Source organism: Cryptomeria japonica, chromosome 1, assembly GCF_030272615.1.
Source record: "Cryptomeria japonica chromosome 1, Sugi_1.0, whole genome shotgun sequence".
NCBI classification, from domain to species: domain Eukaryota; kingdom Viridiplantae; phylum Streptophyta; class Pinopsida; order Cupressales; family Cupressaceae; genus Cryptomeria; species Cryptomeria japonica.
In genome coordinates, this window is record NC_081405.1 from 703,893,589 (window position 1) to 703,957,809 (window position 64,221).

The 64,221-nt window shown below is 37.4% G+C and overlaps 2 protein-coding genes across 2 annotated transcripts in view; both read right to left on the reverse strand.

Moving 5' to 3' along the window:
• Positions 1-49,491: 49,491 nt before the first annotated feature.
• LOC131858666 (secreted RxLR effector protein 161-like) lies at positions 49,492-60,676 on the reverse strand. Its single transcript, XM_059211958.1, has 2 exons — positions 60,030-60,676; positions 49,492-49,603 (listed from the first exon to the last, which is right to left on the reverse strand). The coding sequence occupies exons 1-2, from the start codon at positions 60,674-60,676 to the stop codon at positions 49,492-49,494; spliced, it is 759 nt and encodes a 252-aa protein (XP_059067941.1).
• Positions 60,677-63,911: 3,235 nt separating this feature from the next.
• Positions 63,912-64,221, reverse strand: part of LOC131858669 (uncharacterized) — a 720-nt gene continuing 410 nt past the window's right edge. Inside the window, exon 1 of the mRNA XM_059211959.1 lies at positions 63,912-64,221. This exon is cut by the window's right edge and continues 410 nt beyond it. Within this exon, the coding sequence (XP_059067942.1) occupies positions 63,912-64,221 (310 nt within the window).

Sequence of the window (64,221 nt, forward strand, 5' to 3'; positions counted from 1 at the left end):
GAAGGTTTGTTTGCTAGTAGTCATCTGGTTGCTCTCAGCTGTGAAGGTGAGTCCATTTCTTGTCCTCTCCAGTGATTTTTACCTACATTTCTTCTCTTGTAGTAAAGTTTGCTGAAGGAAAATAAGGCTTGTCATTCATGAATTATGAAGTCCACGTTGCACCTGTTTGGGAATGTTTTTAGTCTTGCATGTACAGAACCCATAGTCAGCGATACCGACCTTAAAGTGGAAAATCTTGAAGTTTGAAAAGAAAGGGTGGTCAAGGGAATTGATGGCTCTTTTGGTGTGGAAGTTTTGAGTAGTGGTCTCATAGAGACGGCATCTTTTCCCCCAGCTATCTCTTGCCCAGAATTGGTTAGGGAATGTATTGCTAGGTATGATCCAGCCGCCGAAACCATCAAGAGAGACAATGGTGAAACTCTCCTTGCCATTAACTGCGAAGTAATTTCCTCTATTTTCAAGATACCTGACTACCAGTTCTCTAACTTTTCTTCCACCTAGTCAATCACGGAGTTCAACAAAGATAGAACCAGGCACCGAAATAACGTAGCAAAATATTGGTTGAAGGTTCCTTAAAGGGGTGGTTCCAGATTGCCTAAGAATCTCAATAAGAATCATATGTTGCCTCATATTCACAATGTTGCATTACTATTGCACCGAGATAGAGGCTTTGTGGAAGCCTATAGCTTTGATGAATGGATTTATTGCTATGTGTAGCTAGTATTGGAAGGGAAGCAATACCTTGATTGGGTAGAGCTGATTGTTGATTCAATGAGGGAGCAACTGAGTATGGCCAAACAGTTTAAACAGAATTTCTTCATCTCTTCATACCTTATATATTGTTTGGCATGTGTTAAGGAGATAGTTGGAATACCTAGACAGCCCACTGAGGAAGAGGTCCCCTTATATGATTTTTACCCTATGCTGCAAAAGGATAATGCCTTGCAAGACTTAGGAGGGTACACAATGCCTTTCTGGGAGATTTGTGCTACGAATTGATAAATATGAAAACCAAAAGAATTTCTAAGGATACACAAGCACTGGTGAAGAGGTTTGGTAGTTTCTTTATCCAGTTCACTCGCTTCTGCTATGTAAGGATAGGCGGTTTTGAGGAAGAGCCCTTCAAGCTTCCTCATTTTTGTTCAGATTGTTTTGTTTTAGCAAAGGTATGTAGGCAGCTGACTACTATGATTAAAAAGGCTCAACCTAGAGACAAATGGGAGGGTCATTTTCCCATTCAGTTAGGTATGCTATCCTGTAGTTCAATGTCGGACGCTTTGAGTATTGGAGTAGACTTGAAGAATTTCAATTTTCAACTATATCATGAAAGGAAAGGTTTTGACAACAAGGGTTTCTCCCAAAGTCTTGGTCTAATGCCATATCTCCCAATTCCACAATTAGAGGAATTTTGGGAGGATTGGAATGATAAACTCGAGGTGTTCAAAAGGGGAAACATGAGGATGGTGTTGGAGCAAGTCATTTCATTATAGGTAAAGCTTGACATAGACGGACTTGAAGAAGATTATCTAGACCTATTTGAACCTAGATACTTAGCTCAATTGGAGTGTCTTGTATCAATTGGAGTGAGGAAGAAGAGGATGACATATAGTTGAAAACAAAAAGGGTTTTGGAGAGAACCGCAGAATGGATTAAATGGAAGAAGGCAGTGAAATTACGCACCAAGTCTAACTCTGCGAGGAAAAGTGAAGCTACTCTGCATTCACCAAAGCATTTTTCTAATAATGCTTCTATGCCTATTCATGCAGGTAAGGATAAAAAGCTTCTTCAAGTTAGGCACAAGTCTAATCCAACTTTGGGTTTCTCTAGTCCTCGACATACCCGGTCACTGCTCAGAGAAGGATGGATCAAGCTAAGGATACAGAGGTGAAGGATAAGATCTTGGAAGCTTTGATATTTGAGGTTGAAGATCTAGACAATGACATTTCTAACGCCTTGGATTCCCATGCGGTTACCGTAGCTATGACATCACCTTCCAAAACAATCGAAGGAGCAACTAGTTCCAGCGCAACCCCTAAGTGGCTGACCACTTCGGTGAACAGAAAATAGAGTTCCATTCCTGTGACTATTCCAATTCAAGATATGGTCATTAAGTATACAAAGAAGGGCCCCAAGCCAAAAAGGTTTAAAACAACTACTCGATTGGATAGTGATGAAGGGACCGAAAAGTGGGTTGCCGAGATTGCTTCATACAAGCCCAAGGAAGAGGACAAGGAAGTCAGCGCAAAAGATTTTGAGGTCACTAAGGTGGAGCTGGGAAACATGAGTAGAGATTTTGGTAACCATTTCTTCCAGGTATCTACAAAGAAAATGCTCACCAGGTCAGAGAAAGATGGGCAGGAAAAGAGAGAGCTAAAGTAGCATATAAGCATTCTTGCTCAATTCATTGACAGCATTGGTTGCTTCAGAGCACTTCCTATATCCCATGCTACAGAGAGTTTTGATCCTACTTCACCAGAAAATAAAAGGCTAATGAGTCAGGTTCAACGAGCTAAAAGCATTGTAGAGGTTGTTGAAAGATGGATTGAAGGAGTAAGTAAAGACAGAGAAAAGTACATCATGAACTCCCAGAAATTATGTGATGAGATATAGAGCCTCATTACAGAGATTCAAAACCAGGTTTTGCCATGGGAGAAAGAGGAACACAAATGGGAGAATGTCTTGCCTATGTTTACTAAAATAGAAGAATACAGAGCTACCAAGTTTTTGATAGAACATTCAATCAAGTTGGTAACAGATGAATGCCAACTCTTCGTGCTGAAGAAGACCATAATGTGGCGAGTGCTCATCTTCAAATCTATGATCTCCAATACTAAGAATTTTGTGTATGAGCTCCAAGACCTCCAATGCTATTTAGTTAATGACAACAAGGTGGTTAATCCTGACCATGATTGGCAGTTAGGGATTTGCGGGTTGAACATGCAGAATGCGATAAAAGTTTTCAAGATATACATGGAGAAAATCAAATCCAAGGGTAGTTTCACTCCTGAGGATATAACGTGGGTTGCTCAGATCAAGTCTATGATGTTTATCGGTAACGATCAGTTACCCAAGCATGCTAAAAAGATGGTTAAGCACAAATGGAACAAAGAAGTGACCAAGGTGAAACTCAATATTATGAAGGTTCCAAACCAATCCATAATCCAAGAACTCGTAACTGCCCATGATGCCCAGGAAAGCGGAGAAGAAGATGATGATGGGAAAGTAGCATAACGCGTTGATCAAGGCCCTGTTTTTATGCATCTTTCATGTTTATGCAAAAGACTTCGGGACATCTGTCCCAATTATACTCTATTAGTTTCATAACTAATTTAGAGGAGGTCGGGTTTTTAGGGAGACCTCCTCTATTCTAAAACTATAAATTAGACTAAGATGGATGGGATAAGTGTGAGATTTTCGTTAGAATTTTGTTAGTTTGTACTTAGTTTCTTTTTGCTTTGAAAAGTATTGTTTTGCTAAAGGAAGTGATCAAACTTTAAAGATATGGAATTGAAAAGGATTTTATAGACGTATTGATTGTGTCTTTGTTACATAAGATATATATATAGAAGGATCATTCTCTTTTGCGAGGAAGAGAAACCTTTGAGTTTTGAATCTGCGTAATGATATATCTTTGCATATGTTGATCTAAATCAAATGACAATGATCGCCTTTCCAGTGCAGAATATTATTATTTTTCTGAGATTTCCTTCCTGTGAATGTTTAAAAGATTTTTGTTTTGAAAGGAGATTTCCTCCTTCTTATCTATTTTTATGAATTCTAACACTGGTGTTCTGAACTTTGTTTCAGTCACTTTTATTTCTCGTATTGAAGCATTAGGAAAAACTTATTTTCCTTGAAATATGTGTAGATCATTAGGCTCTCATCTAAGAATGAGGTAGGTAGCCTTATGTGCTTTATGGTTAAAAGCATACCAATTGAAAATTAAATAGATTATTCTTTGAATAACTTACGAAGGGAGCTGTACCTATCAAAAAATTCAGAGGGAAGTAGTATATGTTACACTAACCCAACTGTATGGTGAACTTTTGTCTTTAAAAGAAGGCAACAGAGTGAAAATTCATTAATTTAAGGAAAGGCAAAATCCGTTCAGTAACATGTACATAAGCTTTTCTTATAAAGAAAAGGAAAAAGTGGGAGCACCAATAAGGTGTGAGGGTAGGTACAACCACCCAACACAAAATACTAGATGTAGGTAATAAAATAATATAGAATCTACCTAAACACCTAGAAATATTAAATGTTGGTTACCCAAAGTGAAACTTAAGTAAATGTAAATATGTAAACCACTATTTACTCCAACACTCCCCCTTAAGTGAAACTTAGGGAGTAAAACTATGCAATATGAGATGCATTATGGGTCCCAACAACAAAGCTATGTCAAGTATCCATGTACAACTACAATCTAATACAATCTCTCATAAATAAAGAAAAGGAGGGAAATCGCATGGGAGAAAAATCCTCTCTAAAAGAGCAAACATGAAGGACTAAGAAGACTCCAAAAAAATGCCCCAAAACAAAAACATGAAAAATGTCACTGAAGAACAATGAGGTTGTAGACAACTGTTGAAGACTGATATAGTGCTATAACTAAAAAGCTTCTTTTGAAAAGGATGATGATTAGGATCAATAAATCAACAATATGCATGAGTGCCCCAATCAACTCTACTAAAACAATAATCAAATGACAAAAATTGCAATAACATCTATCCATCCGATTGAAAATATAGATGGAACATGAATTTGCATGAGTGACCCCAACAAAACTACTCAGCTAATGCAAGTTGCATGTGTGATCTCACCATCACTACTCAACCAATACAAGTTGAAAATATAGGTTTACTAGTCTAACGAACCATGATCAACTAAGAAATAAGATTGCCTCCACAAAAAAGAATGCAAGAGTGTCTCCACTCACTCCAAGCGTAACCAAAGAAGCATGAGCATGAATAGCATGATACCCCCATAATGTTGACTATGGAGAAGCTTGACAGATCCATTGAATCTATGTGTCACCAAGAAATTTATGCAAGAGATAATACAACATTTGAAGTTTGTGAATGATAATACTAACAACTTTGAAAAGGGTGTGCACCAAATTACACACATGCATGAGATAATAATTCCAAAGATTCCATAGTTGTCATGGAGGGACAATCACTTGATAAAGTTGTGATGCGAAAATAATAATGGCACTGCACAAGCCCCAATTACACATTATAATAGAATGCAAGTACAATAATATGGCACAATATTTGTGCAAAATCCATAAAATACATGATGTGGAACCTATCTAATGTGTCTACAAACTAAAGTGCTAACAAAAGGTTCTCAATTGATCCATAAGGACAAAAATATTGTATATACATATGATGTTGCCAAATTGAATCTAAACCACACAACCAAAATATTTCCAAATTCCAAAACAACTAAGTAATTAACTAGAGTGTCAAAACACAAAATCAAGAATTAATTATACCTAGGAAAAATCTAGAAAATATACATGGATCTAATGAAAGTATCCTAAAAGAACTTTGCAACACTGCAAGAATCATGAGAAATGGAGAAACTAGTTAAAGGATATGATTTCGGGAGCCCAAAATGTACAAATAGCTTTAACAAGCAAAATAATGCATCAACAACCAAAATGATGCAAAAAATGGCATCACTAAAGAGTACACCAAACCACCTTTTTTATGATACCTTGTTTGCTAGAAATGGACCACAAATGTCCAATATATGAATATTTGAAGGAAAATGGCCAATTAGGACCCAAAGGTGAAAAAATGTCCCTCCCCTCTATTAGTTCCTATGGGTAAGGGTGTGTTCACCATGTGGCCATGATTCAAATACTCAGAAAACAATGCCCCCTTGGTGAAGGCTCATCGATGGAGCTGATGGGGTGGTGGGGTCTGGTGGTGGCTCTGCACACCACCTAGCTTCATTTCCGAACTATACTATTGAGGTGGAGAAAATTTTAATGGGAGAGATTCTATGTTGTTGTTGCCCTTTCTCATGTTCTTGGCTACATGGTTGTTGAAGACGCCTATTATTTGGTCTTCTTTCTTTCTTCTCCTATTAAGGTGGAGAATCTTGAAGGAAATTGGAGCTTTTTTAAGGTTATTGGAACTTGTTCAAAACCTATTGTTATTGTGCTTCTTAAGGTGAACTGGCGATGGCTTGAACCTTCTTTCTTGTGTAGACATTTTTCTAATGTTTTGATCCCAATGTTTTTCTATGGTTGGGCTTCTTGTTGTCTTTGTGTAATTTGTTGGTAGCATTTCGCTTGTATACTAGGTTTTGGGTCCCATAAAAACCTATTGTAAGGGGTTACGGGTCCCCTCTAAACTTGTTTTACACTTCATAAAAAAATATTATGTCACACTTGTAAAAAAGTTAAAGATAAATTATAGTAACCCATCTCACACTTATAGCACCTTATTTTAATTACCTAGGAAAGTATGTATGTGAAAACCTTCCAAGAAAAACCAACTAAAAATGAAGAAAGCTAAAACCATTGCATACTACTTTTTTTGGTGGCATAGGATTGATTGTGGAATTGGATTCTCCTACAACAAAAGGTTTTGTAGAGAGAGTTTACATTAGGAATCCATTTTGAGTGCTCACTAGGGTTAAAAATACAATGCTGACAAATCTTGTAGTCAAGGAAAAATTTAAGTTAATGGTTGGATACTTTCATATATCTTGTTTTTTAAAATTTTTATTCATGATTTCATATTGCACAAACTTCACATACATCTTTGAAGTGTACAATGGAAGTATTGATAGTATAAATTTGATATTGCTTTTAATAATTACACTCCTTCCCTTCTCTATAGATTCTAGATTGATTTCTCTCAACATCTCTTTGTAGTAGTATGAGTAGTAAGGACTAAACTCTTCTACTTCCACTTGGTTATTTGGACTCAAAAAGACCTAGAAAAACCTTTTGAGAATATTAATGATAGCTCTCCTAATTACATACAAATTCAAACCTAGGCTGATATTGGTGCACAAGAATTACATGATTTATGAGATCCTCTCAATCATTAAGGAAGTGCATCTTGCACTTTGTGAAGAGTCCTTTTGAATAGGAATATTTAGACCATATTGCCTCTTATACCTTGCTAGGAGAGTTTATCTATTAGTTGGATGTGCTTCTTACTATCATCTAAAAAATGGAAAGGGTTGTTTGTGTCTCTACATGGCAAAGCCTTTAGTAGTATGTAAACTAGGAATTATATACTTCTATTATTACTTCGTTTGCTTATACAAGAGCCACAAGAGGAAGAGACCTTAAATCCCTAGTTTATATAAATTTTCAAAATAAGTTTGAATACCAAAGATCCTCTTTCACTACCTCAATGGACTAATATGCATGCTTCAATTTCTTATTTTTACTTTATATTTTTAAATTAATATTTTGAAAACCTTTATTTAAATAAACCTTATATACAAACAACCACTTTTTTATCATAAACCTTGTGTACTAAACTTCAATGATTAAAACCATTAAAAACATTTCCAATAAAAAAAAATAATCTCTCTTATGAAACAAACTCTTTGAGAAGAAAAGGTCTAACATCCAATATTTTTTCACTTTAGTAAACAAACACAGAATTGCTGTCAACACATTTCAGTCCCTCGTTCTTTTAAATAGAATAGTTCTCATTCCTTTTAATTGAGTAGGATATTTTAGTAGAAACAAACACACGATTCCTTCCATCCTAAAGGCACATAAGGTCTTCGCAGGTTTGTTCAAAGTAATCAAAACTGAAAAAAAAATCGTATTTACAGAAGTGAAAGATCACAAAAGATTCCAAGCGTGTTGTTATAGAAATTTATGCATCGTACAGTGGTTTCTAGCTAATCTTATCAGCAGTGTCAAAATACTTTAAAAATAGAATAACATCTCCATCAGCATGCTTTGGAGCTGTAATATGCGCTTAATTTTGTGTTATCAACGCACGATATTAGGCAAACAAAATTTCGTTAATATGATTCTTGTTTGTCCATTAAAGTATGGTATCACGCATCCTCTTTTACAGTGGAATGCTCATTGTCACCTCCTCTCTTTCTACAGAAGCATACCAATCACCCCGCATTAGACAACTTTTTCCTCCTTACCGTGTATCCTGATTGACGTCTTTGGGATCTAATAATGATATAGGCTAGCTAGTGTTGAAGGCAGCAATAGCAGAAATTTGCCATGGCAATTCAACAGCCCAGCGGAGGGATCGATCGCAGCATGTACAATGCTGCAATATGTCCTGGAACAGTAATCAAAAGTTCCCAACTTGAAGCAGCTCTCAACAGTAGTACGCCTGGAAGGGGAAATACTCTTCTCCATTTGGCTGCTAGTGTAGGAAATCTACCTTTCATTCAACAGCTCTTGCAATTTAATCGTGAACTTGTGAAGGCTACAAATGCCCAAGGAAATATTGCGTTGCATTTGGCTGCTAAGGGAGGTTTCTCCAAAGTTGTAGAGATTCTACTCGAATCAAAAGAAAGTGGTGTGGATGTCTGCAACAAGCTTGGATAAACGGCTCTGTTCAAAGCTTACGAGAGCGGCGATTTAGATACAGTGAAGGTACTCTTTGAAGCACATCCAGCAAGTATACGCCAAAAGACATTGCAGGGACAAAACTGTTTCTACGTTGTAATAATCAACGAGAATGGAGGTCTTATAATATGTGTAATTTATTATTTTTCAATTAGAGTGTTTATATGGGAAAAAGATAATTTAGAATCTTTTTTATTTTAGTGTTTACATGAGAAAAAGATAATTTAGAATCTTTTTTTATTTTAGTGGAGTAGCTACTGTATAAGAATTGTCACTAATTTATGGAATAAAAAGAAGTTTGAAAATAAGTTGTTTATTGTCAAATATATCATATGATTTTAGAAGTCAGTTTTAGATCCATATTCAATGTCCATTCTTTAAATCTATGTCGGTCCTAGCTTCTGATGCTTTTGCCTTTTCTAAATCTATTTTGTTTTCATTTTTTTGTGTGTGTGCAAATAGCTATCCAGCCTTTAGAATGCACAAAGGGTCATTATCTCTTATATATTATAAATAATTATAATAGATATTAAACATATTCAAAAAATTGAATAGCCATTTCTATACTTGATTAATTTCTGTTTCCGTGGAGTTAATTATTGATTTGTGTTGTATTCCTTACATAATATTTTATTTTCCTAACATTTAAATTTTAGTTGTTTTATCCTTCACATGTTTCTCTATTCTTTTCTTTATAAGAGATTAGAGCTTGTATAGCTTCTTGTTTTAGTTGAGCTCTGTATCACTCAACTAAGATAAAATAGCCATTCTTGAACAATATCATATTTAATGATAATACCAACTTCTTTATTTTAACTATTTATTTTATAATTAAAAAAAAATGTCACTTGACAATGATCTTGGATGTCTATTTTACAGATCTGGTGAAGCATATATTAGGCTTACTAGAAGCAGGAGAGTTAATCCATGAAAAGCACAAATGGTGATACAACCTTGCATGTACCTACTAGGGAGAAGCTACGTGCATATAATGAGCCAATTAATAGAGTTTCAACCCGAAATGTGTTATTATGTTAATGACAACCACGAAACACCGCTTTGTATGGCAGTGAAATAGGGGCATCTAGAAGCAATAAAAGAGTTGATAAAGTGGTGGCCAGATGCTGTTGAAATACCAAATAGTTGTGGAATGAACGTGTTGCACTTAGCTGCCCGACTTAGCCAAGTGAGAATTGTTGATTTCCTGAATAAAATGGTATGTTTATCAAACATAGTTAACCAGGGACTTGAGAAGCCTCCATATATAAATGCTCATCCTGTTGAAGGAAAAGAACATTCTTCAAAGTCAGAGCCCCTAGAAAGTGGAGGGAAAAAAGTTGTTCATATTGCAGTAAGATGCAATCAGCGAGTTGAAATGCCTCAAATTGCAATCAATCACCTTGCTTCAAAAATAGAGTCCGTGGAAACTGGTGGAAACAAAGCCATGAATATTGTAGTTAGCTTTAACCAGGGATCTGAAATGCCTCAAATCACAATCAATTCTTCTTCTTCAAAGATAGGGGCATTGGAAAGTGGAGATACACCTCTACATATTGTAGCAAGGAACAAAAATATTCGTGTAAGTTTCTTTTTATCCTGTGCTTCTGAAGCTTTTTGCAGCAAAGAAGAAATTTTTTCGTGCAAGTTTCTTTTTATCTCGTGCTTCTTAAGCTTTTGTATTTATGTCAGATTTCTTGACAATGAAGTAAGTGAATTATTTTCTATTAAAAAAGAGATTACTAGTTATTACCAAGTATTACTACTTAATCTGAAATATTAGAATGTACGTTTCACATCAGACTCCTTTTTCAGAAATTACATGAATTATTTCGTATATTCTAATTAGACATGCTAAAAAATGGCTCTGCTAATTGTTGTTTTACATTGTCATTAAAGTTACCTCTACCATTTGACACACAAGGGTAACATCTATTTTTTTTAATGAGATTAAATTTTGTAGCTAAAAGAATAAATTTTCGGTTGAAAATAATGATAAATGAATAGTAAACTTTGCTGGACATATAAATAAATAAAATTGACTATTAATATGAATATAAGAATCATTTTCAATTTTTTCCCTCTCTTGGAGGTTCTAGAATCCTTCCTTCCCCTGCTTTAAATCAATCCCATTAGTCAGCTCTATCCTCCCATTTCTACTCTCTAGTTATGTCATCCTGATTTATCATCCTTATTTCTACTTTCTAGTTCATCCTCATGGATTATGAATGATAATCTGTAACATTGTTGATGAAAAAAATTGTACATAATTTAATAAAAAAATTGAACAAATTTAGCATTATGAAATGTAAATAAATATATCATTAAAATAAGTGTTGCTCAGCCATGAAGTCCGACCTACAAAACCTTTGAGTTCCTCCAACTCTTCTTATTCCCATGTATTTTGATTTTAATGAGAGTTTTATAAAACTTGAAGAGGATAACATTTTGAGATTGATGAGAATTTATATTACTATGTTGCAATCGTTGAAGAAGAATAAAATTCAGTTTTCTCATGGACGTAGCCAACTTTGATGAATCACGTAATTGACGATGTCCATGCAATTTTGTATTTGCTGTAATTCTATTGCTCTATTTTCTTAACAAATTTAGTTGGGTAATGTGTTCAAATTATTGTAACTGTCAGTTAAAGTCATGAAAATAAGAGATGAAATACCCTCTTAGCTAATTAAGAAGAAAACATCTTCCATGCAGAGATTCCTAAACATGCCCATCTTCTAAATTCGATAATGCATTTTGTAGAAGGTGGAATCACTGTTGAATATACGAGGAATAAACAAAGATTCAGTTAATGATGAAGGCTTAATGGCCCTTGACATTGCAAGAGAGAACACAGAGCACCATGAATCTCATAGGATAATTAGAAAGCTAGCTAATTATCCCCCCAAGGGAAGGCATTTCCTATACATCACCTTAAAGGTAACCTCACAAAAGTATGAGAATGTCATGAACTTGGTGAACAAAGCATATGATGATAGGCGCAATAAAGAACTAGTGGTGGCAGTGTTGTTAGCTACTATGTCATTTATGCCAGCCTTCACCATTCTAGGTGGTTTTCAGACGAAGGTAGGGAATGGAGAGACAAAGGAAATGTTAGGTTTGCCACTCCTGATTGGATTTGACTCCTTTAAGACGTTTCTCATTTTTAATTACCTGGTCTTCTTTCTGTCATTACTTGTTGTGCTCATGTGGCATTTGAGTACACCCCTTAATACAGGAGACAAGGTATTGTTCCTTTGTGTAACCAACGTGTTGGTTTGCTCCAACTTTCTCCTGACAGGATTACCTTTCATCACTGTTGTGTATTCCATGCTTGTGCACAACCTCAATATGCTCGCTTGGTTCCTGATTGGCTTCTTCACGATCATCAGCGGTTGTGGTATTTGGCTTTTTATCTAATTGAATGCAAGGTTTATTGTAAATATGGCGAGATTCAACTACCTTTATGGTACAATGCCTCAATTTAATGACCGTGTCAATCTTATAAAGATTCGGTTACTACTGAGAGGGGGTGGGTGAATGAGTATTAAGACAATTTATAACTTCAAATCAAAATAGCATTTACAACAGATCCGAAATCAATGAATCTATCCCTTTAGCAGATCTCATACACTTGTTGCCCACTTATGCAATCTTATTAATCAAAATAATCGCCAACTACATATCTGATCAACACATACTCATACTGACTTATTATCAAATCAGAATACTTCATCTATCAATTCATTAAGATTACTGGTAACCACTAACAAATCTTTGATAAACAACAATAAACTTATCATAACCAATAATCAGAAATAATGCATGAAAACATAAACAATATGAAAAAATATTCCACACATGAACACCAAGATTTTTGATGTCTAAATCCAAATGGGAAAAACCACGGTGGTGATTGGTACCCACAATAATTTGTACACTTTCAAAGTATGCCCTATTAGGAGCTTACAATATGCCCAGTTAGGAGAAGACCCTGTTAGGATTCACCCGGTTAAGAGATTTACCTATCACTCCAGCTAGGAGCTTAATGATCTGTTAGGATCAACCTGGTTAGAGGATTTAAACACTCTTTTGTGAGCTGCCCTATTAGGGGACTTAGATGGCAAAGGCCTGTTAGGACCTACCCAATTAAGGGATTTATGCTATTGTAATTGTTAGAAAACAACAGTGAAAAATGATCTATTACTTTGCACTTTCAGCTTGCTAAATCAGATCCAGTTATGCTTTGCAATCGGCAACACTCAAGTAGATCTCTATCTTCTCTGAATGACTTAACTCATTCTCCTAATTCCACCGACACATGAAACATCAGTTGTGTCACCCTAAATAGCCATAACAACTAAGTCGACCACAAAACCTAATTACATCTTGAATTTACAATACATATCATATCAGATCAATATCGAGGTCATTATAACAAATTACAATGCAATATGAACCATTGATTATTCATAACCCATCACGAAAATCCGATCTGTATCCTAAAAACACTCTACTAAGTGTTTCGTTGATTCCCAAGAAATTGTTCCTTGAATTGCGCCAAAACAACAATTCAATCTTTCATGTGGGTTGTGTCGTGTTACCAACTTCATGTAGACTCACCGTCGATCACTGTCATAACATAAATCATTACCGGTTGAGTGAATTCATCACCAGTCCTAAAACCCTAGCACAACTCCATCAAAAATTTAAAACATGCCTTCTGGTAATCAACATAGGATGCAGTTCCGGTCACATACAAAAATCCATCATAAAAGCTTATGTCTCAAACCACAACTCTCCAACCATCACTGATTTACCGATTCCATCAAAATCTTTTCTTTTACCAGTTGAAGTCCTAATTCTCAGTCCTGCCGGTAAACCATATCATACTTACAAATTCTAAATCCAGTAGACCAAATTACTTATCCAACAAGTTAGACATCAAATTTTATCTATAACCATCATCAAACATTAATTGACATAGGTTGCCATCAATGACAACACAAAGAACTGATCATGTCATCATCATTCTTCTACCGATACAATTATCAACTCATTTGCATCAGTTATGCCAATCATGCCAACAATCTCCCCCTTTGGAATTGATGGAAACACCAATCAGTTACACAAACATATATGCCAATCATCTGCATCTTAGCACATTAACTATCAGTCTCTGTATCTGTCAGTCTTCACTGTCTTTTCTTCTCCTCAAGCCTTATCATCAGATTTCTTTTTCTTTTCCCATAACCGATTAGTTGATTTATTTTTCTTCTCCCCCTTTCATAGCAATGCCAAAGTAAAAATTGCATTACTTGACTTCAATCTGACCAGAAACTATAAATCATATCATACTGCATTAGAGCCGCTCCCCCTACAAAGTAGCTCGCATCTTCATCAATCCTTAGTGAAGAATAAACATGAAATCCACAAGATTGATGTAACTCCAGCATCTTAGTTCTTCCAATGTAGGGGTCTAACCCCTAATTTACTTCTAAGAAACTCAAAAGTAGTCTTTGGCAATGGTTTAGTAAAGATATCAACTAACTGATCTTTACTCTTCACATACTCCATCTTTACCTGCTTCTCCTGAACTCTTTCCCTAAAAGAAATGATACTTCAACTCTATATGCTTGGTTCTTGCATGAAGTACAAGATTCTTAGAAATATTTATTGCACTCATATTGTCAAAATAGATAGTCAATGGTTCAGACATATCTATCTTGAATCCTTCTAGAACATGTCTCATCCATATGGTCTACGTGCAATTCATGGATGTAGCAGCATACACAGCTTAAGCTATAGATTCAGAAACACAAGTTTTCTTCTTGCTTGTCCATGCTACAAGTCTTCCTCCAAGTAGAAAAGCTCCACCGGTTGTGCTTTTCTTATCATCCACATTGTCTGCCCAATCTGCATCAGTAAAAACATCTAAAGTGAAATTTCCTTTGCAGGGATACCATAATCCATAGTCTAATGTTCCTTTAAGATATCAGAAAATCCTCTTAACAGCCACCATGTGACTTTCTTTGGGCTCTTTTTGGAATCTTGCAAGTAACCCAACAACATGAGCAATGTATGGTCTTCTATGTACAACATAATGTAGTTTATGAATCATAGACTTGTATTCTTTTTCACTAACATCAGATGAATCATCTTGCTTTGTCAATTTGCAGCATGTTATCATCGGTGTACCTATCAGTTTATAGTCTGCCATGCCAAAATTCTTCAGCACCTCTTTAATATACTTGCTTTGATAGATAAAATATCATCATCTAGTTGTTGGATCTGTAATCCAATAAAGAAATTTATTTCACCAATTAGAGACATCTCAAATTCCTTTTTTATCTCATCAGCAAAGTCCATACTCATATTATCATCTCCACCAAAAATTATGTCATCTACAAATACTCCATCTAGTAGCATCTTGTCTCCATTGTTTTTTAGATAAATATTACTATCCTCATTGGTACGCTAGAATCTAATCTTGATCAAATGTGCATGTAGTCTCTCATACCATGCTCTCAGTGCCTGCTTTAGACCATACAAAGCTCTATGCAATTTACATACCATGTCCTTATCATCACTCAAGGAAAAACCATCTAGTTTTTCAATGTATACTTCCTCTTCAATAATTCCATTCAAAAAGGATGACTTGACATCCATTTGGTAGACTTTGAATCCCTTATATGTAGCAAATGTCAGCAGTATCCTTACTCCTTCCAATCTTGCAACCGATGCAAAATTTTCACCATAGTCTTCACCTTGTTCCTGTGCATATCCTTTGTAGACTAACATTACCTTATTTCTTCCCACTTTTCCACCTTCGTTTAACATATTCTTGAAGACCCATTTAGTTCCAATCACATTCTTGTCCTTCGGTCTAGGAACAAGTGACCATGTCTGATTTTTCTCTATTTGATCTAATTCCTCATTCATCGCTTTCACCCAATCATTGTCTTTGAGTGTTTCCTTAACTGTCTTGGGTTTCATTGTAGAGATAAAACAAGAATTTTCTCTAATGTTCCTCTTGGTCTGCACACCTGCATTCTAATCACCAATTATATGGTTTTAAGAGTGATTTAATCTCATATATCTAGGTATAGTCTGTGTTGGTTCTGCATCTTCCTCATCTAATTCACCAGTCGATACACTAATTTCTTCTTCACTATCCTTGCTTACCGATTGAGAATTTGCTAGTTGATCATTATTCTGTGCTTCTAGTTCAAAGATCACTAGTCTTTCTTCATTATCATCTTTTTTAGGTTCAGACCTACTTGATCCTTAAGATTTATTTGACAAATCATCCACCTTCACATTAACACTTTCAACTACTTTCTTAGTTCTCTTATTATAGCATTTATATGCTTTTCTTTTAGAAGAATAACCAAGAAATATTCCCTCATCATATTTTGCATTAAACTTTCCAGTGTAGTTATCATTTTTAATAAAACATTGACTTCCAAAGATTTTGAAATAACTTACACAAAGAGTTTTACCATACCACAACTCATAAGGTTTCTTATTGTTGTCTTTCTTTACAAGTATCCGGTTTAATGTGTAGACTACAGTACTTACCGCTTCTCTCCAAAACATCTTAGGCATATTACCTTGTAATAACATTGTTCTAGCAGCATCAACAATTGTTTTGTTCATCCTTTCTGCTACACCAGTTCATTGTGGTGTCCTAGGAGCAAACATCTATCTCTTGATACCCTATTCATTACAATACTTGACAAACTCATCAGATGTGAATTCTCCTCCTAGATTAGATCTTAAGAACTTAAAGTTTTTACCAGTCTCATTCTCAACTAGAGCTTTAAATGCTTTAAATTTACTAAAGGCTTCAGATTTCTCCTTTAGGAATGTAACCCACATCATCTTAGAATAGTCATTGGTAAAAAGCATGAAATATCTATCACCAAAATAGCTTTGTGTTCTCATAAGACCACAGAGATCATTATGAACCAAATCCAAAATATTTTCAGATGTACACTTATTTCTCTTAAATGAAATAGAGGTCATCTTACCAATTTGACAGTCTTTACACATCGCATTATCCAATTTAACAATTTGTGGTAATCCTCTCACAGCACTAGACTTGCTTACCTTCACCAAGTTATCAAAATTCATATGACAACATCTCTTGTTCCATAAATAGCTATCTTCCATCTTTGCAACTAGACAACTATTGATATTAGCATTTAAATGAAATAAGTTACCTCTTGTTTGTTTCTTGGTAGTAATCAGTTCACCATTTCCTCCAAGAATTTTGCAGATTCCACCATTAAACTCAAGCAAATAACCTTTATCATTGAGTTGTCTACCATCTAATAGATTGTGTTTCAAACCATCAACCCAAAATACATCATCAGTATTATTCTTCCCATTCAAAGAAATAGAACCTTTAGCTTTCACCATGCAGGGAGAGTCATTTCCAAATCTAACAACAGCTCCATCAAATTCATTAAGAGTTAGGAACTTACTCTTATCTCCAGTCATATGGTGTGAATAACCACTATCTATAATACATTCATTACTATTTTCTACATGAGAAACGAGTGCCTTATCATAAGACAATTCCTCCTTTACAACTACAAACACATTCTCTTCATTGTCATCTTCATCTTATGATTCTTCATCGGTCACACCTTCATCCACTGCAACATAACAATATTTTTTGCCTTTCCCTTTGAATCTCTTGAACTTATCTTTCTTATCGGTGTTAGGGCAGTTTGCCACAATATGACCAATCTTACTACAAGAGAAACACTTTAAAGGCAGTTTTCCTTTATGCTTACCAGTGCTTTTTGGAAATCTCTTGGCTAGCAGTGCTTCAAGTTCCATTACTTGATCTTCATTGTCTTCACTTTCCCGGTTACCTCCATGACTAGATCTGCACCCATCACTTTGACATACATTCTTTCCTTTTCTAGCAAATGAACTGGCAATAGAAGCTTTAAAAGTGGATTCAATAGATTTTGCCACACTATTGTCAAAACTATTTAACTCAAAGGCTGTAAGCTTACCAATCAAAGAGTCAACGATTACCTTATCCTTTGAAATGGATCTCAGTTCTTGGATTCCCGATAATCTAATAGCATACTGAGGTTGAAGAGTTCTGAGCATTTTACTTACCACCACATCATCATCAATTTTACTACCAGCACCTTTTATACTACCAACAACTTCTTTAATTCTCTGACCATACTGTGCAATGTTTTCTCCTTCTTGCATTTTCATATCATCAAATTTTCCTCTCAAGCTTTCCTCTTTTGCTCTTTGTACATGCTCATCTCCTCCGTGAATTATTTCTAATTTTTCCCAAACCAAATGTGCAGTTTCCAATCTTTGAACATCAATATGTTTAGAATCAGATAAAGTACTTGCAATAGCTTCAAGGGCTTGCATGTTCTCCTGCTAATATTTAAGTTCATTCGGTGTCAAGGGAGCAGTAGTAGGAGCCACATATGTTGTTTCAACATGTTTCTAGTATTGAGTACCAAGACCTTTGAGATATATCTTCATTCTGTCTTTCCAAATTTTATAGTTGTCCTTGTTGAATTTTGGACCCTCTTTCTTCATCATCTTGTCTTCCTCAGAATCTTTTCCTCAAGCAGTTAAGTTTTTCTACACACAGAGGACCACAACTTTGATACCAATTTTTAATCCTATAAGGATCCAGTTAATACTAAGAGGGGGTGGTGAATCAGTATTATGACAATTATAACTTCAAATCAAAATACCATTTACAACAAATCTGAAATCAATGAATCTATCCCTTTAGCAGATCTCATACACTTGTTACCCACTTATGCAATCTTATTAATCAGAATATTCACCAACTAGATATTTGATCAACACATACTCATATTGACTTATTATCAGATCACAATACTTCATCTATCAATTCATTAACATTATCAGTAACCACTTACAAATCTCTAATAAATAGTAGTAAACTTATCATAACCAGTGATCAGAAATAATGCATGAAAACATAAACACTATGAAAAGACATTCCACACATGAATACCAAGATTTTTGATGTGGAAACCCAAATGGGAAAAACCACGATGGGGATTGGTACCCACAATAATTTGTACTCTTTCAAAGTACGCACTGTTAGGAGCTTACAATATGCCCAGTTAGGAACGGACCTTGTTAGGAGTCACCAGGTTAAGGGATTTACCTATCACTCAAGCTAGGAGTGTAATGATTTGTTAGGCTCAACTTGATTAGAGGATTTAAACACTCTTTTGTGAGGTTCCCTATTAGGGGACAGATGGAAAAGGAATGTTAGGACCTACCAGTTAAGGGATTTATGTTGTTGTAATTGTTAGAGAACAATAGTGAAAAATGATCTGTTATTTTGCACTTTCAGCTTGCTAAATCAGATCCAGTTATGCTTCACAATCTGCAACACTCAAGAAGATCTCTATCTTCTCTAGGATGACTTAAATCATTCTCCTAATTCCACCAACACCTGAAACATCAGTTGTGTCACCCTAAATAGCCATAACAACTAAGCAAACCATAAAACTTAATTACATCTTGAATTTACAATACAAATCATATCAGATCAATATTAAAATAAATTACAATGTAATATCAAGCATTGATTGTTCATAACCCATCATGGAAATACGATATGTATCCTCAAAACACTCTACTAAGTGTTTCACTGATTCCCAAGAAATTCTTCCTTGAATTGTGCCAAAACAACAATTAAATCTTTCACGCGGGTTGTGTCGTGTTACCAACTTCATATAGACTCTTCGTCGAGAAGTTAGTGGATGAAATAGTAGACACAGATGAGCTACAACTACAGAAAAGGTTGCTAAGGAAAGGGATTATGAATTTTACCCATCCCACTAAGGTCACGGATATGGAAGCCCTCATAATAGAGTTAGATGACAAAGAAAAGGTGCAACTTTTGAAGCCTTAGGAATTGAACAATGGGTTGGGGAAAATGCCACTCTGGACTGTGCCAAGCTCTGTAAAAAGAGAGGCAAGAAATCCCTATCGAAGCTGAGAGCTAATGATGGTATAGGTGAAGGCTAGGTTAAACTCATGGATATGTTTCATGGAGGGAAGGGGAAGGTCCTTCCCACAACACCATGAAAGTATTATCATGGAATGTTAGGGGTTTAAATTCCCCTAACAAACAATGGATATTAAAACATTGTCTATCTAACTATAGTCTTGATTTAGTTATGTTACAGGAAACCAAATTAGAGAAAATTGACTTAGCTTCCTTTGGTAAATGACTAATATTTAGACATATTATAGGTGTCCCAGCCACTGGAGCCTCTAGAGGTCTGGCCATTATTTGGGACCCACACAATATTGGGTTCTCATTATTAGAGTCTCAAGGCAATTGGATCAGTGGTAGGGTTACGAGCTTGAAACACAAACTAGATTTTCTCATTATTAATGTGTATGGGCCAACCCTAAATGAGGACAAAAGAAGAGTTTGGAAGGAAATCGAGGAATTCACAAACTCCCAGGGCCAGTTTTGCATTTTAGGAGGTGACTTCAACGCTATCATGAACCAATTTGAGAAATGAGGAGGCATAGGTAAAATCTCTAGAACAACTGTAGAATTTATAGATTGGGTCCATCGTAGTGGCTTGACAGAGATTAACATGGTTAAGGATTCCTTTTCCTAGAATAATAGAAGGTTAGGTTTTAGTAATATAGCAAAAAAACTTGATAGGTTCTTTGTAATGGGTAGTCTCACCAACTTTCCATATACCTTAGAAGCCTCAATTTTACCTTTCTTAGGCTCAAATCATTATCTGATCCAACCTAGCATTCTTGATGACCCAGGACCAAGAAGATGTCCTTTAAAATTTGAACAAATGTGGCTGAAAGACGATAATATTCTTAGGCTTTTAGAGGAATGGTGGAAAGAGGTAGAGGTTTCTAGGTCTAGGATCTATAAGGTAGTCAATAAGCTTAAGATAATTAACCAGAAGCTCATTTGGTGAAATAAGGAGCATTTTGGTAATATTTTTTACAAGAAGGCTTAGGTGGAAGTAGAGTTAGTGGAGGTAAATGAAGTAGTGATGAGGAAAGGGGTGGATGAAGTTCTGTTCCTCAGAGAAAAGTGTCTATCTTGAATTCTGGTATTAGAAACCATATTGCCCATGTTCTTCTAATATAAATCCCAGAATTTGTTCAATGCCTTCTCCATGTTATCATATCTTTTACTTATCAATACACAAGCAGTATCAGCCTTGATGCCCTTCATCTCCCTCTTCAACTTAGTGTGTTCATAAGCTAGTTTTTCATATTTCTTCTTCCAGTGGCCTCCTGAATTAGTAATTTGAGGGATTGGATGCCCAATCCTCTTAAGGGTTTCCTCATATAAAGCATTATATTTATTTTTCTTTGCTATCTCGTGTTTCATCTAAGCCTTATTGAATTTTGAGATATTAATGCCTATGTCAGCAGTGACCATAGGATCTACTTGTCCAACTTTCAGGGTCATCATGTGACCAAAAGCTTTATCCACATCTATTATTTTTGGCCTTTTATTTGGGGGGTAAAATGCCCATAACAACATTGCTTGTTCATCTGGATCATATCTCAATCCAATGAATATATCATTAACCCCTTGGACATTCAACTTGAAGTCCTTATTGTCTGAATGTAACAAACTATCAAAAATAAAAGATGCACTTAAATCCCATCCTGGGAAAAGAATAATACCTGCCTCTGCTAGCAACTGCCTTCCTCTCTGAGGGGTCATTGTCTCTATTTCTGCATCAATATCATCTTTAATCTTCTACAACATTTCCTCTTCATTTTCTAGTGTGATATTTGGCATTGCTACCCTCAGTTTATTCCCTTTGAAGTTGTATAAAAAGGATTTAAAGTCTTTAGACTTGATGAACTGATCATCTAAAATAAATGAAGTGTGCTCTATCATCCTCTCATTTGTTTCTATATTTAGCACAACGAGGAGCTTATCTTGTACTTTTGGTTCTTTCTCTTTCTCAAGTGCACGGAGCTTGGAAACCACTTAGTTCTCCCCTAAATCACTTTGAGTTGGGTCTCCCTTCATTTTTTCTAGTCTCTATCTTCTCTCCTCCAGTTTTTTCTCCAAGATCTCCATAACCTCTCCAAGCTCCTCCACTTCCTTAGTTTTACACATCTTCAAACTCATCCTCTTGATGAAAGTAATCTCCCAACTCTTGCCTCTTCCTTCTTGTGTGGAAGTAACCCCCAGGATCATAATGCATTCTAGACGTGTGCTGGAAGAGGTTGTATTCATCCACCAGCTTCCTATCAATAACCTCATATGCTCTATTAGATACAATTTTAAAATCCTAGAAATGAAGTGTATCAGGGAGGAAGGCTTGCTTGTGTGCACCTCCAAAATGCTTGGAATTAGAGACACTTAATTGCCTTACAATTTCCAAAAAGGCAATCCTGTCCGGTGCTGGCTTGGGTAGCACATAGGGGTAACCTTCAAATCCATAGCACCGAACAAAAGTGAAGTTTTGGCATGAGTACCAATCACCCCAATTGTGATTAACCTTTGTATTTTTGTGCTTGTGGGGCCTAAGAAACTTCTTGACATCATCAGAAAATGATCCATGCAGAGCCTCACCAAAGAGCAAGAAAATTGGCTTAGCAAAGAATTCCTCAAATTTGAGATAATGAGAATTTACATATCTGTGATCCCAGAGAGAAACCCACAACTTCACCGGTTGATCATGTCCATTCTTCCCAACTGTATTTACATTCAATCCTTCTGACCATAATCCTCTAAATCTCCCATAAAATAAAATAATATGCATTAACAGTGAATAATGCTTGAAGTGCTTGTCTAGATTTTCCTTCAAGTTCAGGAAGCCTTCATGAAGCCTATCCACCAGGTATGAAGAAAAATCAAAAGCTCTAGGCTCATGTCTCTGAATATCTACTGCTAAAGCCAACAGTCCTATGTTTTCTACATCGGGAGCTTCAAATCCTCCAACCTGACCACGTGCCATATAGGTATACTGCAAATATTTCTTGAAAATAGTCATGTCATAAGGATGACCATCTTCCTCTGTTAGCCTCCCCTTCTCTACTTTGTGGATAGCGAGGTTCCAACCCTAGTATGTAGTATCCATTTTCCTATATTCCTCCTCCAAATCCACAAAAGATAAAGGCACATTCACATCCAGATCTACTGCAAAGACTTCCTGAATTGTGGCTACTGCGAAATGCACTAAAGCGGTCCCGTTAGGAAATAGAATGCATCGCTTGTTTGTATCATAATGTCTTACCAAGAGCTTCAATAAATCAATATTTAAAAAGACATTAGGTACCACGAGTTTACCTAAATTGGTACTCCATGGGTTTGAAATTGGCATAGGCTCATCCCTACAGAGGTAATGAAAAAGAAACAGCTCGTGCCCATGCACTGTTGTGAGTACATCTCCTATTTCTATGTATCTGTCCTCCAACTAGTCGCGAATAGGAAAATTTACCTTAGCTCTACATGACCTAGCTCTTGGAGAGCCCATCTGATCTATCATGACTTGATTTAATTTTCTTTGGGCCTCACTGACTTCACCCTTCAATTTTTTTGTTGTGGTACTGGATATTTCAACAACCTTTTGCTTCCCTTTTGAGCTTGACCCTTCTATCTCTGCAAATTCCTTTACTCTATGCTCGACAACTCAGAATATTTCTCAATAAACACTTGATATCTTTCTACAATAACTTTGTGCAAAATGTTGTTATGCGACACTGGCTATATATCCCAAGGAGTCCAATCTTGTACTTAATTATTACAATCTTGATGGATCTGCTTCGTGTGGCAACGGACCTACTCAATGGATGCATTTAATGGAAGCCCTTTTGTCATTTTTTCACATCAAGACCTCCAACGGCTAGTCGGTGAGACTTTTCTCAATGATTCAAATGTTTCACGTCGTTTGTTATGAATTTAGTGTTTCTCACCATCTGAACAACAAAATCTATTCTGACTAACTTATCAGGTCTTGGGATAGCAATTTTTCTCCTATTCCAATGGTCCACTTTATCCCGATGGGCACTCCTTCGGTTTCGGCTTTGTTTTTTGTTTTCATGCTCCATTGGCATAACTCTACTCGATGCATTCGCCTTCGGTTTTCTTTTACTTAACCAATCGGGTATCGGCATAGTTCTTTTTATGTCCCTCTGATGCCCCGATGATCTCAATATACCATTCCACATTCTAACTAAGTCCCCTACGTTATCAGCATAACTCATCCCGAAGAACTCCTAGCAACTCTCCATCCCCCTTAATAGTCCTATCGGGACTCGGCATAGGATAAAACTTCTTCTTCTGATGTCCCGATGAGTCCTCACTTAATGTATACTTTATCGGTATAATTTACACCGATATCCCTATAGGTGCTTTTATCTTCATCAGGGGTCGGAATAGCCTTTTTCTATTCCTCCTGAAGTCTTGATGACTCTCTGATGCACTTTTATGCTTTATGCTTCTGAGTCTGTTTTATCGGTATAGGTAATACCAATAGTTCCGCCTTTTGATTCTCCATGGCATCGGGGATTGGTCTAACTATTTTGGCACTATCTTGATATGGTCTTTTTCTCCAATGGACCTGCTCTTTTGTCAGGCCCCACCTTGGTCATGAAGCTGCGCTGGATATCGTTCATGCATGTCCATCATGCGGTATAGCAACAATAGTTGGATCTAGATGTAACCTACACACCTTTTATCCTTTCATCCATCCGATAACCGAAGCTACCCTAATGGACAAACACGACTTCGCCGGGTCATCGGGATGACTTCAAACCTGCTACTCCAAGCTCCGTTAAGCTCCAAAACGGATCTTTCGTACAGCGTGTTAGCAACAAGTTAGTCAATCACAACCGTTGATTGTAAAATGGATGGTGTAAAATGGTCCACTAACACGCATGTTAGTCAATTCGTAGATGTTTTCAAGCTAGATTAGATGCACAACGGACCTTTTGTACATCATGTTAGTGACAGGTTAGTCAATCGCAACCACTAACTACAAAATCGAGGGTGTAAAACATGCGACTAACATGAGTGTTAGTCAAGACTCATCGGGTATCGGTATAGCAGACCGAGACCACTCCCGATAGCTGAAACATATTCCGATATTTCGAGGTCATCAGTAGAGGTTGTGCCGATAGAGCTGGAAAATTTGCTTCATTGTTTCATTGGTAAGATTCAAACTGATGAGTATGAACAAAGGTCAAGTGAATTAGAAGCATATTTCAAACGGTCGCGGCTATATTGTAGCTCCAAAACAGACGTGTCATACATCATTTTACTAATAGGTTAGTCAATCACAATCATTAACTGCAAAATCGATGGTGTAAAATGCGCAACTAACATGTGTGTTAGTCAAGAGTCATCAGGTATCGGTATAGCAGACCAAAACTGCTCTTGATAACTGAAACATACTCCGATATGTCAAGGTCATCGGTAGAGGTTGTGCCGATAGAGCTCACAGATTTTCTTCACATTGTTTCATCAATCAGATTTAAACCGATGAGTATGAACAAAGGTCAAGTGAATTGGAGGCATATTTCAAATGACTGCAGCTATTGTAGCTCCAAAATAGACCTATCATACAACGTGTTATTGACAAGTTAGTCAATTGCAACTGTTAACTGCAAAATCGATGGTGTAAAACACGCAACTAACACGTGTGTTAGTCAACTCATACTATATTTTTTGAGCGAGAATAGAGGCGTCCGTTTCCAACACATACTACTAACATCTTTGAACATGTTCACAACCCTGCTCTATGTTGATCCTCCAAAAGTGCTTTTGCAATGAAACTAATTGTGAAGATGAGGATTGCTAGAATGCCATAGTACTCAACATTCTCTTCAATATGCCCAAATAATTCTTTTTCATGAAGATACTGCAACATATCACCTATACATACAATCCACCAGTAAATGCTCTTATGATGAAATTAAAAGTGTCCATATATAGCACAAAACTATTTTGTAAAAATATGTGCTACCAGGATGAAGGTCTAATAGTAAAGTAGCTTTGGTCATTTGTGCCAAGCAACCAATATCATGGAAAACACATTTGACATCAACCACTATCTCAAAACACTATCACACTGAAGATATCATCACTGTGGCTATTTATTGTTGATGATATCTCTTTCTTTGTCCGATATGTGTAGGACGAGAATGGGAAAACACCGAAAATGGCAGGACATTATGGTATTAGAAGTTCAAGATAGTGGTGAAGGTTTGCATCATTTATGTTGAAGGGATATTCAGTGGATGGATATTCAGTGGATGTCAATTTGTGTCGAAAATGATTCAACGACAGACGTGTCTGCAGCAATTCTACTGGGTAGATTGGATGCATTCATCAAAGAGGAATCATTGCGCAAAGGTGTTGAAACCCAATTCCTCTGAAGCACACTAAGCATGATAGTGTTGTGCACAACACACATACAACAAAGATATATAGTCAGTTTGTATACACATTCTTTCCTATTCTTTGTCTATGTTTAATGACATTACGACTGTTGTTGATAATAGGAGAGTTGTTTTTGAAGGTATTGGTGTTCATATGGACCAGAAGACAATAGGAAAAAGTCGTCGAATAAGAAGCGCACACGGACATATCAAAAAAAAGAGTTTGCACATGCCACTTCATTGTTAAGGTGTTATATGGTAGGCCAGATGTTGTCATCTTGATATTGAAGCAAAAGTTGCATGTAGACAAGAATGGTGAAGCTTGTCATGGCATCGATGATAGCAACAATGAGTTGCGCTCTCAATTTGCACCAAGCCTTTCTGATGAATGAAAAGAATATATAGAGAGTTTGCTTTTGATGGATGTGAGCTCTCCCTCCTTCTTGTTTTGTTGGTTTTATGCTTCTTATTAAGCCATTGTACATAAAATAATGAGCCATGTGCTCATAGGTCCTAGTTAGGGTCCTAGTGGAGATCTTAGGGGTCATAAGTCAAGATTGAGATTTTCTTGAAAATGGAGGGTATGTGTGTCTTTGTGGTGTTTAGGGGTCCTTCATAGCATGGTGGTGTCCTTAGGTTGGACCATTGTGGGTCTAGGAGTCATGAAGAGCAACATTGGGAAAGTTGCTCAAAAGTTGGAAAAGTTGCATGACAACTTTTAAAAGTTGTCAAGCAACTTTTCCACCAGGAGGCCAAAATCCTTAGTTTGGCATGGACAACCATAATATGGGCACAAAAACCAAGGCAAAGGTTTTATAAGTATTTGCAAACCCTAAATGCATTGGTTGGATGTTAGAGATTGTACGGCCCAAGCAAGAAGAGCTTGACTGTGACTGTTTGTTGGTTACCAATCAGATTGAACGAAGTTACCAAGCAAGTAAATGGATTGAACTACATGAAAAACTATGTGAAATGTCTTCTATGGTGTAAATACTTTCATTGTGAGTGATTAGCTTAGGTTTTTGTTTACCGGTTGAGTGTGTTTGTAAATAGTTTGTAATTTGCAGTGTCACTATCCAGTTTTGGACTGGTTGTGCAAATGAAGTCATAACTCCATTCCCCATTGTGGAATCATCATGAAACCATGGGGAATGGAAGTGAAGACCCTTTACTATATTCCCATGCAATCAGGGCCCTTAAAAATGTAGGAAGGCCAAGCAAAGACCCACTCCTAGGCAAGACTAGACAGTGCCCAGTTAAGAGAGGTCAAATTGCAGAGGTCTTGGAGAGCAAGGTTGGTTAGTGGAGAGTGCATCCTTTGGAGGAGGTGCAGAGGAGTGAGTGAAGCATCATTGGTGTGAAGGAGGATCCTCCACCAATCCAAGAAAGGTGGCTAAAACTCAAAACACTCACTGTGACCCAAGCAGACCCTAAAAACCCTCACAAAAACCCTTGAAAACCTTAAAATCCACCTAGGATAGTGTACGGACTCTTGGGGGCCTAAAACCTAGAAAATCCATGATTCCTTGCCAAATGAATGGTAGTCCATTTTGGGAGTTTGGGTTGTTTGTGCACCATTTATGAGAGGGAGCCCTAGAAGACTAGTTAGGAGGCATAATTGGTCCTAATCCTTGTAGCTCTATTTGAAGGCAAAAACACAAAAAAGGTGAAATCGGTAAGGGGTTGAAGGCTTGAAACCTCTTGTGGGCACATGAATGGGTGGAAAGACCATGAATTATACCTGATATGACCTTGCTAAGACCTTGGAAGGTGTGGAACAAGCCTAGCCCTTATTAGCCATAGTAAGGGGTTTTGAATCTCATGAGTAGGTGAGACCTTAGGAGCAACATTGCAACTCATTGGTGGGTGGATTGGGCAAGGTCAGGGGATTCCTCAAGCAAAGGAAGTCCTAGTATGTGGAGAACACTAGGTGATCCAAGGAAAGGATCCAAGAGCATAGACTAGGCTAGTCTATCCCTAACCCCATCCCATCAGATTGGTATCAGAGCAAAGTAAAAGACTTGTTGGATTGTGTATGTCTCTATATACTAGTGAATCAGTAGGGGTGAGTAGAATGGTTACTAATATAGAGCTAGCTAGAGAGGTGGAAGAACAGAAGGAGAAAAATAGACTCCTTGAAGAGGCTATGAGTGAGATAAGGGATAAACTATAGGAAGTGGTGGATCAGAGGACACAAGGACCTTGGGATGAAGACACCAAGGGTAAAGGAAAAAAAACTATAGACATAGATGATATTATCCCTGAACCAGATCCCTTGTTCAACGAAGAACCATTTGTAAAAGATATTAAGGCTCTGAACACCAAATCTTTTGAAGGATTGCCACATTTCAGTGGAAGAATGGACATTGACACTGTTATGGAATGGATTGAGGGCATGGAAAACCACTTTGAGTGTGAAGGAGTGACAGAGGCTCAAAAGGTTAAAGTTGTCAAATCAAGATTAAGGGGAGCAGCTTTGACATGCTGGAAGTACCTGCAAGAAGAAAGAGATAGTATGGGGAAGCTACCTATTGCTAATTGGAAAGCTATGGTGGGTAAGATCAAGGAGAACTACTTACTAGAGGATTATGAAGTCCAACTTCATAAGAAGAGACAAGGATTGAAGCAGAAGGATCTTGATGTGACCTCCTACATAGAGGAGTTTCAAAAGCTATGTCTTAGATCCAAAGTCCAAGAAGATGAATCCATTAAGGTGGCTAGGTATCTAAGCGGCCTAAAGTGGAACATTCAAGAGGAGATAAGCCTATGGACTCCTACTATTGTTCAAAAATGTCATTAGCTTGCTACCAAGGTAGAAGAGAGGGACAAAAGGAAAGGAGACTCCAATAACAGGGGTAGAGGCAGAGGTAGAGATCAAGTGAAAAACACCGAGGTGGTTACCAAAGCAAGTCAAATGAGCAGAGGAACCAAGGAGAAACCAAGTTGACTGAGCATGGCAGTGAAGCCAATCTCAGAGGAGGACATTCTAGAGGAAGAGGTGCACAAGGTGGTCCAAATAGTGGTAGAGGTATCGGCAGAGGTAACTCCTATTTTGCAACAATGAAGTGTTACAATTGTGAACAATTGGGACACCCGGCGTATAGATGCCCTGACAAACCTGCATCATCAAACAGTGGAAAGAGGGTTGCTTATGCACATGAAAACTCTTCAAGATAGATCGACACCTGAAGTGGACCATATTGAATCAGAGATTGGAGAAAATCTAATGTTCAATAGGGTCTTGATAAGACAGCCAGAGAAGAATGAACCTAAGCAAAGGAGAGCATTGTTTAGGGTGAGATGCAAGATTCTTGGTAAAGTGTTCAAGGTGATAGTTGATTCAGGGTCAATTGACAATATCATATCAGAAGAAGTGGTTAGGAATTTGAAACTCACAAGGATACCCCACACTAACCCATACAAGGTGACATGGTTTAATCATGAGCAGAGTGTGCTGGTCAATGAACAAACTTGGGTAGAGTTTTCTATTGGAGGGTACAAGGATAAGATCCTTTGTGATGTGTTGCCAATGGATGCATGTCATCTGCTGCTAGGAAGACCCTGGCAATTTGATAGGAAGGTGATCTATGTTGGAGAGGAGAACTCCATTTCCTTTAAGAACGACAGCAAGACCTTCAAGATTCAGTCTTTGACAAAGAATGAAGAGGGAACTTCAAGAACACCTAGTGATTCATTGGCTACCGCTAAAGAGTTCTTAAACTTTCTACATGAGGAGGAGATAGTGAAGTGTGCCATCTTTGTGAAACCAAAGGAGGAAGAAGACAAGTTGCCTGGCAGAAGTACCCAAGGAGGTAAAGCAAATGTTGCAAGAGTATAAAGACATAGTGAGTGATGGAACACCTGCAACACTCCCACCTAGAAGGTCTATAAGCCATCAAATAGACTTTGTTCTCGGTGCATCCTTACCTAACAAGGCTGCATATAAGCTCACACCTAATCAGAATAAGGAAAGTGCAGGAGCTATTGGAACAAGGACTGATTAAGAAGAGCATCAGCCCATGTGCAGTCCCAGTAGTGCTAGCATCAAAAAAAGGAGGCAAGTGGAGACTTTGAACTAACTCAAGGGCAATCAATAGGATCACCATAAGGTATAGGTTTCCTATTCCTAAAATAGAGGATCTAATGGACTGTTTAGGAGGGGCTATGTATTTTACTAAGCTAGACCTTAAAAGTGGTTATCACCAGATAAGAATTAAGGAGGGTGATGAGTGGAAGAATGCTTTTAAAACCACAGAGGGATTGTATGAATGGCTTGTGATGCCATGTAGACTCACCAATGCTCCAAGCACCTTCATGAGGTTGATGAATGAGGTGTTGAAATAATTCACAGGCAGATTTGTGGTGGTGTACCTAGATGATATTCTCATCTATAGCAGAACCAAAGAGGAGCACCTTGAGCATTTGAGGTTAGTCTTAGAGAGGTTGCATGAGGAGAAGCTATCCATCAACCTAGAGAAGTGTGACTTCTTGAAGCAAGAGCTAGTTTACTTAGGATTTGTGGTGTCTAAGGGAACCTTGAAGATAGATCCAAGCAAAGTGGAGGCAATCTTGAATTGGCCTGCACCTAAAACAGGGACTGAAGTTAGAAGTTTCCATGGATTAGCTCAATTCTATAGGACGTTTGTGAGGAATTTCAGTGTTATATGTGCACCAGTCCTTGACACTATTAAGGGAGGCCTTAAAAATAAATTTAAATGGACTAAGCAGGCTGACAAAGCATTTCAATTGTTGAAGCAAGAAGTAGCCACAAAACCTATCCTTCTCCTACCTATGTTTGATAAGCTATTCACTTTGGAGTGTGATGCAAGTGGAATTGCAGTAGGTGGTGTATTGAGTCAAGAGGGAAGACCTGTGGCATTTTTCAGTGAGAAGCTTAATGAAGCAAAGAAGAAGTACTCATCCTATGACCTAGATTTATATGCATTAGTGTAGTCTCTAAAGAAATGGAGGCATTACCTACTCCCAAAAGAATTTGTAGTGTTCACAGACAATCGGGCATTGAGTTACATCAACACTCAAGAGAAGATAAGCAATTTGAAATGGATGGAATAGCTCCAATCCTTCACCTTCACCATCAAGCATGAGAAGGGGCAACTTAACAAGGTGGCAGATGCCTTAAGCAGGAAGTTGTTAACAGTTCAAGACTTACAGTTGTAGAGCATAGGCATAGAAGGCTTCAAAGACCTCTATGAAGGAGATGAATACTTCTCATCAGCTTACAAGGTTCGCAAAGAGTTTGAGAACCATTTCCATGGTGAGTATACAGATTACACTCTCCAAAATGGTCTCTTGTTCAAGGGTAACCAGTTGTGTGTACCGAGAGGATCCATGAGGGAGAACCTCATCCAAGAAAAACATAATGGCATTTTAAGTGGACACTTTGGAGTCAACAAAACCTTGGATTTAGTACAGAGGTACTACTATTGGCCAAAGTTGCCAAGAGATGTAAAGAGGAGGAGGATCAAGCAATGCTGGTCTTTATCAACCATTACCGGTCCCTAACAGACCTTGGGAATGTATAAGCATGGACTTTGTAGTAGGACTTCCCAAGACTAAAATAGGTATGGACAGCATCTATGTAGTAGTAGATAGATTTTCCAAGATGAGTCATTTCATACCATGTAAGACTACACATGATGCTAGCTATGTTGCACATCTCTTCTTCAAAGAGATTGTTAGGATTCATGGACTAAGCATTTTTTCAGACAGGGACAACAAGTTCATGGGTCATTTTTGGCAAACATTATGGAGGAGACTAGGAACTAACTTGTCATTTAGCTTAGCTTACCATCCACAAACAGATGGTCAAACTGAAGTCATCAATAGGGTGTTAGGCAATTTGTTGAGGTGTTTAACTAAGGAGTATGGTCAGACATGGGACCTAATCATTCCTCAAGTAGAGTATACATATAATGACAATGTGAATAGGGCTACTGGTAGAAGTCCCTTTGAGGTTGTATATGGCAGACATCAAGGGGAGTGTGAGTTAAGAGACCTTGGTACTTTGGAGATGAAGAGTAGACAAGTAGAGGACTTCACTCAAACCATCAAGGAAGTTCAAGAGCAAGTTAATAAGGCCATCCTTGAATCCACTCAAAAACTGAAAGCCAAAGTGGATGAGAAAAGGAGAGAAGTTCAGTTCAAGGTGGGTGACTATGTGATGGTCCATTTGAGAAAAGCTAGGATGCAAAGTGGTAAGCCTACCAAACTCCAAATGAAGAGGGTAGGACCTTGTAAAATTCTAGCGAAATATGGTGAGAACACCTATAAAGTGGATTTACCTTTAGATTTAGCCATCTCACCAGTCTTCAATATTGTTGATCTGGTAATGTACAAGGGAGAGATAACAGAGCAGACTGAGAACCAAGCCAAGGTATTACAAGACTTGGATGTAAACACCTTACCTCAAGTGAAGAAACATAAAGTAGAGGAGATCTCAGAATCAAGGGTGAAGAAGTCTACTAGACACCAGGTCTACATGGAGCACTTAGTGAAATGGACAGATCAACCAGTATCGGAAGCTACATGGGTGGAGGAGAGCAAGTTCAAGACACTTGGAATAGACCCAGCTCTCATTTCTTCTTCTTTATCTTAGTTATGTGCAGAGGGGAAGTATGGTGCAGGAGCACCCTTTCAAGCTTTCCCTCCTTCTTTTTTTGTTGTTTTTCTACTTCTTATGAAGCCATTGTACATAAAATAATGAGCCATGTACTCATAGGTCCTAGTTAGGGTCCTAGTGGAGATCTTAAGGGTCATGAGTCAAGATTGAGATTTTCTTGAAAATGGAGGGTATGTGTGTCTTTGTGGTGTTTAGGGGTCCTTCATAGCATGGTGGTGTCCTTAGGTTGGCCCATTGTCGGTCTAGGAGTCATGAAGAGCAACATTGGGAAAGTTGCTCAAAAGTTAGAAAAGTTGCATGACAACTTTTAAAAGTTGTCAAGCAACTTTTCCACCAGGACGCCAAAATCCTTAGTTTGGCATGGACAACCCTAATATAGGCACACAAAATTAGGCAAAGGTGGTATAAGTATTTTCAAACCCTAAATGCATTGGTTGGATGTCAGATATTGTACGGCCCAAGCAAGAAGAGCTTGACTGTGACTGTTTGTTGGTTACTAGTCAGATCGAATGAAGTTGTCGGGAAAGTAAATGGATTGAACTGCTTGAAAAACTATGTGAAATGTCTTCTATGGTGTAAATAATTTCATTGTGAGTGATTATTTTAGGTTTTTGTTTACCGGTTGAGTGTGTTTGTAAATAGTTTGTAATTTGTAGTGTCACTGTCCAGTTTTGGACTGGTTGTGCAAATGAAGTCATAACTCCATTCCCCATTATGGAATCACCATGAAACCATGGGAAATGGAAGTGAAGAACTTGTACTATAGTCCCATGCAAGAAGGGCCCTTAAAAATGTAGGAAGGCCAAGAAAAGACCCACTCTTAGGCGAGACTGGATAGTGCCCGATTAGGAGAGGTCAAATTGCAGAGGTCTTGGAGAGCAAGGTTGGTTAGTGGAGAGTGCATCCTTTGGAGGAGGTATAGAGGAGTGAGTGAAGAATAATTGGTGTGAAGGAGAAGCCTCCACCGATCCAAGAAAGGTGGCTAAAACTCAAAACACTCACTGTGACCCAGGCAGACCCTAGAAACCCTCACAAAAACCCTTGAAAACCTTAAAATCCACCTAGGACAGTGTACGGACTCTTGGAGGCCTAAAACCTAGAAAATCCATGATTCCTTGCCAAATGAATGGTAGTCCATTTGGGTAGTTTGGGTTTTTTGTGCACCATTTGTGAGAGGGAGCCCTAGAAGACCAGTTAGGAGGCCTAATTGGTCCTAATGCCCTATTTGAAGGCAAAAACACAAAAAGGTGAAATCAGTAAGGGGTTGAAGGCTTGAAACCTCTTGGGGGCACATGAATGGGTGGAAAGACCATGAATTAGACCTGATATGACCTTGTGAAGACCTTGGAAGGTTTGGAACAAGCCTAGCCCTTATTAGCCATAGTAAGGGGTTTTGAGTCTCATGAGTAGGTGAGACCTTAGGAGAAACATTGCAACTCATTGGTGGGTGGATTGGGAAAGGTCAGGGGATTCCTTAAGGAAAGGAGGTCCTAGAGACCCTAGGGTATGTGGAGAACACCAGGTGATCCAAGGAAAGGATCCAAGAGCATAGACTAGGCTAGTCTATCCCTAACCCCATCCCATCAATTCGACATTAGATTCAAGTGGTAGCTTTATGACTTGTTACCCATTTTGGTTGTCATTTGGTAATTGAAATCCTACTCCTATTTTTAATTTCTTTATTTCAAATATTTTTTTGGCCAACTATGTGGGCGAAAAACTTCAAGAATTTTGCTCATGCTAACTAGGACACAAATAATACCATCGAATCATACCATGGAAAATTAAAGTCACTACACCTAAGAGATGATAAAAAGACATGCTCAAGGAGGATGGACAACCTTTATTTTATACTTGTGTATAAAGTGGAACCATTCTACCAGCATAAGTGAGAATTGCAGCATTTTAGATTTATCAAAAACTACAGGTTGACACATTTGTAAACTAGTATGGAGAAGGAAAAGGCAATTCCTGATTTCGATTGTCTTCTAGAAGACACTACTCCTGGTTGGTACTGGGTGAAAATTCAGTCCTCATGGAACTGGTATGTGGTTAGGAAATTTGGGGATCACTTCTACATTTGTGAATGTTTGTGGAGTTTGCAAGGAAACATGTGCAAGCATACGTTGAAGGTTGTTGCGATGATGAACAATTCATTCCACGATTCATGTGTTCCAGGTAAGTAGATGTTTGTGAATGTTGATCTTTGCTAACTTAAAAGATGTGTACTTCACTCTAAGATCTTGTTTCATACAAATCCTATTCCTATGTCAACTCCAGTATCTACTAATACTAATGAAAACCCAACACCTAAACTTGTCGTCGATAGAATTTCTAATGCACATACAAATTTAGAGGATGTGGACACCGTAATATGGAACAAAGCAAATAGAAAGTTAAACATATTGTCACAAACAATGCTAGGTTTAGGCAATAAACTAATGGCATTTGTAGGTTATCTAGATAGGTTCGTGGCTGACCTTCAGAATGTCGGTGCCATATCATTTGATTTTAGTTCATCTACCAATCTAGCCAATACAACCACCTAACGTATGCGGCCTTGGTTCAGTGCAAGTCGGGTCCATCGTTGCAATCGGCGGTAACATAGGCAGAGTACTATGAGTGAGATCTGTCATGATGTTCAGTAGCTTGTCACCTTTGAGTTCCCTTTTGAGACTTCTAGGAGGAGAAGGGGAAAGAGGCAATTGGACCAAGCACCGGAACTGCATGTGCTTGCCACTGCATCAGTTGTGTCTAATATAGGTTGGAACTCTAGTGTCACCTGTAAGTGGTTTCTAAACATGTGAATGTTGCATGCGTTTGTTTAGTCATCATGTCTTGTGGTCAATGAAAGTGATCCACACTTATGTGTGGCAGTGTTCGGCACCCCCTCAACACCTGGCCATAGGAGTCATTGTCGGTGATTGGCTTTTGATGGTCTTTTACGTGGATAGGGATCATAGAATGATCCTCGCTAATACTAATTATGGTATTATTTGTTCAGATTAAGCTTTTTGTTTGTAACTATGTCATATATGTGCTTGATGTTTAATCATTCTTCATTCAACTTGTTGCGTAATATGGAAGAGCTTTGTTTATTGTAGTTGCATTGTAATGTTTACTATTACTGTCCCTAACCATCTTTTATAATGTATCTTTGTATGTATGTCCATTTTTTTTTGCCCTATTTTATCACCAAATGGCTTTCACATACACATCGGGCGACAGGCGCAGGTTTTATGCAACTTAATTTTCAGTATTATGCTTTTATGTCTTCAATTTAATGAATCCTCTAGTTAAATAATTAATACTCTTATGGTGTGATTATGTCTTGCATTTTTTTAGTGCTTAACACTCTTATGTCTTACATTTATTGAATGTTATAGTTATATTACTAACACTCTTATCCTATGTATCTACAGACTGCTAGAGAGGTTGGCAGAGAACGACGAGGAGTTTGCCTTATTTCAGCACCTCTTGGATATCGTTGTTTTAGATATTATCCGAACAATAACTCCTAGATGGGCCACTAAGTGGACCATTCGAATGGGAAGACATTATATCGAGGACAATATGTACATTGTCCACATAGAAGACGCGATCTCGTTCACCAGATTGTCGACTCCGTTAACGGTCGCTTTGTATAGGCAACTATGGCCATTGTATTTTGCCCTTATGTATTGGCCAGTCACTCTCCCTCGAATTCACATAATGTGTGCTGACAGACCCCATTGGAGATGTGGATTGTCCCCGGTGCCACACTTTGATGACAATATCAAGGATACAAGAGACTTCAATCAATAGTGCAATGAATCTAACTGAGATTCAAGCAAATATACAAGTACCAAGAGAGCCAAAATTGGCCTAAATCTGAAAGTACAATTTCTAATTACAATGACATCAATCTGATAGTATTATGTGAAAATAGATAAAAAAATACACACTTTCAAAAAAAACGGCACCTAAAAAGGAGGTCGGATGACCCCAAACGAAGCCTCTGAAGTTGCAAAAACTGGGATTACTCAGGGACAGTCACCAAAAACTGCATTTTCTGAAAAATCTGTGCATCAAAATCAAAAAATTATTTCACCACTGTAGAGAGCACAAAATTCTAGCCCATTTCAAAAAAAATTGCACCCAAAAAGGAGCAAAAATGAGCAAGTTATGGCCATTTGAAGTTGAACTGCAAAATCAAAAATGCAAATGAGAGGGGGTCCAAAAATTTTCAAACCCTGCTGATGTGGTGCTGACGTCAGAAAATCATGTGATTAAATTTGATGGCCGTATGATCGTCGCAAAAACTTCACCCTCTGCTGACTGGGCGTCTGTACCGTACAGACAGATTGCGTGGCAAGCTGACTGTATATTCCGTACTGTACGGAAATGTCGACTGTGCAGGCTGATGTGGCTGTTGATGTGGCGTCCGTATAGATGTGTCAGTGTATGGAAAGTACGGAAGTTACTCCGCGGGCCAGTGGTCGCCTGCCACATGGCGGGCGCGGATTCGCTGGCCTGGAGTCCACGTGGCGGAGGAGGCGCTGCCTGAGATGAAGCCTGCGGTTGCGGACGAGCGGCGCCGGTGGTGACATTCGAGCGGAGGCGAGGGCCGGCAGGGCCGGCGCTGGGTGAGGGTTTCGGCGCAGAGAGGCGGAGGCTGCCGGAGCTGTGGGAGGCAGAGAACCGGGAGAGGCCTACAGGGACGTGCCGGTGGCGGCTAGAGGCGCCGGAGTCAAGGGAGTGGAAGCCGGGGCGGAGGCCGAGAGAGGAGCCGGAGGACTTGGGCGCCGGGACCCAGGGCTCGGCACAGTCGCTGGTATAAAGTACGGTAGTGGTCGTAGCAGAGAGGTACGTGCGTAGGTAGTACAGGCGTCTGCAAGACCTGCAAGTCACGGGAGCACGGGGGGGTCTGCGAACCCCCCAAAAACTATATTTTTTTTAATTTTATTTTTTTGCTTTTTCGGAATCTCTTTTCAATTTTTTTTATTTTTTTTTTTGATTTTTGATTTTTTCGAAAAAATATTTCAGAAAGGCAATTTTTTTTTTTGAAAAACAAATACAAATTTTCGAAAATCCGTACGAATAGGGCAAAAATGGAGAAAAAAAATTTCTCACCAAAATAGGCCAACTTTATAACCAAAATTCATGGAAATGGCCTTCCGGACGCAATGGAGAGGTCGGATCTGGTCTAGGACGCCTCCAAATGATGATGCTCCTTAGATCTGCCTCTTGACGTCGCAATAATGTCTCTTCAAGACGAATCAATGAAGCTCCAATAGCTCTGATACCATGTTGGATTTTGCCAAGATCAAGAGGTCAATGAAATGTATAAGATAGAGACATAATATAGGACAAGAATAAACTGTATTCTCATCAATAGAAAATGATCAACAACTTACATACAATGTAGATGAGCCTGCTTATATAGGCAAGGCTAGGGATATGTATGAGCACACAAATATGACATGTGGCTCAATAAGAAACAAGGGTAGGTAGGAAATAGGTGTGGGTAGGTAGGAGAAATAATATAATATTCCACATGAGGTGGATCACCCACCGAAGGTAGAATTATCACTCCACAATAAGTGGATATGATAGTGTAATAACAAGATCAACACCATAAGAGGTGGAATTTCTCCTACACACACTATCTCAATATGGCACAAACACCCAAGTGTCTCATATCCAAACTACTATAAAATGCATTATCCTAAGTAAACTTAAGTAAATGTAATAATATCCATGATGAATAATTATTTACACCAACACCCCCCCTTAAGTGCAACTTAGGGGAATGATCTTAAGTCTACAATGTAACTAAGCAATGCAAGATGGGTCCCGGCTACGAGGCCATGTTAGGTACCCATGCACAAATGCAAATGCATGCAAACCAATGCAATGAAATCTCTCACAAAGTGGGGAAAGAGAGAAAAACCCAATGGGAAAAAACCCTCCCCCAAAAGAGAGATGAAAGCTATACAAAAAACTCTCAAAGAAGAATGTGAGGAACAAAACCCCATGTGATGAAAAAGTCCCCCCCATATGAGAGAAGAAAAGAAGTCAAACTGTGATCCTCCCTCAATGAAGAATCTGCACCAATGATAGAAGCTCGATGTATGAAGAAACTGCTCCATGAACGTCGAACAACATTCCTCCCCTTAGGAAGAAACAAAACCAAAGGTGTATCCATGAAGTCTCCCCAATCATGAAGGGAAGATGTATGAAGAAAACTCATGATGAAAGGAGTCTCTGAAAAGTGCTCAAGTGTCCCCATGTCGATGCTGAAAGATACCCCTTCCAAAGGTGGTAAACTGTGCCACACTGCTGAAAAAGGCACTTCAAGATCTAGTGGAGATGGATGTAGAACATGTCCCAAAGACTCATATGTCTCCTCAAAAAATAAAGAGACCTCCTCCAACTGCTGTACATAAGTATCCACAATCATGTCAACCTCAAAAGAATGATCATGTAGAGAATGAACAAGAGGGTCAGAGTGTGCCCTCGCAACAATCGAAGAAGGATCATCTTCATCAAAGAGAAGATGTATGTCATCAATGATGTCTCCCAAATCTGCAATGTAGGATTCTACAAACAAACCTGCAATATCTGTCAAGTAATCATCCCATGAATCTGAAGCTGGAAGACAATGAATATCCTGCTGCACTGAATCACATGAAGGCAAAACTGTCGCACTATCTGCATCATCAGGTGCAATAGGTGATGTGATATCAATATGAGAAGATGAAATACAAGACTCAAGAACTGGGTTACATGTGAGAATCCCCATGTTCAAGTGTCCAAAGTTCTCCTCAAAATCTGAACCATCACAATAAGTGTGATCATCATGTGTAGAATCATCAAATGTGAAATCATCATCAACAAAATCTGAAAAGGAGTATAACCGAGATGCATGATCAACCACCCCAGTTGCAATGATAGCTCTAGTCTCCATGTCTCTAATGAAAACTGAGTTAGGTGTGAACTCCACAACTCTCTTAGTTGCGCCATGTGTGATTTGATAGATAGAAAGGAGATTGTTTGTCAAGTGGGGTACACACAACACATCATTGAAGGAGTTATCCCCAATGTCAATATATCCTTTCCCAATCACATCCATGTATGTATGATTGCATATCAAAATCTGTGGCATGGTACAAGGCTCAAATGTAGAGAACATAGATTGTGAAGATGCCATATGATGAGAAGCCCCTGAATCTAGAAGCCATCTCTCTGAATCATGACTGATAGTAGCACATAGAGCTTTTCCTTTTCTTGTTCCAAAAGAGTGAGTCTTCCCACTTGTAGAAGCCATGAATGCTTGCCCTTTTCCTTTTGAATATCAATTGAGTATCCTTCTTATCAATGCCACAATCTTTGAGTTGTGCCCTCAACTCATTTGCCTTAGTGACATAATCTTCTATAGTATCAAAGTTCTTGGGATCTAACATGGTGAGATCACTATCAATTTGATATCCCCTAATCTCATCAACTTGACCATACAAGTCTTGAAACTTTTGCCAAGCATCCTTGATTAGAGTACATTTCTCAATATGAAATATGAGATCCTTTGATACATACTTTCTTAAGGTACCAATTGCCATGATATTTTTAGTGAGCCAATCTAAGTGACCAACTAGATCAGCTGGAGCAACAATAGTTCCATCAATGTAATGAGTGAGTCCTTTTTCCATAAGTTTACTCCATGCATCAATTTTCCAAGTAGCATAGTTATGTGGAGTTAAGAGAGGAAACTTAGAAGAACCCATAGCAGCAAAAAGGAAGGAACACAAGAGCACAAAAGCACAAGAGACACCCCCCAAATTCAATCAATCAAAGTACCCCCCCTAAAGTGATGATTTTGGCACTTTATACTTAGTGCGATTACAATGAGCCACTTGCAAAACAAGACAAAGTGGACTTATGATGCAAATTTTACAACTTCTCAAATGAGATACAAGAGACTTCAATCAATAGTGCAATGAATCTAACTGAGATTCAAGCAAATATACAAGTACCAAGAGAGCCAAAATTGGCCTAAATCTGAAAGTACAATTTCTACTTATAATGACATCAATCTGATAGCATTATGTGAAAGTAGATGAAAAAATATGCACTTTCAAAAAAAACAGCACCTAAAAAGGAGGTCGGATGACCCCAAACGAAGCCTCTGAAGTTGCAAAAACTAGGATTACTCAGGGACAGTCACCAAAAATTGCATTTTCTGAAAAATCCGTGAATCAAAATCAAAAAATTCTTTCACCACTATAGAGAGCACAAAATTCTAGCCCATTTCAAAAAAAATTGCACCCAAAAAGGAGCAAAAATGAGCAAGTTATGGCCATTTGAAGTTGAACTGCAAAATCAAAAATGCAAATGAGAGGGGGTCCAAAAATTTTCAAACCCTGCTGATGTGGCGCTGATGTCAGCAAATCATGCGATTAAATTTGACGGTCGTATGATCGTCGCAAAAACTTCGCCCTCTGCTGACTGGGCATCCGTACCGTACGGACAGATTACGTGGCAAGCTGACTATATATTTCGTACTGTACGGAAATGCCGACTGTGCAAGCTGATGTGGCTGTTGATGTGGCGTCCGTACGGATGTGTCAGTGTACGGAAAGTACAGAAGTTACTCCGCGGGCCAGTGGCCGCCTGCCACGTGGCGGGCGCGAATTCGTCGGCCTGGAGTCCGCGTGGCGGAGGAGGCGCTGCCTGAGATGAAGCCTACGGTTGCGGATGAGCGGCGCCGGTGGTGACGTTCGAGCGGAGGCGAGGGCCGGCAGGGCTGGCGCTGGGTGAGGGTTTCGGCGCAGAGAGGTGGAGGCTGTCGGAGCTGCGGGAGGCGGAGAACCGGGAGAGGCCTGCAGGGACGTGCCGGTGGCAGCTGGAGGCGCCAGAGTCCGGGGAGCGGAAGCCGGGGCGGAGGCCGAGAGAGGAGCCGGAGAACTTGGGCGCCGGGATCCGGGGCTCGGCACAGTCGCCGGTATAAAGTACGACAGCGGTCGCGACAGAGAGGTACGTGCGCAGGTAGTACGGGCGTCTGCAAGACCTGCAAGTCACGGGAGCACGGGGGGTGTCTGCGGACCCCCCAAAAACTATATTTTTTTTTTTTTTTTTTTTTGCTTTTTCGGAATTTCTTTTCAATTTTTTTTTTTATTTTTTTTATTTTTTTTTATTTTTGATTTTTGATTTTTTCGAAAAAATATTTCAGAAAGGAAATTTTTTTTTTTGAAAAACAAATACAAATTTTCGAAAATCCGTACGAATAGGGCAAAAATGGAGAAAAAAATTTTCTCACCAAAACAGGCCAACTTTATAACCAAAATTCATGGAAACGGCCTTCCGGACGTAATGGAGAGGTCGGATCTGGTCTAGGACGCCTCCAAATGATGATGCTCCTCAGATCTGCCTCTTGACGTCGCAATAATACCTCTTCAAGACGAATCAATGAAGCTCCAATAGCTCTGATACCATGTTGGATTTTGCCAAGATCAAGAGGTCAATGAAATGTACAAGATAGAGACATAATATAGGACAAGAATAAAACTGTATTCTCATCAATAGAAAATGATCAACAACTTACATACAATGTAGATGAGCCTGCTTATATAGGTAAGGCTAGGGATATGTATGAGCACACAAATATGACATGTGGCTCAATAAGAAATAAGGGTAGGTAGGAAATAGGTGTGGGTAGGTAGGAGAAATAATATAATATTCCACATGAGGTGGATCACCCACCGAAGGTGGAATTATCACTCCACAATAAGTGGATATGATAGTGTAATAACAAGATCAACACCATAAGAGGTGGAATTTCTCCTACACACACTATCCCAATGTGGCACAAACACCCAAGTGTCTCATATCCAAACTACTATGAAATGCATTATCCTAAGTAAACTTAAGTAAGTATAATAATATCCATGATGAATAATTATTTACACCAACAAAACAGTTAATTTCTATGGTTACATAGTCGATCTTTGTACGTCATTTTTCTCGATTGTCTATGATTTATATGTTTGTGTCGGTTATGTTTACAATTTATATGTTTGTCTCTATGCACTTTATATGTCTACAAACCAATACACTTTATATGTTAATTTAAATCTAATAAATATAATCCTGTCTCTAAACATGTGATAGGCATTAAGTCTACTCTAAAAGGAACAGCATTGATTTCTATAATAATGCAATTTTGATATGCAATGAAATTAAGATGTTTGATATGGAATGCAGATAATCTAATAAATATAATCCTTTCTCTAAACATGTCATAGGCATTAAGTCTACTCTAAAAGGAATAGCATTGATTTCTGTAATAATGCAATATTGATATGCAATGAAATTAAGATGTGAGATATGGAATGTAGATGTCTAAATTATGAACACTTGGATTGAAGACAATTTTCTCTCCTTCATGATGATGCGAGTATGTCAATGTTTCGTATAAGATATCAATTAATTAAGATTAATTAAGGAGGTTAGGTTTTAGAAATGCATTATTGTTACAATATAAAAAATCCATTACATGTCATCAAACGGAATAGCGTAAGAAAATCAAAGACAGCACATATAAAATAATATCATAAGTGATCGACAAGGAAACTTAAAAATTGAACATAAATTACATATAGTGCAAATTATCGACAAAGTTGTCAAACATGGTAAATAGAGTCTACGAATCAGCGAAATTGACTAACACAATATAGAGTGACTAACACGCATATTAGTTACGTGTTTTACACCATCGATTTTGCAATTAACAACTACGATTGACTAACCTATCGCTAACATGTTGTATGAAAGGTCCGTTGTGGAGCCAGAATAGACACAGTCGGAAATGGCAGCCTGCCAGTCAGCGAATCAGCAAAAAGGACTAATGTGACATGTTAGTCTATTTCGTCATTTCGCGTGTCAAAAGGAAAAGTCGGCCAGCCAATCCTCGAATCAGCGAAATTGACTAACACAATGTGTTAGTCTTTTTTGCTAATAGAATAGACGTGTCCTTTGGAGCCATAGCTTGGTTGGTATTCTAGCTCCAAAACAGACCTTTCATACAATGTGTTAGTGACAAGTTATTCAATCGTAACCGTTAATTGTAAAATCGATGATGTAAAACGCGTGACTAACATGCGTGTTAGTAACTACATACAATCATTTTGGAGCCAGAATAGATGCGTCTACCATTTTATTTACACCCACAAAATGGCGAAATCAACTAACACTAACACGTCATGTTAGTCCTTTTCGTTGATTCGTTGACTAGTAGGCTGTCATTTCCTTTACGCCCGTGAAACGGCGAAATCGACTAACATGACGTGTTAGTCTATTTCATCGTGAAACAACGACATGGAATTGGCAAGTAGCCAGTCAGAAAATTAGCGAAAATGACTGACTAACACTTGTCACATATATATGAAGTGTTACTTTTAATTTGAGTTTCTTTGTTTATGGAATACAAGTATAACTAACCTGCGTGTTATACTCCACCTTTTTCGTGTGGGCTGAAGCTATTGTGGCTTCAAAACAGACCTTTCATGTGCTAAAGCTTAAATAGTTAAATACTCATTGATCTATATTTAATATTTACAAAGAGTAATACTCATTGAGCAGTCTATCTTATGTACTTGTGATTCAGTTTATCCATCATTTATAAATAAGCATTTTTTAGTCTTCAATAAGCAATTATTATAAGCAAGTGGAAGTTAATATTTATGAAGAAGAATACCTCATTGAGTAGGTTATCTTATGTACTTGTGATTCAGTTTATCCATCATTTATAACTAAACATTTTTCAATCTTCTATAAGCAACTATTATAAGCAGGTGGAAGTTAAGAAAAAATGGCATCATACAATTAGTGGTTCTTTTAAATCCGCTATATAAAAACCTTTAACCTATAGTTAGGTTTCAAGTATAGATTCACCCGCCTTGGTTCGTGAAGACTAATTCAGAAGTCATTAAGAGAAATGTGAAAACCATTCATCATACAAGACGTGTAGAAAAGCCACATAGAACCATTTAGAAAGCATGAAAAAGTGTACAAGAAACCAATCATTAACCATTGAAGTTGTTTAAGTGAAGTCAATCACATTTATTTTTTGATTTTTTTTGACAAGGTGGCAAGGCCACTTAATATATATTTACAACTGGTTCAAGAAGGGCTCCCGAAGAAAAGAACCAGAAAGAAAAACTTTGGTCAATCAAGTTTATTGAAAATAACCATTCATGAAGCATACAAAGTGTTTTCCTAAATGAAAGAATATGCCTGATTACAAAAAGTTTGCACCACTGCTGACGTTTTATTCAACAGGAGTCGGCAATATACATCTACAAAACTTTCATAACAGTGCAAGCTTGTTATAAAGGTAGTGGTCGAAGTAAGGGGAGGCACATCATTCCAATCATCTTCATCGGTTACGGAGGTAAACACCTTCGCATACATCTATTTCCAGTACTGAGCGCGTTGCGCACAAACATCTAGCATGCCCTACATCTGGTCACTTATGATTTTATTGTTTTTAGCACATGCCTCACACACTACCTCCTATCTCTCATTCACCATATGCAAACCATGCACTTCTAGCTCAAGGTTCGTATTCTTATCGTCCAAGTCCATGACCTTGTTATTGAGTTCCATACATTTCTTATTGAGTTCAGTGCATTTCTTATTAAGTTGAGTGCATCCCCTTTTCACTTCAATGAATGCCCATTCAAAATCAGAAACAATCTCCTTCAAACTTTCATTTTCAGCATGGGCCATTTCGACCTTCTGCGTTAGTAGTTCTACATGCATGGCGTCAAACTTCATTGTGCCCATCCCATCATTCTAGTCTACAAAGGGCGATAGTGGTTTTCTTCCAGACTTCCCTAAACCATCGCCAGAGGTGAGAACATCGGTCGTCTAATTCGCCTTTGAATTCGTAGCAGGCGTTTCATTCTGTAAAATAGACATTTCGATGCCCTTTATTTTTCCTATTTGTGCTCTTCCCATTGCCATCCCTGCAAAAAATGCCAAAAAGAAGTATCAGTAGACAGGTGGGAAAGATAACATGAAAAATGCAGGAAACAATAGTTTATGCCAACAAGAAACAAACAGCTATCTATTGCATTTTTTGGAATGAATAACATTATGTACAATACAAAAGTTAATGTGTTCACTAAAGTTGACATGTTCACTAAACTGAGCACTTGGGTAGTAGGTTACCTACCAATTGGGAATCCATGTTTTGGGAAGATAACTCCTTCAGTCACCACTCCTCGTCCTGCATCCAACTTATTACACATCTGCCATGAAACTATAACGGAAGTTTGGTGTATGTTAATTGATTTTTTTTTTGTTATTTTTTTGTTGTTAATTCATTTCAGATTCAGTGTTCAAAAACAAACAATAACCATGGTATATTCAATTGTCGTAAGCTATAGTGGAAAGAGCACATGGTTCACAATTTCAATCAAACATTCTGCTTGATCTGTATACGTAAAAGAGTTGCAGGGACCCTATTGCTACGCAATAACAAAACCTATGCATATGCAATATATAAGAGACCTTGAACAAAACTTGATAAGAGACCTTGAACAAAAATTGAATAGTAAACGACTATCATCAACTTTATTGTACCATCCACTATCATTATTAAAAATGTTGTGCACCAAAGATGGGTTTCTAAAGTTCTTAAAGGGTAGTTGATGGTGCAGGATCACCATGAAATAGTCCAACAAATCAAGCCTTTACAGTTATGTTGCTTAAAATAGAAAGAATGGTTAAAAATAAAGTACAATTCATCTAAAACATTAACAATAATTGAGAGGGTTTAAACTATGGTAAGGTAAAAGCCATGTCAATATAACATCTCCAAATCCCATCTGAATAGTCTATCAAGACTGATCTTCCACCATAGTATCTTGCTCAAAATATTTGGAAAGAGGAACAACAACTATGATCGAAGAATATTATCGCCTCCGCTGTCTAGATTGCGCAATGGATTTTATGGCACCATAAAATGCTTTATGATTCTTCTCATTCTTATGCAGCTTGGGAGGGGTGATTCCAAGTGATCGTAGCCTCTGACTTACTCGTCTAATCACAGGGTCGCGTTTAACATCCTCTTTTTGTGGTAGGACACTTTTGACAACTTTATCCTGCCACATACAAATGACATCATATGAGTGCTGCCTATTTCATTCCATTGGAATAAGGTAAATGATGGAATGAGAAGACGGAGGAAGGGATCTTGTCATCTTTGAAACTTACCGTAGGTGGGGAATAGACCAAGTCTTCAATAGGCCACACCACCCACAAGTTTAGTGAATCTGACAAGGCATCAGCAAAAGGACCTGGGCAACGTAGCAGGGCATTTGCATCAAAGACTTTGACGATGCAAACTTTAGCACAATGTCGTGGGAGTGGAATAGTATGACACATTACACCCTTCCCTGGGCCATCAACAATGCCTTCCCCAACCACTACCCCATCCACTAGTAGGTGGAATTCAACTCCAATAGCAACAACATGAGAATCTTTATCGACGCACTCTTCTTTGTCTTCCATGGTTGCCTGCATCAGTAATGAGTGGACACAGTCGCTTAAATAAAATTCTTTATACATGTCCATCAAACATAGGCAAATGAATCATGGTAATGCAGTACAACAGTACCGGAATAGCTGTCTCTCCCGACCCATTGCCCCCATCATGGTAATGGTCTGCATTTGTACATCCATCATCATTTCCCCCGGACTCTTTCTCAATGCTTTCTTCTATCGGATTATGCTGCAAAACGTAACACATTGTACAAGAGTGTAAGTACACATTAAACCCATATGCCTATGAACAATACTGGACCAAGGCTAATGAATTTTACATGACTAAGGCAATAACAGGAACACAAATAATGGACACAAACCACAACAGCATAAAAAATTCTCTCCAGTATAACACTGCCTCTCACCACCTGTCATCCAAAATAAGAGCCCAATACTTGTTCATCTCTGCTCTTATCCTCCAATGCCTACCCCAATTGAGTAGACTCCTCTGCGATCTTCTCACCATTGCATGCACTCAAATTTTCATTCACCATCTCCTTTAGCTTCTCCCTCGAAATAGACTTCTGAAGTTTCTCATCCAATACTACGGCCGACTGCATGCAAAAAGAGTTATTGTATAGTATAACACACCATGTGATGATATAGCACTATATGTCATGCACAATGGCACCACATTACCTGTTCATCTTTGCACCTATCCTCCAACCTCTTCTCCAGTTTAGGAGAGTGCTCTGCAATCGTCTCGCCACTGCATGCACTTGGTTTTTCAATCGTTGTCTCCTTCAGCTTCTTCCTCCTAACAGGCGTTTGAGATTTTGGACTTGGTTTTTCAGGAACACTACACATGGTGTCATCAGGCAACTATATTGACTATTCTTTTCTCCTATCATCCATCATCTTCCCCAACTCACGAGACTGATCTGCAATCTTCTCGCCACTGCATGCACCCAATTTTTCATTTGACGTCTCCTTCAGCTTCTTTGACGAAACAAACTTATACGTAATAGACGACCAAGGTTTTTGACTTAATTTTTTGGGCACACTAAGTTCTATGTCATCCAATACTACGGGACAGTCCATGCTCCCTCCATGGACCCCATCAGCCTATAATGGCATGGACAAAATAGTCAACATACTACACAGTGGAGTGCAAAGCATACCATGCAATGAAAACACACATATGGATAGGCCAATAGACAGTCACCTTCGATGACAAACATGTCACCTCATCTGAAGTCGGACTTCTTTTTTCTATGGCATTCTTCTTTTCTCACTTCCTCGACAAATCACATGCAGGCTCATTGACTCACACGTTTGCTTCAGGATGTGAAGTCCGCCTTGTTTTTTCTGCAGCATTCTTCTTTTTTTGCTTCCCCAACAAAACAAGTGCACCCTCATTTTTTTCAGGATCTAAAGTTGGCCTTGTTTTTTTTGCAGCATTCTTCTTTTTTTGCTTCCCCAACAAAACAAATGCAGCCTCATTCACTGCCATGTTTGTTTTTCAATTAGCCTTCGATGCCAGAAGCTCCTCACCATGGCCTACACTATCACTTAAAATCTGGGCACCAGGATAGGATATGTCAATAAGTCATTCTTCACATGTTTAAAGGAATTTAGTAAACTACAAAACAATACGATCACTAAAAATTACCTCTGTTGCAATATTCTTTCTTTGCAGTAAATCTAAAACCTTCTTCCTTCTCGCCTCCCTAACTAGATTGTTGTCATACACTCGCATTGCTTCCTTTATCTCTTCCTTCCCTTCGGTAGGAAGCTCATCACGTATTTTCTTGCCATATTTCATGCACACTCGGTCAGTGACACATTTTTTTTGCATATTGTGTCATACACCCATTTGGTATTCAATATTAGACTCCCTCTTTTTCAAGTGCATCAGCAATTTCTTCGTATGATCCACACTGCATTGTCCACTACCACACGGTTGATGACTGCGTCATGCAATCCCCAATAATGGAAGTTGATGTTCTCTAGCTCTATGCATATTAAGCCTCCCCAGATCCCAAAAATGATGGCCTTCATTTTTGAAACAATAACGGAAGAGACAAAAGTAGTGCAACCTACCATTAATATGTTCTCTTTTGTGATCGGCCTGTTGTTGCGCACAACCAACAAAGACAAAGAGTCACATTCAATTTTGGACTAATCAAGCATTATAAAGATAATCCAACATATAATGACTAATAGTGGACCTCCTTGTTACTCGCCCCTCCTCCTTGTTCCTATTCATGAGTGCTAACAGAATCACATTATCGTTCAGCCTCCTGCTCTATGCTCACCTCGTGCTCCTACGAACATCCCCTTTTTCACTCTCACCGCCTGGAGCATCAGTATAATCACCCTCATCTACATTTCCAATGGCCTCATCTTCGTCACCAGTGTAGCCACTATCATAATGATGTTCAATAAAATAGCACGCATCATTGATCCATTTTATGCCAGTCTATATATCTACATTTCCACTTATAAATCCCAACTTCCAACAACCATGCCATGCAATGATGAAAAAAAAATATAATGCAATGATAAATAATTACCAGTGTGGTTGTGCAGTCACTAAGAAGTCGAATTGACAATGGGTTTAAAATTGGAGACCTGACTCATGACTCATTCATATCTGAATCCCCAACTAGTCCCTATCCTGAAGGCCCATCTCCTGACTCTTTCGGATTTGGATCCCCGACTAGTCCCACATCTAAAAGCCCAACTTCTAACTCTTTCATATTTGAATCCTCAACTAGTCGTGGATGTGAAAGTCCAACTCCTGAATCTCATATTTGAATCCCCAACTTGTCGTGCATTTGAAAGCCCAACTCCTGACTCTTTCAGATTTGAATCCTCAACTAGTCCTGGATGCAAAAGCCCAACTCCTGAATCTTTCATATTTGAATCTCCAACTGGTCGCGTATCTGAAAGCCAACCTTCCAACTCTTTCAGAGTCGAATCCTCAACTACTCCCTAATGTGAAAGCCCAACTCCTGAATCTTTCAGATATGAATGTCAAACTGGTCCCACATATGAAATCCCAACTCTCTCCTGGGTATACAAATTGGTTCTCCAGTCACAAGCATTAAACAGTGACAACACCAAGCAATACTACATGTTGCATAATCCATTAAAACTACTTAGCTTACAGGCAGGCCGATGTCATGTGTCACTAAGAAGCGAACACAGCCAACTCCCAGGAGATCATCTGCCTTTAGCTCCAATAACCCATAATCAAGATTAGCAGTTTCCCTCAACCTTTTTCGCAATGCAATTGACATGATTGAACTAAAACATATAAAAAATGCAATTCATATTCTTCACACTATCAATGAAACCACACATTCACCACAGACGACACAGCCAACACATGACTAGTTATTCCCATATTGCAATACAAAGTCAACATGTTGTTGTGTTATGTGCAACCTAGCTAACGGTTTAGCCATAAACTATCCATGACATTCTGCTCTAGAATGTATTTTGTTGCAATTGCAATGAAAGAATGACTATGATCCATCGCCAACACTATTAAAAAGGCTTCATGTGTTCTCCCCATCCAAAACACAACACAAAAACTAGACTTTGTTAAGGATTGATAAAGAAGGATGCCAAACACGCTTAACAAATCGGCTGCGTCTATGCTGGCTCCAAAATGGACCTTTCCTACAGCATGTTACTAATAGGTTAGTCAATCACAGCCTCTAATTGCAAAATCTATGGTGTAAAACGAGTGTGCAACAATCAAGATGGTCAATCTATGTCAGAGAATATACAGGGATTCATTATCATTAACAAAGTCTTTGACGATAATTAATGGATATAGAGACCTCCAATTCATTATTCGAAAAACACGTCTTTTGAAACAAGTGTCTATTCTAAAGCTTCCATCTCTTTGTTGACATGGGAACATTATTATTTATTAAAAACGTAGACATAAGTTATGAAAAGAAAAAAGAAAAAACCATTGTGAAGGATAGACATGTGAGGAGTTCATCATGCCAACCAGAGACATCTGAAATAGAACCCCAAATAACATTTCAAATCAGAGTTGGATCATCGAACACATGTACTTCTCAAACATCACGAACATCAATAATCTAGAAATACAAATACACTGGGATGAACATTAACACTCTCATGCAAATCAACAGAATATATATGAATTTATAACACATAGTTCGCAAGAATCAAGATTTTTGGTTCATATATTCAACACTAGTTTCATCACTTGAAGATCCATAAATAACAATCGTACTGCATTCAGGTTGGAAAATTATATCTTATTATCTAATATGGTGCATCTATAGCATATAATATAAGGCATCGGCCAATTGCATTGTTCATTTTCATTATTATCAAATTCAGTAAAAGTAAGGACATTAATATTACATGATCAAGAACTGAAATTTATACTTACATTTGTATCGCATAAAAAAATTATATACAACAAACTACATATATATATATATATATATATATATATATATATATATATATAACAAGCGCCTTTCAAAAAATTTCACAAGCCCAAAGATTATTGATAAGGGGACATTATAGTGCAAGTAGTATTAAACAAGGGAGAGAGAGAGCAACAACCTAGTAACGTCTGGACGTTTGCCGAGGGACTACTCAATAGTCCTTGAAAATCAACAACCTGCATGGATAACTAATGTTAGTGGTAGTCTACATTGGGAAGTACATGCATTTCAAAAGACATAAAAGGAACCTACATGTTCCTATATGAAAATACAGTTTAACATTCAATATAAACTACCACTAAGTAATTTATATCACCTAAATTATATATGTCCATTTGCCATAGTGCCAGAGTTGTCTATATCAGCCACCTATTTTCGTACTGTTGTTATGTGCTCAAGGACAGACGCCTCTATTCCGACTTGAAATCAATGCTATAGTCCGACTAACACGTAGCTTAGTCACATGTTTTGTACTATATTTTACATTCAACGGCTGCAATTGAGTAACATGTCACTAACACGCAGTACCATTTATCTATTCTCGAGCCTCATCATTGACTAACTCCATCTCTTATTGTAAATTGCATCGCGTGTTAGCCTTTGGCTTTATCATTGTTAGCTACATCAAATCACAACCCGTACATGAATAATGGTTCGAGAGGTTGTGTCTATTCTAGCTCCAAAATAGACAAATCGTACAGACTAACAGTGTTGTGTTAGACAAAAGCAACCATCAAATGCAAAACCTACGATTAAAAACCTGCCACAAACATGAGGTGTTAGTCCCCCCATACTGTTTTATGCAGCCATAATAGAGGTGTCCCACTGCAAGAGTAACTTGACTTTCGTGCTAGTCTTTTCCCTGACAAAAGTACCAAGTTTTGCAGCCTGTGGCCTCTTCTTCCTGTCAGGATGCCCTCCAACTGCAATTCCTTCATTTGCATTATGCACAATAAATGGGTAGTAACCATGAAGCATTTCGCAACCATCCTTTGGCATGTCCACATAATTTTGCATGGGCATCGAGGACTGAAACTGAGAAATCGACAACAACTCCACATCACATACCATGAGTCAGAGCACCATGAGAAGTTGGCATGGTATGCATGTCTCAAAAATGTATGTCAATGCATTTTGTTGGTACGATACGTCTGTTGTCAAGCCACAATACACATAGCCTCCTACATATATTTGCATGTATGTTTATTCTGCACTTTTCAAGTGTGATTAGGTGCTTCCAACTTGTGTCAGACATGTCTATTCTGGCTTCAAAATGAGATTGTAACAACGACATGAATTGACATACATGAGATGCGTATATTCTAGCTCCAAAAAGGACCTATCGTACCAATGACATGCATCAACATACATTTCTAAGAATAAATATATATGCAAATACAAGTGGCAAGCACCTAATAGCTACATGAAAGAGAAAGTGAGGTAAATGTTTTGTTTCAAATTGAGATTCTTTTATGTGGTCTCGACCTCGTTTACATGTTATGGTTTGCCTTTTGATGTAAACAGACTCCTCAAAATCAGGTTGTTGACTAGTTGATGCAACCATTCCTTGGCTGTGTGTGACCTTCTCTTGTTTAGGAGTTGATCTATTGTTTACTGACAATTAGAAGTTGATATGTTGTTTGTTTGATGATAGCAAACATGGCACCTTTTTAATTTGCCTAATGTGGAAAAAGTAAGACTAATGCACAAATGAAAACATTATTATTGAAGTGGTCCTTGTTGAAGCAGCCTGCGTCTATTCTGGCTCATTGTTGAAGGGGGATATATGGGACTGTAGTTTTCTGTGTTGTGCTACGGCTTGGGGTATGTTGAAATCTGCCTCTATAACTCGTATTTTTCCTGTTTTGGTTTGGATTTTGATTAAAATCATCAAGGTTTGCATTGTTTGTTTGCATTTCTTGTTTGCCTCTATATGTAGCCAGAATAGCTTCAGCCTATGTCGAATATTTGCATGTTTTGGAGCTAGAATAGATGCATACCATCATGTTAGGGTTAGAGACCGCTAGAGTTAGTTTTCCTTTTTAAATCTAATAAGCCCCTGAGAATAATGGAAACAGAGCATAATATTTCCATAGTTTCTTTTATCTATGTTTTATTCTGTCATTTTCCTTTGTATTGCATAGGATATATTTGTGTGTGTGTGTGTGTTGCTTCATATTGACATATATATATATATATATATATATATATATATATATATATATATATACTAACACACACCAAACCGCAAATGAACAATGCAAACCCTGACGGTTTTCAACAAAATCCAAAAAATCAACCCTCAACCATGAGTCGTCAACAATCAAACAGGAAAACTTGGTATCCTGACACAATCATGCTGCAAAATGATGCCTAATTTTCACAAACGGAACACAAAATGACACAAGAAATAAAAAAAAATTATCGAATATCTTAGGGTTTCAAATTACTACAGCCGCCTAAGCCTCCACCCAAATCATTGTCCTCTTGACACCTCCTAAGGGCACACTCACAACCACCTCTGCGATACAAAATGATATAAAAAGTTACAATTTCAAACACAGGGTTGACGAAGGAATCATAAAACTATCGTTATCTATTAGGGTTTGAATTTATCGATGCCGCCACAACCCTACACAACAATTTTCAATCATACCAGCCCCCTGTGCGCTACGACACCTCCTCCCTGCACATGAAAAAAACCTGTGTGTTAACAAGCGATAACAATAGGACTAAAAATATATCCAGACAACTTGCGTTATGCATACAGTCGACTTTTGTCCTCCCCTTCAAAGCCTCATATATTTTGACAATGCATACCTATAACTACAATTGAAGCGCAGCTCCTTCGCTCAGTGATTCAACTGGGGACATGAATTTACATGGTCTAATATTTTATTTCGCCTCCACCAGTGTGTTCTGCATGCAGCTCCCGAATGAAATATATTTTCAATTTTCGCGAAATCGAGTTTTTATTCAAAAAATTTTAAAAAATTAATTGCAAATTGTGCCCATAACATGTGACCGCCGATGTAAGTTGACTTGTGGATGCAATAAAGTGGGTTAGCCAAAAAAATGGCCGCGTGGCCATTCAAAAAAAATTAAATCAAAATTGGCGGTAACCAAAAATGTAAACCGCCTGCCTGGCGGTATGTTAACTTCCTCGCCTGATGTAACCATCACATCACGGTGACAACGGTCGGGAAAATGTTAATCGTGAGCAAGCTTTTCCGTCAAACGCAAACCGGCAACATCATCCATGTCATCATCGCCGCAAATTCCTCCATGTCATCTGTGGATCCCAAGAACGTTGCTCTCATGGACTTGTCGTACTTGAATGGTATGCCTTCGGCATCATATAAAGGCATGCCATTTTGGAGCTAGAATAGCTACAGCCCACATTGTTCAAGGTAACACATGAATTCATTAAATGATACGAGTACAATGAAAAGAGCGTGGATAATTCCAGAAATCAAATTTGGTTCCATCAAAAGGTGTTTTATGGCATGAAAAACGTATTTAATGAATCCTTCCCAGAAGCACTGAGCACACACAATGTGGTCCTTCTGATCATTTGATAGCTTTGCCTTTTTTATGAGGATTTGATTTTATGCGTGTAGTAGGAGAGCTTTGAGTTTTTTCCAATATTTAGGTATTGTATGAGGATCCTGATGTGCCTCCTTATACTACAAGTACTTATTCCCTTCAAAATCTAGTCTGTCAAATTTGCTTTCCCTGCAGCCACCATACAAAGTTTACCTGTTCAGACAAGTTAATCCTGCTATCAATCAGTCAACTTGCTTCTTTTTCACAATTCCAATTCTACCTGAATCGTTGTCTCCTTACCCTTCATCATTATTTTATAGCTCATGTCAGTCATATCAATCAGGCACATCGGTCATATAATAGGAATATGACGATCATGGAAACAATCTTAGGAATATGATGTTTGTTTATGCTTGACAATAAAGCTATTAGGGGAAGAGTACCAATAGCTGACTAGTTTCAATAACTGTCATGTTATTGTCATAGGGAACCCCCAAAAATATAAATATTTTTGTCAGTACATAATTAAAAAATATCAATAAATATTTAATTGAACACCAATACATGTTCACAATTGAATGTGTAGTTTACTACAAAAAAGTTATAAGAAAAAACAACAATGGGTACATTTCCAATTTTAATACAAACCATCTTCCACAAAATATAATGATTATTTATTATTTTAAATACTTTATGTTTACATTTACCACTCTATGCAAGTGGCTAAAAAGTACAAATGTATTCAGATTTCATTTACATATGAGACTTATTGGTGCATTACATGACATAAAAACAATCAAATATTGACTTCATAGACACTCATGTACATTCTTCCAAACATCACTTCACAGCTTCATACATTATACCAACATTTACAACAACTGGTGTAAGGCTCCCCAATAACCAAGAATTTGCATAAAAATAATTTAAACAATCAAATTTCATTCAAGCCAGCAAAAAACAGAAGGGAACGAAGCAATGAGATGACCGATTGTTTCTCACAAAAATTCAAATTTGAAAATCAGCTACCACAAATGAATGCATTCATATTCCACATTCAAATTATTTTATAAGACATACTTTCACATGTCACTTTCATTACAATCCAATTCACTGCATATTCCTGAGCTCTGTGAATTCCCTCTACACATTCCTTATGTAACTATTTACATGCATTTCGTATGTATGTTATATATATGCATATGCATATGTATATGTATGTGTATATGTGCAATAATATGTATATGTGCATCTGTATGTAGATGGATATGTATATGTATGTACTGAATGTGTCTAAGGATTGTATACATGTTGTGAAATGTTGAAGATGGTGAAATAGTTGTTGTGCATGCAATAATGTATGGATGATTTGTTGTGACAACATTACTATTGCGATAAAATATTAAAAAACAAAATGGAATAGTAAAAAAATTTACACTAGTTTGTTGATTGTATAGGTTTACATCTACTAGTAGGTTTTTTGTTTTTTATTTTTTATAATTTCATTGTTTGGTTGTCCTCTACCTGTAGGATTTTTTTTGTTATACATTTTGACATTTGATATCCTCACTAAACAGATAGGGATCTGCGATAACTAAAAAAATGTATCGAAAGGCAGAAGAGGAAAGAAGAATGAAGAATGAAGAACACTGAAGTCAGTCTTCTAGTTGTTCCGGAATATTGTTAGTGGAAAGCAGAAAAGAAAGAAATGACTTGATCTAATTGTCTTTCCATGAGTTTTCATGATATAAGAGAAGAGGAAGAAGATCAAAATTTCCAGAAGGAGAAAGAGAAAGAACTAACCCATTCTTATTGTCTTTGTGGTTAAAATTTGTACAAATTATGCCAGAATTCAAGGAAGTTATTGAGGTGGTGTTGCTACTATTGCAACTTAGCCTTGGACTTTTTCTCATAGTGAGGATGACTCCTCTTTGGGCAATCATTCATTGCACCCTTGTCTACTTGCTCCACTGCCTCCATTCCCCTTACACAAATTACAAACAACTTGGGGAATTCAAAGGTCGAGTATTCAAAAAAGTGATCTCTCATGCCATCACAGCAGGAGATGTTTCTAAAATAAAAAAGCAAAAGGATCCTAACTGCAAATCTAATAGTCTTGGGGAGATGGTTGCAAAATCTGAAAATGGTAGGTCATTCTCAGTGAACTACCTGGGCAAGAATTTGTACTGTAGTGAATGGAAGGAAACAAGATGCTACTAAAGTTTGAAGTGAACCGAAAGGATAGAGACAAGACATCCATGAAGGATGGGCCTGCATATTATTACATCAGAAAAAAAATGTGGGAAACTGTACTGTACATTAAAAAAGTGGCTTCAACGATAGTTTTTTTGAAAAACCATATAGAAATATGGGAAGAAGTGATCACAAGTGATATCACGGAGTTTGAAGAAGTGTTCGATTCGATGATATTGGATAATCACTCGGTTATTAGTTTGGATCACGATTACTTCCTGCCTGTCAACTTCTTCTTGTCAGAATTTAAGTTGAGGATGACTCCAAACATCGTGGGTCTGCTCCTGAAGACTCAAAACCCTATTCATCGGTTCATTCCTACATTGCTGACATTTACAGCAACAGTGATGGGGTTCAGCACAACACTGAGGCTATATGTTGGTGGCTTTATCGATAAAGTCTTGTCCAAAGGAATACATGTAGGAGTACAATAAGCAATGAGAGGGGGGTGAATCAGTGCTTATTAAAAATAAAATTCAAAAGAACTTAAATGCAAATTACTTTAACAATAATCTATCAATATAAACTGTAAAGCACACACATAGATTGAGAACACAAAGTTGTCCTGAGTGGAAACCCTCTGGGGTAAAAACCACTCGCTAAATGCCTCACTGGCTTATTAAAAATGCTCTGTACAAATGTCTCACTAACTGAAATGAATGTCTCACTGACAATGCTACCTCACTGGTAGTCTTTTGTACATGCCTCACTGGCTTAAACAATATTCTCAAAGTAGTTCGAATACATTTAGAGATTTAGCTCTGTTTCATTTCATAACTTCTTCTAAACTCATAAGAGTTTGAAGCAACTAATCTAAAAATCCCAAATACAGCAAGAAATATTATACATCATAATATTATGTAGAGAACAACAAAAATTGTTCACATACACAATATCATTATGCACAAACTTTATACAAATGTGTTACAGCCAACTGAGTAAAAGATATGCTCATATAAATATAACTCTTTTTTCTTCTCATCCAGACGAAAACCTCTTCATGATTAAATAGGTTTCATTGAAGAAGACACATTCTTTTGTTTCCTGCATCAACTATATTCAAGGAACTGATAACCGTAACTGTTATCACAGTTACCAAATACTGCTGCAACCGAAATCATATAAGAACATAAAACTATCATTCTTTTCTCAAACATATAGTTGTAGTAACAAACTGAAAAGAAAGTCCCCTGAAACTACCGTATACACAAAACCATTTATCTTTATTTTAATATCAAATGGTCAATGACTAAATGCAAGAACCCAAAAACCAAATTTACAACGAATGTCAACTGGGTTCTTTTTAATAACAAATGATAAACATACTGAAAACCACTGAATCGTTCCTTAATCATTGTAGTTTTTTTCTTAAACAATTTATGATAAGGACCATCAAATAACAGAAGAAGAAGGAATAAATACACCTAGAGATTTGGAAGAAAGATGTCAAAAATCCATGCCATCAAACTAAGATTTACTGCCATTAAATTTGCATAGGTAAACCATTGCAACTACCTCTATTTTTCATGTAGAATGAAAACCCCAAATGTGAAGACCAAGCACTGAAAGAATGAATGAAATATGAGCGCTTTAGCAAATATGCATCATTATATTCAAGATGCCCTAAAACCACTGATGGATATAATATAATGCAAAGTATTTGTCATGTAATAGTTTCACCGTCACTGTGGGGAGGGCCAAAAACACAACTTGGTGCCTAGAGAACATCATAAGGCCAAGTTACTTTTTAAATATGAATGTGAGCATATAAGTCATATTAAGTGACTTAACAACATGTTATCTGTCACTTTAAACATATAGCCACCACAACACACTTTTGACACGAATGCCAACAAAATGCCACAGAGAGGAACAAACTCCCCCTTTTGCATTGGTGTCAAAATGAGAAAATTCCAAACTGACATCCTTGCACAAAACTGTCTGTCAAAATACTGTAACTGTCATTCACTGTCATGACTATCGGTCAAAATACTATAACTATCATTGATCCCTACTCAAAAACTGTCTCAAGTATTTAAAAACTCAAAAAACTATCACAAGTGTTTACTAAGTTTACTGCTCTGCTCTTCTCTATTTAAAAAATGTCACAAGTGTTTATTGAGTTTACTGCTCTGCTCTTCTCTATTCTACCCCTTTTGACAGCAATGTCAAAGGAGAAGGAAAGAAAACAAATTCTCACAAACACAGATGGTGCATAAGAATATCATAGATACAAGAATGCAATATAAGTATATGAGTGAGAACCACAAGGGCTGGAAATGATCACGAAGCATACCTATGGAACATAAGAATAGTTGAGATATAATAATGCATCAATATGTATGTGAGAGATCCATAAATGCCACAAAATGCCATGGGAAAAAATAGTCATCATAAAAAACTCCCCCTTGCTCCATGAAGGAGACATCATGGTTACTGAAGAAAACTGAGAGGAAAAATACCAAGTTTTCCCCTGAGAAATTCAAAAGTGGCTTTCGGTAAATCTTTGGTAAAGATGTCAACTACTTGATTAGTTGAGGACACATACTGTAAAGTCACATCATTGGCAAAAACCCTTTCACGAAGAAAATGATATTGTATGTCAATATGCTTAGTTCTGGAATGTTGAACAGGATTTTTGGAAATATCTATAGCGCTGGAATTGTCACAGAAAATGGATACTGGTTTAAGCACATCAAGATAGACAACTTGTAATGTTTGAATCATCCAGAGTACCTGAGTACAAGAAGTTGTTGCAGCAATGTATTCTGCCTCAATAGTGGATAAGGAAACTGAATTTTGTTTCTTACTGTGCCAAGCAACTAATCTTCCACCAAGAAACAATGCACCCCCAGAAGTGCTTTTTCTATCATCAGGACAACCAGCCCAGTCAGCATCAATATAGGTTGTTAAGGTAAAATCATTATGCCTTGGATACCACAAACCAAAATCAAGAGTTCCAGAAATATACTTCATGATTCTTTTAACAGCATTTAGATGAGATATTTTAGGTGTTGATTGAAACCTGGAGACTAAACAAACCGAATGCATTATATCAGGTCTTGTAGCAGTCAAATATAAAAGACTTCCAATCATGGACCGATACATTGTATGATCTACATCAGGTTGATTAACTTCTTGCTGAAGTTTACAACAAGTTTCCATAGGAGTACCCACTGGTTTACAATCATTCATTTAAAATTTTACTAACATCTCTTTTGCATATTTAGTCTAAGAAATAAATATGCCTTTTTCAAGTTGACTAACCTGCAATCCCAGAAAGAATGAAATTTTGCCTAACATAGACATTTCAAATTTGGACTTCATTATCTTTGGGAAGTTAGAGTAGAAATCATCATTATCATTGCCAAAAATAATATCATCAACATAGACTACAATAATCAGAATATTGTCATCTTTCTTCTTGTAATACAAATTGTTGTCTGCTGCACCTTTTGAGAATCCTTGATCCTCCAAATGCTTGTCTAACTTTGCGTACTAGGCTCGTTGAGCCTGTTTTAAACCATATAAAGCTTTTCTTAACCTATAGACATAGGTTTCTTTACCTGGACAAACAAAACCTTTAGGTTGTTCCATATATACTTCTTCCTCTAGATCACCATTCAAAAAGGCTGTTTTGACATCCACTTGAAACACTTTAAATTTTTTATAAATAGAAAAAGATAGAAAAATTCTAATAGCTTCAAGCCTAGCCAATGGGGCAAAGGTTTCTTCATAGTCAATACCTTCAATTTGAGAATACCCTTTGCATACAAGTCGAGCTTTGTTTCTCACATTATTTCCTTTATCATCCAACTTATTTCAAAAAACCCTTTTGGCTCCAATAATATTTTTATCTGTAGGCCTTGGAACAAGCTCCCAGGTCTTGTTCTTTTCAATCTAATCAAGTTCCTCATTCATAGTTGTAATCCAAAAACTATCTTTACTAGCATCTGTATAATTTTTTGGCTCAACTTGAGACAATAAACATAAGTAAACCTGATTATTGGTGTTTGCAGCCTTTCTTCTGGTTATCATTCTAGAAGATGTATCCCCAATTATTTGTTCTTGAGGATGATTTTTAAACAACAAATTTGTTGATCTAATTGGTGTAAAGGGCAGATTTTCAGCATTACCATTTGACTGATCTTGTTCATTATTTTCATCAGTCTTTGTTTCATTTGCTTTTTGATGTTCATTCTCAGTTTTCTGTTCATAGTTAGATGGAATTTCAACTATGTTTTCATCAGATCTTTTATCAAAAGTATGATCAGTTTCATCAACTTTTACATTAGCACTTTCAATAACTCTTTTTAGCCTTTTATTATAACATTTGTAAGCCTTGCTATGAGTGGAATATCCTAAGAATATACCCTCATCACATCTTGATTCAAAACTACCCATGCTATCATTGTCTCTCTTAATATAACATTTGGTGCTAAAAATCTTGAAATAACCCACATTAGTTGTCCTACCATACCATAGTTCATAGGGAGTGTATTTGGTATTTACTCTCAATTGAACTCAGTTCAAAATATAGACAACTATGTGAATTGCCTCTTTCTAGTAGATATTTGAGACACCTGCATCTTTCAACATAGTTCGTGCCATCTCCTTTATAATCCTGTTTTTCCTTTCAGCAACACCATTTTGCTGAGGTGTTTTGGAAGCTAAGCATTGCCTTTTTATACCATGTTCTTCACAATATTCAATAAATTCCTGTGAAGTATATTCTCCCCCTTTGTCTGATCTAAGACATTTTATAGTTAAATCTTATTCATTTTCAACCATTTTCTTAAACACTTTGAACCTACTAAAAGCTTTTGCCTTGTGTTTCAGAAATGTCACCCAAGTAATCCTTGTGTAGTCATCTATAAACAGCATAAAATATTTTTCATTGTTCAAATATTTTGTCCTTGTAGGTCCACATAAATCAATATGAATTAATTGCAAAGGTTTGGTAGATGAATATTCCTTAGGTTTGTGACTCACTCTTGTTTGTTTTCCTTCTTGACACTCTTTGCAAATAACATTGTCTGATTTTGAAAGGAAAGGCAACTCTCTGACATTCTGATTTTTACTGATCTTAATCAAATTGACATAATTTATGTGTCCTAACCTTCTATGCCAAAGTTTGACTTCATCAATTTGACTCATAAAACATACATTTGATTCTTTACAGCTAGTATGTTCATGAAGATTGTATATGTTTCCACTAGTTCTAAACCTAGCTGCAATAGTTTTCCCTGATTTCTTTTTGATTTCATAGCCATTAGTATCAAAAAATGCATTAAATCCATTATCACAGATCTAACTTACACCGAGAAGATTTTGAGTCGGACCTTCTAGATAATATACATCATGCAAATGTGTATCATTATCAAACAAAATAGTTCCTTTGCCTATAATAGGAATACAATTATCATTCCCAAACCTGATAGATCCTCCTGAATAGTTTTTAAAAACAACAAAATTACTTTTGTCTCCAGTCATATGATGTGAACACCCACTGTCCACAACCTAGTGATTCTTTTTGACAGAGTGTAAAGCAGTTTGAACAACTAAAGCTTCTATCTTCTTTTTGGGTTTCCAAATCATCCTGGACTTATCTAGTTGGACAAATTTATGAACTTGTTGAAAAACACCAAAGTTACAAAAGGCTGCAATATGTCCCATGTTTTTACAGTGATAACATCTGATAGTGCTAACAAAGTTGTATAAACTTTGATTTACAAAATTCGACCTTCTTATAGACATAACTCTACAAGTATTTTCTTTATGCCCATATTGCTGACAGTTAAAACAATATCCAAAGAAATGAAAGCCATGTGTTAGAAACTTACTAGTTCTTTCAGCAGTCTTGTTGATAGCAACATTACTTGAGGATTCTCCTTCAGTAGCTTGAGAGATGCCTTTTCCTTTGCAATCATTAACATTGTTCATTGGGACAGATCAATTCCCATTGCTTGCACTTTGTTTCAACTTTTCTTGAAGAAAGACAACCTTTTCTTCTAAAGAAAGACATTATTTTTCTTTATTACTCAATTTCCCTTGAGTAACTTCAAGAATCCTTTTATTTTCTTCTAATTGAAGAGTTAAACCAGACATGCACTCGTTAACACTTTGATATTGATCCTTTAGAGTAACAGAATCTTTTCTCAATCTTTTGATTTCTTTGAGGTTACATTTCAGTTCTCCTTCTAGATCAATTTTTTATTCAGAATGCTCAAAAGGAGTGTCCTCCTGAGTCACATTTGGAGATAAAATAGCAATAAACAAGGTTTCATCTTTCATCTCCTACAAGAGATTCACCTAAACAACTATCTGTGACATCTGCATAGAAGCTCTTTTTCTTAAAGAAGGTTTTCTTTTTGTTTTGAAAAAAAAAATTATTTCCTAACTTTTTGTTGTCCTCATCTTCACTAGTTTCTTATTTACTAGGACATTGAGCAGCATAGTGGCCAATTTTACCACAGTTAAAACATTTGAAAGGCAGTTTTCCTCTATATCTACTTGACCCTCTTTTAAGTCTACTAATAAAGACTGTCTCATCATCAGGTTTATCTAACTCTGAATCATTATCTTTTTTATGAGTTTTGAATGCAGTTTCTTTACTAGGTTGAATGTCTTCACTTATTCTCATTTCATAAGCAGTTAAAACACCATGCATTTCATCTATAGTAAGTTTATTTAAGTCTCTTTCTTCTAGAGCTGAGACTTTGGAATCATACTTCGGTGTC

Excerpts from the sequence above, each read along its gene's own strand:
- LOC131858666 (XM_059211958.1), bottom strand. The coding sequence starts at position 60,676 with ATGAATGATTGTAAACCAGTGGGTACTCCTATGGAAACTTGTTGTAAA. Across the intron at positions 49,604-60,029 it reads GCCAATGATGTGACTTTACA|TGGCTACACTGGTGACGAAG; the intron begins GTATGTGTCCTC and ends TCATTATGATAG.